The sequence below is a fragment of the Ictidomys tridecemlineatus genome, chromosome 9 (assembly GCF_052094955.1).
Source record: "Ictidomys tridecemlineatus isolate mIctTri1 chromosome 9, mIctTri1.hap1, whole genome shotgun sequence".
NCBI classification, from domain to species: Eukaryota; Metazoa; Chordata; class Mammalia; order Rodentia; family Sciuridae; genus Ictidomys; species Ictidomys tridecemlineatus.
The window spans coordinates 51,933,651-52,000,227 of NC_135485.1; the positions used below are offsets into that span (position 1 = coordinate 51,933,651).

At 34.3% G+C, this 66,577-nt stretch overlaps 1 protein-coding gene across 1 annotated transcript; it reads right to left on the reverse strand.

Moving 5' to 3' along the window:
• Positions 1-11,232: 11,232 nt before the first annotated feature.
• Positions 11,233-42,601, reverse strand: LOC101975342 (UDP-glucuronosyltransferase 2B17). Its single transcript, XM_005333284.3, has 6 exons — positions 41,818-42,601; positions 40,350-40,498; positions 29,230-29,361; positions 27,304-27,391; positions 26,200-26,419; positions 11,233-11,715 (listed from the first exon to the last, which is right to left on the reverse strand). The coding sequence occupies exons 1-6, from the start codon at positions 42,539-42,541 to the stop codon at positions 11,436-11,438; spliced, it is 1,593 nt and encodes a 530-aa protein (XP_005333341.2). The 5' UTR covers positions 42,542-42,601; the 3' UTR covers positions 11,233-11,435.
• Positions 42,602-66,577: the final 23,976 nt, after the last annotated feature.

Genomic DNA, 66,577 nt, shown 5'->3' on the forward strand with positions numbered 1-66,577 from the left:
TCAAAATTAAATGGCCATTATCTTACTTTAACTCATGCAAATTATTTAATGTTTTTGTTTTGGGTTTATGAAAAGATGCAGCAAAAGTCTCCTGAGAAAAAAGAAGAAATAATAAGAAGAGGAATATTCACTAAAGAATGGACATATAGAATAACTGGCATTTTTTAAACACTCCTCTCCAAACACATTTAACATCACAGAATATCTGTAAAGTAGCTACATGGCACTGTGTCTTCTTCTGAAAGAAATGAATATATATATTTACTTTTCACTGGGAGATAATGAAAATTGACTATGTCCTGTTAGAGTACAGGTTTTATGTTATCACAACCTGTAAGTCAGACCTTACCTTATATCTACTGTCATTTTTTAAAAATGAGAATGAAATCATCCATGTAAATTTTTGCAAAGTCCCACAGTGAAAAAAATAAAAGAACTACTTAGTGGAACCAAGACTTTTCCAGACAGCTCAAAGGTATAGGAAGTTCACTGAGGTGATAGTATTTCTAATTCCATGTGCATTGCCACTGAGAAATGAAGTGAGATGGTAATTTTGCCAAGTCCTTTAGAAGAAAAATGTAGAACAGTACTTGGATGCATATTAAAGTCAAGCAACATAATTTGTCTTCCGAAGTTGAAGAGAACATTGTGAGAATATATATATTATTTTCAAGTTCAAATGAAACATAAGGGAGATCTCAGGCATGGTCATAGATGAAATCTCAGCAAATTTAAATTTTTAAAATGAGATAAATCTGACTACAGTGAAATAAAACTAAAAAATCACTGAGAGAAAAAGGGAATGTACCCCATCTAATATCAAATACATACATTTGGAGTTCCACTTATTGCAGCAGACTGAAGTGTTCATAAATGACTCAACACTTTCCTACTATTTCTACTCCCAATCTAAACACATCCTAAAGAAGGAGCTGTGCACAAAGCAATCCCATCCAGATATGTGTCTGAGAAAGATATTAACTAATGATTAGTGCATTCTTGGAATCCAAATGAAACATAGGCCTTCACTGTCGGGAAAAAAAATTTTTATTCAATAGAGTGCAGTGACTTTCTGCTTAAAAAATAAGCACAAATTTTGGAACTGAAGATCTCTATAGGCTACAGCAAAAGCAATCAACTGTTATGAAAGGTTGTTCTCTAAATAGAGCATGCATTCATATACTTGAAACAAAATTGAACATATGAAATAAAATGGAACAGAATGGATGAACAAAAGAATGAGTAAGATCAGCAGTGAAGAGAATTAGTGAGTTTTCTGGTTTTGGCATTAAACTTATCTATTAGAGCCCACAATAGGAATCACATGTGTACTTTAAAAATTGCCAGTTAACTGATTCAAAGTGTGGGTTTTTTTCTTCTTTTTTTAAAACACCTTATATTGGGGCCCATTGCATTCCCGGATTTCTTTGCCCTAACTATCTGTCTTATACATCATTGAAGTACTTATGAACTTATTAAATATGTTCTTCTCTATTTTGATTTTTTTCTAGGTTAACTCTAACAATATAATGCATGTACTCATTATAATTGATTAGATGTTTCCAAATCTCACCTTCTCTGACCTATCATTTCTGGTTAATTTTTTCCCCAGCTTCTAAAATCTATATTGATCTCAAATTCAGCCTACAAACATGACCCTTGTCATCATGATTCAGGATTTCAACAGTTTTACAAGTTTCACTTTCTTACTTTCCTATATTAAAGGAGAGGTTTGGAAGCTACAAGATTCAATATTGAAGAAACAAACATATGGATAACATTTAAATTTGTGGCATTTAATATAAAAAGAGATTTATATGACTCTGTTAAGTCTGACTTCATGTTTGCATATTTTCCTAATGTGTAAATATTGCTCTATGTGAAAAAACTTTGAACTTAAAACAGGTGAAAAAATTTTGATGAATGCAAATGAGTAGTAAAGAACTTATGTAACTGACTTTTTAATTTAAGAATTGAAAAGACTGATTTTGACAAAGTCATTAGAGATTTTGCAGAATTTCTTCATTATGAAATAAAAAATACTTTGATATATGTAGAACTTATAGAGCCTCATTTGCCTCATAATAATATATACACAAAATTTTCCAATTTTTAAAATACATTAATGTAATATAATAATATATTAATATAATGCATTACTTTTCCCCTTTTTATTTTTAAATTAATTAATTAACCTTTTTTTCCACAACTGAAATACAACTTTTCATTTCTGTGGTTGTACATGATGCATAGTCAGAACAGTCATGCAACCGTACATGTACATAGGATAAAAATATATCTCTCATTCCACCATCTTTTCTACCCCCACACCCTCCTTTTTCCCCTCACTCAACTCCACCCAATCCAAAATTTATACATTCTTCACTTGCCCCCACCCACATGGATCAGATTTCACTTATCAAATAAGACATTTGGCCTTCTTTTTATTGGTATTTGCTTACTTTGCTTAGCAAGATATTCTCCAGCTCCATCCATTTATCAGCAATGTCATAATTTCATTCTTTAAGGATGAGTAATATTTCATTATGTACATATACCACAGTTTCTTTCTACATTCATCTACTGGGGGGTATTTAGGTTGGTTCCACAGTATAGTTACTGTGAATTGAGCTGCTATAAACATTGATGTGACTGCATCCCTATAGTATGCTGATTTTAAGTCCTGTGGGTATAAATTGAGGAGTGGGATAGCTGGGTCAAATGGTGGTTCCATTTCAAGTGCTTTTCAGAGTGGTTCTTTAATTTGCAATCCCACCATCAATAAATGAGTGAAACTTTTTTCTACATCCTCCCAACACTTATATACTTATTGTTGCTAGTATTCTGGTTAATTGCTATTCTGACTGGAGTGAAATGAAATCTTAGAATAGTTTTGATTTACATTCCTCTTACTGCTAGAGATGGTGAACACTTCTTCAAATATTTGTTGATCAATTTATTGATTTTGTTGATTTTTAAAATTTTATTGATTATTTTTTGTACATTATCATTTATTTGAATTTTGCTTTTTATTGATATGATGGTGTTGCATCACACAACTAAACCAGTAAGGGTCACTCCAAGGGAATTTGGGGAATAAATAGAGACATAGACACAGAAAGTACCTTTTCTTTGGGTTCAGTGACCACTTCTCAACTGCAGCTCCCACAAGAGGGGCAAGGCAGGCAAGAAAGAGAGTGAGGAGCACATGCTGAATGCTTTTATTGTGGAGAAGCTATCCAAATGAGGCAAGGGGTCAGGTTTCAAAGGGTTGAGTCTAGTTTCATGATGTCTTGATGTCAGCAGGTTGACTGACATCTAGAAAGGCCACACCCATCTCATGTGCTGTGTGGGGATCATAGGCAGAGTGAGCAAAAAAAGGCTACATTGCCTGCTCAAACAGAGGGGCAACATTGGTTCAGTCCACCCTGTGCTCTCAATGCTCATAGTTCATTCACACACAGTCCATGGCTGGCTTGCCATATCTCCGTATTCTCATCATTCAAGGCTAAGGGGCACTCCGTTCCAATGTGGCAGCTCCTGACATGATGGTACATTCAAAGTTTAATAAAATAAGCTAGTACTTATCTACTTTTCTGGACATTATTATAATAATTAGCTTCAATAACAATTATTCTTATTTTGCATAAAATAGTGCTGTAAAAATCTTTTGTATTTGTCAAAAATGAAAATTATGTCTCTCTTCCATCCAACTAATTAAACTTTTCTCTTGTCAGGCAAAAGATCTGTTCTTCATTTAATTTCTATCCTCTCAGAATTCAAAAATGATATTTGCACATATTAAACAGCAAGTTGTGGAGTCCAGCACAGGTTTGAAAATTGCTGCACACACTATTTGTTTTTATTGAATTTTATTTTATTCAAATTTCAATTTAACTTGGTTCTCTATTTAATTTTCTATTTATTTTTCTATGCACTGTGGGAGAAAAATAAATAAAAAGAAAAATACAAATTTCTGGTTTTCATATCCTAACTAATCCAGGTATTAAAGTAGCTAGAAGAATCTAACTAGAGAGGTAAGGCAAAAGATGGGAGATGAAATTGTAGAAGGAGGGAAATATAACATTATAATCTGGTGGGACTGAACCAAACTCGCAAATCTCCCACTGTCATTTCTAACTAAAGGGAATAGTCCCTCCTCTTATTTTTTCTCTTATGACTAAATTGTATAGGATCATTAACAAAGTAAAAAAAAAAATTCAAGAATATTTAAGCCCTCATGTGGAAATGATCTTTTGTCTTGCTAACCAAAAAGTTTACCAAGTTGCACAGTTTTGGGTAAGAAGCTACTTACGATCATCCACAATTTTGGAAACAAAGAAAAATTCCACACTGAAATATTTTGTATTTCATGAGGATATATACTGTAAATGCTCATGTAGCACAGAGGATTTTCTTTAAAAATGTGTGAAGATATTTGAGGAAACTTAGCCTGGGTTCCATCTGCAGTAATTCATGGATTATTTCCCAAGAGGTGATCTCATCATCCATGATACCTCTGTGCTCATGAAAATCAAATTCTCTCAAGGAACAAAGTACACATTGCTGAATTCCCCTGCTAGGCCATTGTCAGTAATTTTCTACCTCTTCCTGTGCAATTTTCCATTTACACATAGCTCAATAGTCCTCTTTGTTGTGTCCACATTTTACTGGTCCCTCTCCAGATTTCCTTCTTATTCCTATGAAAATGTCACTCATCTTCATTTTAGTATAAGTTGAGCTGAATTTATACTGTAGTCTCTTTCCCCTATGTCAATGGTCTGAATAAGTTAGGTTCATCCACCTTTAACAAAGATGTGGCTCTGGTATGCTTTGAAAAGCACACAAATGGTTCATTTGATTGCAATTTATACCAACAGATGATGTTTCAGAAAATTTACAATAAAAAATAATTAGGTTTCCTGCTATTCTGAAATCAATAGCTAAGGTTTCAGTGGTCTCATTTTTTTTTTAATTTATGACAATATACAAGATAGTACTAAAAATTATTTGAGGAGTTTTGAAACTATATAGAAGTATATATACCATTATATAAAACCATGTACCCATTAATGTTTAACAAGAAATAAAAAATAATTCAGGAAGACAAAAACCTTATAGAACATGGAGCCTAATCTTGCTACACTTTGATTCAGAGTGGTTGAATTAAATGAGAGAGTCTGCCTATCATGCATACTGACCATATGTATCAAACAATTCTACTCTTTTTTTTTCTTTCCTATCTGTTCATAAACATTTTTAGGGAAAAGTGGGTACCAGAGATTGAACTCAGGGACACTTGACCACTGAACTATATCCCCAGCCCTATGTTTTGTATTTTATTTAGAGACAGATCTCACTGGATTGCTTAGTACCTCACTTTTTGCTGCCTTCAAACTCTCAATCCTCCTATCTTAGTCTCCCAAGCCACTGGAATTACAGGTGCACACAACTTCACCAGGCTTCACAAATTTTTGATAACAGACCTTTTATGATAGGAAAACTCACAGTTACCATACAAGCCAGTAGGACCCAATCACATCCAGAGAGTAGAACTGCAACCAGGTTAGGTTGTAAGAAGCTGGCCACAGGTATTTGACTCTTTTGTGTTTTATGACAAACTTGATGAGTCCATGTGTTTCAGAGAATGGTCATTGTGAATGGCTGATTACCACATAGCCTTCTCTTTAGACCTAAAGGAAAATCAATTAGAAATAGATTGCATTAACTACAAAACAGAGATGAAATGGTTTGTGTATTTGGGAAAATGAGTGCACAAAATGTGAACAGGAAATACATTATTTTCTTCAGTGATCATTACACAGATCTTAGTTCACAGACCAAAACTTGAATCAATAGGATTTAAACAAATGAAGAGAAAAGATGGGAGAGCAGAGCTCAAGTTTAGAGCTCAAACTCCAACCTAGAGATTGAATTTATTAAATGTCAAATGAAAATTCAACCAGAACAATAAATCTATCATTTGAGAGTGCAGTGCTTGAAATATATAGTAAACAAATATTAATGGATTATGAGTACAAGTACTCAAAGAAAAATCACAATTTAGTGATAGAAACCAAGTCCATGGCTTCTTTCAGATACCTGTTTGAAACATGATAAAGACATCATATTGCTCTGAAGATGTATTGAAATTTTATGGATGGATTAGTGATTAAAACAATAAAAGCAGATTGAATCCTGGCTCTGACTCTTACACTTGTCTCTTTTATAAAATTTTATGTTTCTAGGTGTTCACTGTAAAACCCAAGGTCTATGAAAAGTAGCTTTCTTCATGGATTATGACAAGCAATATTATAGTCATCCTCAGTATCCTTTGAATTGTTCATATTATTATATATATATTGAAATATTATGAAAAAGGAAATTAGTTACTAATAATTTCCTTATTGTTCAAAATTTAAATTGATTTAATTATTTCTTTAAAGGCTGGAGATATAGCTCAGTATCTCAACATTTGCTTAATATGCAGGAGGACCTGGTTCCATCCTAGATAACAAACATATATAAATATGAGTGTTTTTGTTCTGTTTTGTTTACTATTCATGTAATTAAGTGTATATATAAGGCACATATTTAGAGAAATCTAATCCTATTATATACAGTTTTTCATCCTCCTAGAAAATAATAATCTTACTTACCATTTGCCCTCATTTTCTGAATATATTTGCACAATGGCTGACAGTGGATTTGAGTATTCTTTGATAAAATGATTGTAATAACATGAAAGAAGTATAAGCTTTAACATCACTCTTCCATATTATGTATGTAATTAGCTTTCAGTGTTTGTGTTATCAATAACTACTCTAAATATTATGTACACCTTAGTTATTTGTCTCTATATAATAATTTATCAACTTTATTGTAAAGTAAATGGCAAATGTACTTTTATATTTTCTCCTTTACTACAATTTGTAAAATTTTGATTTTCTCATAACAGTTATGTAATTTGAGGAGATTAGTGTGATAGTAAAATACATTATATATATATATGTGTGTGTGTGTGTGTGTGTGTGTGTGTGTTTGTGTGATAGTACAATACATATATATAATATGTAATGATAATGCCTGTATCACCTCAGGCATTTATGAATTCTTCATATTGGAAACTTCATATTGGAAACTCATATTAATTGCAATTAGAATTCACATAGATCTGACAATCACCAATGTGGATGTGAAACTTGTTTCCAAAACTCTAAACTACCATAACAGACTTTCTTATTGGTCATGATTAGTGTGCCAATTATCCTTTTTCTTTTCTTCTTTTACCTGTTCTCTTAACTTTTCTATTCCCACTGTCATTATCCCTTATTGCGAATGGAGAAATCATTTAGCCAAGGGTTGGAATTTGCAGAATATTCATTTCTCTGCTTGTGGAATGGAGAATTAGTATATTTGGTTCTAAACATTGAATAAAATCAGATTTTCTGTCTACTAAGAAGAAAGTAACCAAAAGCATCCTTTGAAACAACAAGTAATGATGTAGTAGAAAATGCTTGCCTTCAAATTATGTAATGAAGATATGATATTCATTAAATATACATTAATTCTTTGATTCTTTTAAAGAATATGCTTTTAGATCTGTTTATAATTACAAATCAGGATAGCCTACTAATACAAGAGGTACAAATTAATAGATACTCATTAAAAACACACAATTTGTATTCCTTGATACTCGTGCAACTTACATTTTTTACTGTTCTGTCAGGCAGCTGTGCTCTGGAGACTCATGTCCTCTCTGGAAGTTTTACTGAGAATGCCAGTACCGTTGGGGTAGAAAGGAAACTCTTCCGGTTTTTCCTTCTTATAAGAATTTTCACACAATTTCTCTTTCTTGCTCACAGTCTAACTTTCAATGCAGAATGAAAGGGTGTTTGGGACAGAGATTGTGCTACATTGTTTTTCTGCATATTCAGCACTTTCCTGTGGTACATGTTAGTCCCTTCTCAATATTCTTTCAGAGAATGACTGGTATTTTCTTATGTGTTAAGTAAAGAAAATCTTCATTTAATTGATCCTATCCTCAAAAGTCCCATCAAAAATCCCTATTCTTCTGTAACAAAAATGAAATTCAGTTACTTGTTGTGGTATAGACATGCAAGAATTCCAATTTATAGGTATCTGCTCCATTTCAGGTAATTCTGACACTGTGAGTGAGTCAATTTGAGCAAGAAAGAGAGAATCATACCTGATGAAGATGTAAGAAAGAAAGAAACAACTAAATGGGAACAGGTTTACTTTGGGCAGAGGTTTGGCTGGTCTGCAGTAGAGTCCTCCAACAAAATGAACATATGGTAGGGTTGGGAAAGAAAAAGCTGAATCCAGTAGGTGTGAATGAGCCAGATATCTGCTTTGGCCACTGTCTCTGATAATGTAGTGGGTCATACTGAACAGGAAAAGGAAGACAAAAGCTGTAGTCCTACACCTATTGGGAAGTTTTCATGTAAATACACATATACCTGGTGTCTGAAAGGACTTTAAATAATGAAGGTGAAAGTGTTTCAAAGTTCATGTAGTTTAATAAACCTACTATGTGTGCATGGAAAATATGTATATAAGTCTGTTTATTACATACATGTTGCTTATATTTACATAGCTGTAAATTGTGTCATATAAAAATATATATGACACAATGTGAGAAAATATGGGAAACACATATGTGTAATCATTTCTTTATTCCAAATCTTAAATATCATCATAGTAATCCAGCTGGTATAGAGGTAATCATGTACTTGTTTATCCTCTGAATCTGGAATGATAATACACACAAACATAAACAAATATTTTGATTTATATATTCATTCAATATATGAGACTAATGGAAAGAACTTTCCAGCATTCTTCCATCTCTTTTGTAAAATTCAGAGGAAGAACTCTGATCATTGTTTCTGCAAGTGACCTGAAAGGAGTTTGAATATGATTTTTGCTCTTTATATCTTCTACTGCCTGAGTTCATGTTAGGAGCTTGCAAATATTTATTATATAAAAATAATTTAAAGAAAGACATGGAAGTAGTTAAGAATATATAATAGAAATCTTTTCACTCATTTTTTACTTTACAATTTAAAACAAAAGACTAATAATTTGCATTTCTATGCTTTAACATTATATGCCTTAAAGAGAATGAATTGCACACTCTTAGTAAAGAAATATGGAAGTGCTAGAACAACAATTATAGGCCTCCTAATCTGGGATTAAAACTTTTTCACCCAACTGAGAAGGAATTCATTAGGCAAAATGACAAAATTGTTTCTAAATTAAGAATCTAATTGAACCAGTGGGAAACAATTTTCTTGGTGCTACATAGACAGTTGTACTAGAGAAATATGTGCATAAGTCCTCAATCTTTGTGCTTATATTCATCAAGACATTTCCTGAAGTTTAAAATTAGTTTTCAAAAATAAAGAAAGTGAACATTGCAATAGTAAACTGTATTCAGTTGCCTAGAGAAGTGCTCAGAGTTCCATGTGTTGGGTATATGCATCCCTGGTGTGTCTTATACAAGTGATGGCCAAAGCTTCCTGACACTTCAATGTACATTTTTCTTAAGTGCTTTGAGTGTATTAAGTGATAATTTTAAAAACAATTTTTGTCAGGAAACAGGCATTTGGAAATGATGGGAACACAAAGTGAAGAGAATAATTCTCTAAAATGGGCTCACTGTGCTGACCCCCAACATGATTTATTTTCCAAGAAGCAATTAACCTACAGCCCTGCCTGGCCTAAGTGGACAGAATATGTCACATTCCTCAGCAAATTACCTGTTAACTGCAGGAAAATACAGACTCATGATAATGTTAATGGGAGGAACCCAAGAGACACTTGTCTTAAGATCCTGAAACTCTGGAAGATAACAATAGTTCTTCCTCAATGTAAAATCTGTAAGAATGTGTGGTTAAGAATCCAATTAGAAGCTGGGCACAATGCTGCACACCTATAATCCTAGGTACTCAGCAGGGAGAGACAGAAGGCTCATGAGTTCAAAACCAGGCTTTGCAGTTTAGCAAGGGACTAAGTAACTCAGTGAGACACTGCCTATAAATAAAATACAAAATAGAGCTAGGGATATGGGCTCAGTGGTCAAGTGCACTGAGTTCAGTCCCAGGTTCTAAAATAACAACAAAATCCAATTGGAACTACTCAGCATGGGCCAAAGTGACCTAGAGTTGCCATGACAGTCAGTACTTCAAAGTCTGATGTCACCCTTCTCTCAGTCAAAATCCAAAGGTGGACCTGGGCAGAACTTACTCGAAACTTCTCTGGGATTCCCAATGAAACCCAAGTGCAAGAGAGGCATGTCTTCCTTCTCCTCTCTGAGAGCAATAATTCTCTCCTTTGAGAGTGTCCCCTTTCCCTTCTGCTATATCCCTTCAGTAAACTCATTCTTGTTACTCTGAGTGACATGTCTGAAATTATTTTGAACTGATCACAAAACTCAACGTTTGAAGGGGGTCTTAACATTGCCTCAGTGTCTCAGAAGTTCCCAGCTCTGTTAACACTATGTCTTCATAATTTTATAAGATTTTTGGAAGCCATAGATAAATTATGGGTTTGTTTGAGCCAACATAAGGCTGGGAAGCTGCTTTTCTGGGAAATCCTGTGTGAAATTCCCAAACCCCTGATCACGCTGTTTCTCTGCCTTAGCTCAGAGTCTTAATCAAACAACAGCTCCCCAGAAGTGGGCAAAGATGGCCATGACCTACTAAGCATAAAACAACCTGTTTACCAGAGGAACCCTGCTACACTGAAATCTTACACCTACTGAACCCTTTTGTCTGTACTGGTATAACTAATGCAAACACAGGCTATTTCTTTGTTAGAGTCAGATCCTGCTGTCTGTTCAATCAAAAATCAAAAAATTGATATTTTATATATCCACCGAAAGAAGGAATGAAAATGAGGACATCAGGGTGAGAATATTTAAAGGGCTAAGAGCAAAAGCGAATGAGTTTATGAAACCAAATATTTCCCACATACTTCTATTTAATAAGAGAAAGCAGGTAGGCATCGCTACATTTCTAAAGCCACTGACAAATGACTTTGTTTCCTTCATCTTTCAGGAAAGAAGGATGCTGGGGCTGAATGTACAATGAAAAGTAAGCATCACTTCCAGTTTCCTGGAAAACCAATGGAAAGCAAATCGCAAAACTCTAATTTGTGAACTCTATCTTCAAAGAGGTGAAAGCTACAAAACAAAATCAAATGGCAATATAAACGCATATGGTTTAATTTTATTTTCTCAAATAATTTTTCCTTGAACTGAAATATTTCTGTCTCTTATACAGGGAGTGAATATCATGAAGATAAAATTTGACTTGACAAAGTGATTTGAGAAAAGTTGTTAGGATAGGTAGGAACCTGGTCATATAGCCTCCTCTAATAGGAGCAATGAGAGGAGCCAGGCCTAGATAAAATTACTCCCTTTTTTTCTTCTTTCCAGTTTTAAAAAACATCTTGAAACAAAACAGACAGCATTTAGTGACGATGAACATCACAGTTGCCCCACAGGCCAGCAGGAACCCAAGCACATCCAAAGAGTAGTACTGGAACCAGGAGAGGTCATGGGCAGCAACCCGGAGGTGTTTAGCTCCTTTGTGGCGCATGACAAACTCAATCCAGAAGACAGCTCGGTCCAGAGGCTTCACTGGCTGATCATGGTGAATTCTTGATAACTTCATAGCATTCTCTTTATATCTAAAGGTGAAACATAAAAGGATCAACATTTAAACTATGTTAATCTGTCTGTGCACATGAAGTCAATGAAAGTTGTTCACAAGTGCCATATGGATGACTTAAAATAATTATCAAAAACTTGCCCTGCATATGATTTGTTTTTTTTCTTTTGTCACCATCTAATGTCTGATTTTAACTTATGTTCTGATGTATAAATATTTCAAAATGGAATTTCAAGAAAGTGAGTCAAATTCATTCCATCAGAGGAAATATTTATGAACCATTCTGAGTTCAATAAGTGAGAGAGAAAGCACACAATTTGTAAAAGATCAACTTGAAGCTTTTAAAGAGGAATCATATCATGGTGTGCAGTGCTTCCTAACTATTCTCTCTGTTTTTTTCTCTTCTTTTTTACCCTCTACTCTATTTTCCACTCAGTAACCAGTTTGGGATTATTAAAATATACACATCAAATTATGAAGCTCTTCTCAAAATTTTCATGTGACTTCTCATCATAAGTAGAATAAAATTGAAGTCTATTCTTGTACTAGTAGATTCTGATGGGTTAGACACTGGCCATGATTTCTGATATCATTTTTTCTCTCTCATTCTATCTAGGCATATGTGTCCTTTATTTTTATTTTTATTGACTTTTTTTAGATATATGTAACATTAGAAATAGCCTGCATTTGCTTTAGTTATAGCAGTACAGAAAAAGGGGGTTCAGTGTTGAGAGCCACAGCCAAAGGGGCCTCAGCAAACTTCCAGCTGCCAGCAAGCTTCAGACTGCCAGCTGATGATTGGCTCACAGTGGCCCCAGCAACATCTAGCTGATTGGCTCCTCTGCAGTGATGTTCATTGGGCTGTTTCCCTGCCATTCAGACTGCCAGCTGATGATTGGCTCACAGCGGCCCCAGCAACATCTAGCTGATTGGCTCCTCCACGGAGCTGCTCATTGGGGGACTTCTTTGGCTCCACCCATGCAACCCAGCCAATCGGCCTCAAGAGCAGGAGGATTGTGGGAGGTGGTGAGGTTGGTGGGAGGAGAGGCTTGTGGAAGCCGGTGGTGGCAGTTGGGCTCTGAGGGTTTTTCCCTGGAGCTGTTTTGTTTGGCGTTTGTAGTTCTAAAAATAAAGTTAGTTTCTTTTTGACAAGTGGCTCCTGATTTGTGCCAAGCCAGACTTCGGCGTTTGGTGGCTCGCACGGGGAGCAACTGAGGGTAAGTAAACTGCTCGCCCCTGAGGGCAGGGCGAGAAGATGGGGAGCCATTCTAAGATTCCTCTTTTGTTTTGCTTCATTTTTGTTTTAAGTTGCCTGTCCCTGGAGATGAGTGAGAGGGAAGAAAAACCACTCACATCTGAGGAAAAACTATTTGCGTCTGAGGAACAGATAGGGAGAAAGGACGGATGCATATGTCAGGAGGATAGAAAGGCTGTTATAATGATTTTGTGTGGTTCCCTTTTTATTGGATTCTGTCTCGGTTTTGTTTGGCGTCATCTTGTTGGGTTGTATTATAGTAGAAATACGGGATCAGCAATTAGTAAAAAACAAACCGAAAGAGTATTAAGTAAATTGTTAGAGGAAGGAAGCTTCCCAGTAAAATCAAGAGCAGTCAGGGCATACGTTGATATAATACAAAAATATAGCCCATGGCTTTTTAAGGAGGAGTTGTTAGATATATCACAATGGAACCATCATGGTGAAGATTTAAAAAGAATAGAAAAGAACAACCCAGGGACTCTGCCAGTTGGCACATTGTCATTGTGGACGTTGGTATCTGGTTTGCTTAGTCCAAAGCCTTCAGTTCAGACAGAGGTAGAGGAAGAAGAAGACATACTGATTCAAGTAGAAGAGGAAGTCTCTCAAGTTAGTCAGAAAGAGGAAAAGATTCAAGTAAAAGAGAAGGTCTTTCGAGATAGTGAGACAGAGGAAGGAAGTTTAGAGCAGAAAAATCTATCAGGGGAAAAGTTAAAACAGGAGACTGCTAATAAGACCTTTTTATTAGAGAGCGTAAGTGTCCAACCAACAGCACCACCTCTACAGGAGACTGCTACTAACAGCATTCTATCACCAGAGGGCGTAAGTGTTCAACCAACAGTGCCACCTCTACAGGAGACTGCTACTAACAGCACTCTATCACCAGAGGGCATAAGTGTCCAATCAACAGCACCACCTCCATATGCTAGGAGACTCCCAACCCCCGCAGTTGATAGTTGGGATCCTGAGACAGGATCTCAAGTATGCCCTGTATTTGAGGTAGGAGGGCAGCGAACTTACCAGGGTTTAAATTTCAAATCAGTGAAGGAGCTAAAAGAGGCTGTAACAACCTACGGTCCTCAAGCACCCTTCACTGTAAGCTTGGTCGAATCCATTACCAACTTAAGCATGACGCCAGCAGATTGGGCTAGTATGTGTAAAGCTGTGCTAAATGGAGGAAAATACCTGTTATGGAAGGTTGCCAATGAGGAATTTTGCAAGGAGATGGCTGGTCGAAATGCAGCAGCTGGTTATCCTCAGAGAAATCTAGATATGTTGTTAGGAAAGGGACCTTATGAGGATCGGCAGCAACAAAATGCATATGATCCTGGTGTATATTCACAAATTGCTGTAGATGCAGTTAGGGCATGGAAGACTTTACAAGAACATGGAGGTTTACAAGGTCAATTATCTAAGATAATACAAGGAGCTAATGAACCTTACGCTGAATTTGTAGATAGGCTTATTCAAACAGCTACCAGAGTTTTTGGGAATACAGAACAAGCAATGCCATTAATAAAACAACTGGCTTATGATCAAGTGAATTGTTGGTGTAGAGATATCATTAGACCATGGAAACAGGAAGATTTAAACACATATATTAAATTATGTAGAGACATTAATGAACAAGGGCAAATTGTGGCAGCTGTAGTAAAACAGGCTTTAGATGCCAGAGACATTAATGAACAAGGGCAAATTGTGGCAGCTGCAGTAAAACAGGCTTTAGATGCCAGAGACATTAATGAACAAGGGCAAACTGTGGCGGCTGCAGTAAAACAGGCTTTAGATGCCAGGCCAAGAACATGCTACAATTGTCAACAAACAGGACATTTTAAAAGGAATTGCCCCATAGGAGGAGGGTTTAACAAAACTAGGTATCAAACAAGTAGAATACCGGGTATTTGCCCACGATGCCGTAGAGGGAGACATTGGGCTAATGAATGCCGTTCTCAAACCACCATAGAGGGTACTCCATTATCAAAAAACGAACAAGGACAAGGTGTTTATCCACAATATCGTGGACAAAGGCATCGGGCTCCGTTGCCAAAAAATGGACAGGGGGCCCCAATGCTCCGGGGCCCCAAACCACAAATATACGGAGCACTGGAGGAACCCAGCAACCCCAGCAACCCCATCAGGGTAGTGCCCAGCACATCAGATCCCTCATCAGACAAACCAGAGGGAGCGCAGGGTTGGACATCTGCGCCTCCACCAAATCAGTACTAACTCCAGAGATGGGAGTTCAAATCATTCCCACAGGGGTAAAAGGACCTCTTCCCAAAGGAACAGTAGGCTTATTATTGGGACACAGCTCTTCTACTCTAAAAGGACTTTTGATAAGTCCTGGGATAATTGATTCTGATTATGAAGGTGAAATAAAAATTATAGCCAGTTCTCCAAAGGGTATATCAGTAATTTCACCAGGAGATAGAATAGCACAGTTACTAATAATACCAAGCCTACATGATAAATTTTCCAGTCATGTTGTAGAAAGAGGTTCCAAGGGATTAGGCTCCACAGGTGTAGATTGGGCTATGCTTTCTTTAAATTTAGATTCTCGCCCCATGCTAAAACTAAATATTCAAGGACATGAATTTAATGGGCTACTGGATACAGGTGCAGACCTTAGCATCATCTCTCGTCAAGAATGACCAAAACATTGGCCATTACAACAAGCCACTCAATCGCTTCGAGGCCTAGGAGTGGCGACTAATCCCTATAGAAGTGCAATGCTATTAGATTGGAAGGATCCTGAAAGATGTGAAGGAACTATACAGCCATATGTATTGGATCATCTTCCCATAAATTTATGGGGACGAGATGTGCTAGATCAATTAGGTTTGACATTAACAAATAATATCAATCAAAATGCACCCACTATTATGGCTAGACAAGGTTTTAGGAAAGGAAAAAGATTAGAAAAACAAGAACAAGGTATAGCAGCACCAATACAAATAGATCAAGGAACAGACAGACATGGGTTGGATTTTCACAAAGGGCCACTGAGACAATAAAAATTACATGGAAATCAGAAAGACCAGTATGGGTTCCTCAGTGGCCCTTGACTAAAGAAAAGACACAAGTAGCCCATGATCTGGTCAAACAACAATTAGCAGAAGGACATATACAACCTTCTGTATCTCCCCATAATACTCCCATTTTTGTCATCAAAAAGAAATCTGGTAAATGGAGATTACTGCAAGATTTAAGAGCCATTAACAATGAAATGGTCATTATGGGAGCTGCTCAATCGGGGATTCCTCAATTGTCTGCTTTGCCAAAAACTTGGTATGTTTTAGTTATAGATATTAAAGATTGTTTTTTTTTAATTCCAATTCATCCTGAGGATAGTCCACGTTTTGCATTTACTATCCCTGCACTAAATCATGAAGATCCTGATCAGAGATATGAATGGAAAGTACTCCCTCAAGGGATGGCTAACAGCCGAACTATGTGTCAAATTTATGTTAACAAAGTAATCCAGCCACTTAGAAATCAAAATCCTGAACTACAAATATTTCATTATATGGATGATGTATTATTAGCACACAAAGCTAAAAACACATTGCTAGAATGTTATGCCACACTTACAAACTTATTAAAAAATTATAATCTAGAGATAGCAATAGATAAAGTACAATTAAATTTTCCAATTAATTATTTAGGAGTTCTATTATCCTCAACCATGGTCCGTCCACCAAAAATTCAAATACGAGTAGATCAACTCAAATCACTTAATGACTTTCAAAAGTTATTAGGAGACATAAATTGGATAAGGCCTTATCTAGGTATTCCAACAGGAGAATTGGGACCTTTATTTGATATCCTAAAAGGTCCATCAGATCCAAATTCACCCCGAATGTTAACGCCTGAAGCAAGAAAGGCATTAAAAATTATTGAAACCTATATGAAAAATATGCATTTGGATAGAATTGATATAAGTTTGCCTTTATTATTTATTGTATTACCAACAAAAAATATTCCTACAGGAGTATTTTGGCAAGAAGGTCCATTATTATGGATACATTTATCTTGTTCTCCTAACACTATTCTTACTAGGTATCCTGAGGCTGTAGGACAATTAATACTCAAAGGAATAAAAACAGCAAAGGCAGTGTTTGGAATTTCTCCCCATAAAATTATTACTCCATATACTATGAATCAAATTGATGAATTAGCTAATGAGTTAAATACTTGGGCAATAATAATGTGCAAATCTAATGTTTCATTTGATAACCACTTACCATCTAATCCTTTATTGTCTTTTTGGTCATTGCATCCTGTAGTTTTTCCAAAAATGACAAGAAAAACACCTATCATGAATGCTCCAAATATATTCACTGATGGGTCAAATAATGGTACAGCAGCAATAGTTACACCTGATCAAACTTTTACATTTTTAGTACCCAAACAATCAGCTCAAAAGGTAGAGCTTAATGCAGTCTTACAAACTTTTGTGATGTTTAAAGATTCTGTATTTAATTTATTTTCTGATAGCCAGTATATAGTTAATGCTATAGTATCCCTTGAAGATGCTGGTAGGATTTCCCCTTCTTCTACTGTTTTCTCTTTGTTTTCCACTATACAAAGTTTAATCTGGGACAGAAAAGATCCATTCTTTATAGGACATATCAGGGCACATACTGGATTGCCTGGAGCCCTTAGTTTGGGCAATGATTTAGCAGATAAAACTACACATGACATACATATTTTCTCTACACTAGAAGAAGCTATAAATTTTCATGAAAGATTCCATGTCAATGCTAATACTTTACAAAAGCGTTTTAAAATAACTAAGGAACAAGCTAGACAAATAATAAAACAATGTCAAAATTGTGTGACCTTTTTACCACAAGTTAATCTTGGAGTCAATCCTAGAGGATTGATGCCTAACCATATTTGGCAGATGGACGTCACACACTTGCCAGAATTTGGAAAATTAAAATATTTGCATGTTACAGTTGATACTTCTTCTGGATTTTTGATGGGCTCCCTTCATGCCGGCAAAAAAACTAAAGATGTTATAGCTCATTGCTTACAAAATTTTGCCACTGTGGGCATTCCAAAACAGTTAAAAACAGATAATGCCCCTGGTTATACGTCTACTTCTTTTAAACAATTTTGCTCATCATTTGGCATTACTCATATAACAGGAATCCCATACAATCCACAGGGACAAGGCATAGTTGAAAGAGCTCATCAAACTATTAAAATGTACTTATTAAAGCAAAAAGATGGAATTGGGAAGGGGTATATATTCCCCAAAGATAAACTTAAAATAACCCTTTTTACTCTAAACTTTTTAAATTTGGATTCATCAGGACTTAGTGCTGCAGAAAGGCATATGTGTCCAAAAAATGTACATAAGCCCAAGGTACTTTGGAAAGATATTCTAACAGGACAATGGAAAGGTCCTGACCCAGTAATTGTCTGGAATCGGGGGTCTGTTTGTGTGTTTCCACAGGAAGAACAGCAGCCGATTTGGATTCCAGAGAGATTAACCAAGGTTCTGACCCAGTGATTGTCTGGCCTGTTTGTGTGTTTCCACAGGGAGAACAGCAGCTGATTTGGATTCCGGAGAGATTAACTAAAATCCTGACCCAGTGATTGTCTGGAGTCGGGGGTCTGTTTTTGTGTTTCCACAGGGAGAACAGCAGCCGATTTGGATTCCAGAGAGATTAACTAAAGCGATTTCTACAGACCAAAAAGAAGATGAATTGGCTCAAATCCATAATAGCTGATATCCAAAACTCCAATTTGGCTATCCTTACATCTGCGACAGAACCAGGATGCTTTTTTCAATATCTATTTTATTATTGCCCTTTCCCATATCATGAAGTTCTATTTTATTTTTTTGAGCTCATACAGACCTAGGTTAATGTTTTGCTGATCAGTTCTATTTTTTTTTGACTATAGAGTTTTTAAACATTGCAATAGAGATTTTACCTGTAAAAAGTTATAAGGCCTTTACTATTATGTTATGTGTTGTATGTATTATATTATGTGTGCACACTTGTGTTTTGTGTTATATGTTTGAATGTACGTATGTCCAATGTACGTATTTCCATATATCATATATGATGAGCGCTCATGAAAAGATGGATCCAAATATTTTTTTTTATTCACGTGATTTAAATGGTTTAATTTAAATTGGGTAAATAACTGTTAAGAATTGTTTTAATATGTAAACAAAAAAGGAGGTTAACAGATCTGTTTGTTTACTCTCACCTTTCGTTTTCATTATATTTAATAATTCTCTTCACTATAATGTAAATTGTTAAGAAAATTGTTTTCTTTTAGTGCCTTCTGGAATGTTACCTAATTTTTTCTTTAGCCATTATTGCCAGAATTTCTATCTTCATCCCAGTGCCGATGAAGATAATATAAATTGTTAAGAAAATTGTTTTCTTTTAGTGTCTTCTGGAATGTTACCTAATTTTTTCTTTAGTCATTATTGCCAGAATTCCTATCTTCATCCCTGTGCCGGTGAAGACAAAGATAAAACTAATCTACAGTTTCTGCAATAGCCATCACTGAACTGCTTACAGAACTTGCACTGAACTGCTTACAGAACTATGTGTCACTTGTATGCATTGTGAACTATCTGTTGGTGCAGCGACTTGTGGTAGTGTTGGGGTATTTTTGCTGATGATATCATCGGTGGTACAATTTTCCCAAAAGGAGCCGTCAATTGACTTGGTATATCTTCCTCCCTGCTGCTTGTCATGATCATTCAGCTAAAATTTGGGGGTCAACAGAGGTGAGGCAAAGAACCTCACCCCCCCCCTGCTGAGACCTCTCCACAGGTGTGGCTGTATAGTGGACCGGTAGTCAAAGACGGGTAAGATCCAATTACAATGGTACCAACCTAAGACAGGAGGCTGACGCCCTGAGGTCAACTCATCCAAAGACGGGTAAGGACCATATGTAGTATTGGACAACCTAAGGCAGGCACGGTCCCTAAGCCACATGCTTGTTGTTTAAACAGAGAGGGGGAGATGTTGAGAGCCACAGCCAAAGGGGCCCCAGCAAACTTCCAGCTGCCAGCAAGCTTCAGACTGCCAGCTGATGATTGGCTCACAGTGGCCCCAGCAACATCTAGCTGATTGGCTCCTCTGCAGTGATGTTCATTGGGCTGTTTCCCTGCCATTCAGACTGCCAGCTGATGATTGGCTCACAGCGGCCCCAGCAACATCTAGCTGATTGGCTCCTCCACGGAGCTGCTCATTGGGGGACTTCTTTGGCTCCACCCATGCAACCCAGCCAATCGGCCTCAAGAGCAGGAGGATTGTGGGAGGTGGTGAGGTTGGTGGGAGGAGAGGCTTGTGGAAGCCGGTGGTGGCAGTTGGGCTCTGAGGGTTTTTCCCTGGAGCTGTTTTGTTTGGCGTTTGTAGTTCTAAAAATAAAGTTAGTTTCTTTTTGACAAGTGGCTCCTGATTTGTGCCAAGCCAGACTTCGGCGGTTCAGTAGGTGTAAGATTTCAGTGTAGCAGGGATCATCTGGTAAACAGGTTGTTTTATGCTTAGCAGGAAAAGCAAGAAATATAACTTGCTCTAACTCAGCCCCTAGCACTCCTCTCTTCCCATAGCCTCCCCTTGCTTCACTCTCTCTACTATACTGATCTTTCTGAAATTTATTTATACTTTTTTTAATTAGTGTTTTTTTTGCTTATAATTGATATTGGGACTCACTTTGATATATCCACAAAGGTACACATAAACTTTAGCCAGATTTTTTCCACTCTTCTTCTCTTTTCCTGTTCCTGCTTATTCCTCCTCAATATCCTTTGTTTACTCTATTGATCTTTCCTCTCTTTTGATAAAATTTTCTCTTCTTTTTTCCCTTTCTCCCCAGATGCACCCCATTATTTTGGATTAACTTGCTCATATGAGAGACAATTTTGACCTTTGGCTTTTTGCACCAGGCTTGTTTCACTTGGCATGAGAGTCTCCAGTTCTATGTATCTACTGGCAAGTGCTATAATTTTATCTTTTAGGACCAATACTCCAATTATGTGTATACACTACAATTTCTTTATCCATTCATCTGTTGAAGGGTACCTACACTGGTTTCATAGCTTGGCTACAGTGAACTGTGCTACTATAAATATCAATGTAGTTGAATTCCTATAGTATACTGATTTTAGATCTTTTGAATATATACTGAGAAGTGGGATAACTGAATCATATTGTGGGTCCATTCCTAGTTTTTAGTGTTTTAGGCACATGTGTGTTTTTCCTGTTCTCCAGTGTCACCAATGTGTTCTCCCTTGACACCTTTATACTTTATAATCTCATCTTGCTTTTCCTTGAGCATCCTTTCATACAATAACTCCAGTCTTGCTTCTTTCTCATGGCTAAGATCTTGGCCATCATTTCACTCCTCACAGGTACTTTCTTGGCCATATTAGCATAGCAGGCCTAGGCATTTCTTCTATTATTTTATGTTGTTTTCAAAGTATTTCATAATAACATAAAATATATTACATTTTCTGAAATAAGCCCCCAAGAGTACAAGAAAAACAGAGCATATCCTAAGTGATCACCTGGAAGTATCACAATTAACTTGCAGGGATGGTGAAGTAAGGACACCTATGTACCCACTATTGGATCAAATTATAGGATTTGTAGGTCAAATGTAATGCCACTTAGAAGATCTTTAAGAATCAACTAGAAGACTTAAATCTGGTAATGAAATACAAACTCAGAAAAGTAACAGTAGACAAATCACCACACAAAACACAATAGCTCTTTTAATATACAAATAAAAAACTCAGTGAGAAAGACATAAGAAAGACATTTTTCAACAATACCTTCAAAGAAAAATCAGTAGGAATAAATGTAATCAAGGAAGTGTAAGTTTTGTACAATACAATTTATAGAATATTGAAGAAAGAAGATACTAGGAGATGGAAAGTCATGAATCAGCAGAAAGAATACTGTGGAAGTAGTCATGTGGCTGAAACCAATCTACAGATTTAATAAAATTCCTGTCAAAATACCAATGGAATTCTTCACAGAACCAAAATGAAAATTATAAAATTTATATGGAAGTCCCAAAGACCCCATATATCCAATGCAATTCTGAACATAAGGAGAAATGCTGTAATTATCAGAATTCGTATTTTAAAATAGATATAGAGCCATAGTAACAAAAATAACATAGTGTGGGATAAAAAGAGTCACAGATCAATAAAATATTATAAAAGTTCAAGAAATAAACCCATACAACTATAGCCATCTGATTCTTGAGAAAGGTGCCCAAAATATGCATTGGAGAAAAGAAAGTCTTTTCTAAAAATGGTGCTGATAAAACTAAATAGCCATATGTAGAAGATTGCAGCTTAATCCCTAACTCTGACCCTTTACAAGAATGAATACAAAATGGATAAATGACCTGAGTATAAGACCTGAAACTTTGAACCAACAAGAAGAAACACTTCAAGATATAGGCACAGTTCATGACTTCCTGAATAGGACTCCTATGTTTCTGAAACTTATAGGAAGTATCAAAAAATGTGACTCACCAAATTAAAATGCTTCTGCATAGTAAAGAAAACAACCAGCACAGTGAAGAGGCAGCCTATAGAATAGGATAAAAACTTTGCCCTCTCCTCTTTTGACAGGATTAATATTCAAACCACATAAGGAATTCTAAAGGCCTAATACCAAAATATTCTCCAAATAAACCAATCAATAAATTGGCCAATGAACTGAAAAGACACGTTATGGATTGAATATAAGATATCCCCCCAATAGCTCATATGATAGTGCAAAAATGTTCAGAGGTGAAATAATTAGATGATAAGATTTACGGCCTCATCAGCAGATTAATTCATTTGAATGGAAGTGAATGCATTCCTGGTGGTAACTATTCCTAGGGTGTGGCTAGAAGAAGGAGATTACTAGGGATATAAACTTGGGCATTATATTTGTCCCTGATCCTTATCTCTCTCTCTCTCTCTCTCTCTCTCTCTCTCTCTCTCTCTCTCTCTCTCTCTCTCTCTCTCTCTCTCTCTCTCTCTCTCTCTCTCTCTCTCTCTCTCTCTCTCTCTCTCTCTCTCTCTCTCTCTCTCTCTCTCTCTCTCTCTCTCTCTGATTCCTGGTTCCCATGAGCTGAGTAGCTTTCCTCTGTGGTGAGTTTTGCTGTGATTTTCTACCTCATCTTAGGCCCAGAGCAATGGAATTGGCTCTTTGGGAACTGAACCTCTAAAATTATGATCTAAAAAAAATTTTCCTTCTGTAATTTAAATTCTTCCTGTCAAGTATTTTGGTCACAGGGGAAAAAATCTGACCATAACCCAATATATTTAAAAATGTTCAACATTTCAACATTTTAGCCAACAAGAAAATGCAAATTAAAACTACTCTGAGATTCCTTCTCAGCCCAGTCAGAATGATTATCATGAGGAATCCAAATAAAATAATTGTTGGCAAAAATGCAGAAAAAAGGGAATACTTATATACTGTTGGTGGAAATGGGAAGTAGTGCAGCTAACATAGAAATTAGGGTGAAGTTCCCGCAAAAAAAAATTAAACATAGAACTACCAAATAATGAAGATATACCACTGGTGGGTACATACTGAAAGGAATTAAAGTTATTTTACTATAGAGATACCTGAATATTTCTCTCTTCATGGTACACTCTACAGTGACCAAATTATAGAAACAACCCAGGTTTCCATCAACAGATGAATGGATAAAGAAAATGTGATATCACACACACACACATACACACACACACCCAAGAGAGAGAGAGAGAGAGAGAGAGAGAGAGAGAGAGAGAGAGAGAGAGTATTTTTGAACCATAAAGAAGGAAATATGTCATTTGTAGGAAAATAGATGGAAGTATACATTTCAGTAGTAAGTGAAATAAGTAAAAAATCAGAAATACAAAAATTTAATGTTTCCCCTCACATGTGGAATCTGGCAGGGTAGGTGATATAAAAATAACAGAAAGACTATTATACAAGGGGAAAGGGATCAGGGGAGAAGGGGAGACATTGTTAGGGAAATGAAAGTCTTTTAGGACATAATGTAAAACAAATATATTCATATTTATGTCTGATGTTTTAATCTGTATTCTCTTTTTCACATATACATCATTTAATGTCTCTTTTCCCATTCTTTATTAATTTCTCTCAGAGTATTTTTATTATTCATTGTGTTAGGATTTTTTTCTTGGAAATGTAGTTTTGAACTTGTCCTTTAAGTGATACCTTCCTTAAACCATTATACTAGCATTAGGAGAAATGAGAATTGAGTTGAAGACATTCATTCTACCTTGAAACTATATACTCCATATAATTTCCTTTTGCAGTATGGAAAAGGTTAATTATTAAAGTTTTGTTTTATCAAATATCATGAAGAAAGTTTTATTGTACTTCTAAGATTACCACAAAGTTAAAAAAAAATCAACCATATGGAATATTTGGAAAATATTTGCAAACCATATACCTGATAAGACTCATTAAAATCAATAGTTAAAATATAAATAACCTGATTAAAAGTGAGCAAACAGTTGAAACTAACATTTCTTTCTTGTAGATAAGTGAATGACCAAAAAGCACATAAAATGATGCTCCTTAGCTATCATGTAATGCAAATCAAGACCACAATGAGCTACAATCCTTTTTGCTAGGATGGCTACAATAAAATAAACAGGTGATAATAAATGCTAAGAATAATATGGGAATATTGGAACTCTCTTATATTGCTTGTATGCTGCAAAAATTTTTGCAACTACTTTGGAAAATAGTTTGGCAGGTCTTAATACATATAAAATTATCATATGACCTAATAGTTCTAAAACTAGAAATTACCAGAAGACATGAATACTTATGTTCATACAAATTATACACATTGTTCATAATAATCAAAATTGAAAATAGAAACCTTTATAAACTGATAAATTGATAAATTACTTTGAATATTTCCAACTGCACAAAGTTATTCAACAATAAAAAACAATAAAGGCTGACCCTTGGCAAATTATGATAAAACTAACAACACTAGTGAAAGAAACCATTGAAAAAGACCATAATTTTTATTATCTTTTTATGTGAAATATTTAGAATAGGATGATCTATAGATACAAAAAATAAATGGAGTTTGCCTTGCCTAGGAGGCAATAAGAAATGACTTCAATGCATTGTCACATTTCTTTGTTGTGATAAAATTTCCAAAAATTATAGTATTTAAGAGTTTTATAACTATGGAAACATCAAATGTATTTGAATTTTAATTCACACATTTTAATTCAGATATAAATGGTATATTGTGTGTTATACATCATTAGAATCTATGGAAATATTAATACTCATGAAATAATTTTTGAGTAAAATAATTTATGGTTGCAGAAATTTTAAGTATGGATTTAAGTATGGATGTCCTATCTCTATAAATTTATCATTCTTTTCTTGTGTCGATCCTGTCATATTTAAAAATTAAATCCTCATTGCAAATGGCTCTATATGGTAAACATTTTGTGTATGTGTAGAAATGGTGCAGTAATCATTTACCTATGTAATTTATAAGATCATTGCAACTTTGAAATACTTATGATATTTTAAATTTTATATAACTATGAAATAGTAATGGTTAAACTGGTTGAAAATAGATTTAATATGGGTTGAATCTTTAGATTCTTTCAAAATTACCCTCCTCCACAGCCACATCAATGTTTATAACAGCACAATTCCCAATAGCTAAACTGTGGAAACAACCTAGATGCCCTTCAATAGATGAAATAATAAAAACAATGTGTCATATATACACAATGAAATATTACTCTGCAACAAAGAGAATAAAATCATGACATTTGCATGGAAGTTTGCCAATCCCCAAAAACCAAATACCAAATGTTTTCTTTGATATAAGAGGGCTGATTCATAGTGTGAAAGAAAGAGGAAGCATGGGAGGAATAGACGAACTCTAGATAGGGCAGAGGTTGGAGGATAAGGGAGGGGGCATGGGGTTATTCATGATGGTGGAATGTGATGATCATTGGTATCCAAAGTACATGTATGAAGACATGAATTGGAGTGGATACATTATGTATACAACCAAAGATATACAAAGTTGTGCTCTATATGTGTAATAAGAATTGTAATGAATTCAAGTGTCATATATAAATAAATTAATTAATTAAAAAAATTACCCTCCTCAAAATGGGCTAAAATTTATACTCATTGATGAAAAGACACTCCTTTTATGAATACTACCCAATGTAAAACTTGTTGTACTCACAAAGGGTCATTAATGACCATCCTCAAGGCCTTGAGAAGATCTGCACTTGTCAGTGTTCTGTATTCCAATCTAATTGCTGCTCCCTTGGCCTTCACATGAGCAATGTTGTCAGCTTGATCCGCAAACAAAGGAATGCCCACCATGGGGATCCCATGGTAAATTCCCTCATAGATGCCATTGGTTCCACCATGAGTTATAAAAGCTTTGGTTTTTGGATGACCTAGGATTGATTTAGTGGCAGAAAAAAATATTAATTTAAATCTTAGAAAGAAAATGAGAAATGTGTATTATAAGACATTAAAGGGATCAGTGTGTATTTTATATGACAAATTATTATAAACATGACCCTGCATTAATTATTTTTTTTCATATCTCAGAGGAACAAGCACCTTAGTCCACTAGAGTGCTAACCTAAAACTACATGAAAGAGAGAGAACATGATTGAGAATTGAATATTGAATACAACATTAATAAGTAGAAAAATAGAATATTTTTTAGTAAAATAATCAACATGCACTTATGGAAAATAAGGTCATGAAGGATATGTTAGCATATTATCTCATTAAAATACTGAAGTCACTAAGTTTCCTATGTAGCATGTCCAAAGCATCAGGGAATAAGATGGTGATGGTACTGAATTCAGAGAAAAGAGAGACTACACTTCGTTATAAAATGTGTTTGAACTTCATAATAAAGATTGTGCATCAATTTCTGGAGAAAATAAAGAGTCACTGTCCATTAAAAAAAATACTGGCTGCCATTTTCAAAGGTATTTGAAATACACCTGCAGGAGAAGAAAGAATAAGTGAAAGACATACAACACAGAGAGACAATCCAGGAACTCAGTGAAAAATTCTTGCAGAGGTAATTGCACCAGAAATAAAGATAACTTGGATTCTGTATATAATGACTGTGTATATTAAAATTATAGCTTTTTGTTTTGTTTTTTCAAACCATCCCTGGGCCTGGAAAATAATTAAAAAGAAGTTGAACATTGTGTTTGATTTTTTTAAGTAACAATTATTGAATAAAATGTTTCCTGTTGAATTTTTAGCATCCAGATTGATGGTACTCATGCTTTTAGGACTTATCTCAGAGTCTTACCAAGAAGGTCATTCTGGGGGATCCAGTTGTATATTTGAGTGTTGGGTCCTAATTTATCTGGCTTCTTGCCTTGATATCTCCAGATGACCTGTTTGGTAAATAATGTACTTTATTCTATGATTTAAAGATTAATGTTATAGCATGTTTGCATTCTAAAAATTTAATTGATCATCTAGTTCAAAATTTAACACATAAGAATATAATACAATTTTAAGTAACGAGAATTATGAAAATACAAACTAAAACTCCATAACTATTTTGTTTTATGCATTTTAATCCTAGATTTCATTTTCCAAATTAATATCATTATGTTTATTTATTGTGAATGACATAGATAAGACAGGACATATATTGTTTAAGATGCTTATTTCAGTTTGCATTGTTTTTTATACATAAAAGCAAACCAATGCAGTCAGCTACTGTTAGAAATAAATTAATACTAACTAGGAATTACATGTAACTTGTTTTAGGCTTCAATTTTATTAAACACTACCTAAAAGAAACCTTTTACTTGTACTTATGGACCTTAACCCACACTTCTATCAATATTGGTGAATTTGGAAATTCTTTAAGTTTTAAAAGGAAGAACCCATTTGCAACTTACAAATAATTACATGAATATTGAAATAAAGTTCAAAATTGTAAGGTTGCTAAATGTTTTAAATCTGTGTGTAATCATTTAATGATGCAGTACAAATCTTGTTAGTAGTCTTATACATATCCAAGATGTTTTTATGTCTAGGAATAAAATAAGGAGCTGACTCTGGAAATTAAAAGCAATCTTCATGAACTGGAGTATAATTTCTAAGTATAATTTCATATCTTCTAAATGCAATGGGAGCAGCAAAGTAAATTTAGGTCTACAGAAGGAAAAATAGTTGTGTGATTAGGAGAAGCCTATATCAGATAGGAAACTACAGAGCAGATGCAAAACATTCAAAGACCACAAGAGTGGTTATGTTAGAAATTGTAATATTAAAGCATTTTATGGAGGTGGGAACTTTTGAATTTCACTGCATGCCAGGCTTGCTTCTGCTTGACTCTTCCTTATACTCTCTTCTTTCTTCATCAGGTATTAGTCTGATGTTTTAGAAGCAAAGTTCTTTGGGGTTCATTTCCTAATGCACAGAGTCCATTTCAAAGCAGAACTAATCTCTACACTTTCTCTAATTGTCAGACATTGTCAGGATCCTGTCCACTAATGCAAGCTGTTTTTTTTTCTTTTTCTACAAATACATGTGACTGAGAGGAAATTTGGCCCAATGATTTGGGTAGCCTTTCTCCTCAAAACTCCAGGAGCAGTTTATTAAATAAATTTTTAGTTTTTTTTAATGGGGAGGGGATTATTTTGGGCTTACAGTTTCAGAAATTCAGTCCATATTGGAAGGCTCCATTGTTCTGGGCCAAAGATGAAGTAGAATATCTAGGCAAGAATACTATTCTTAAATAAGAGTAAGCAAGGAATAAGGGATTGCCTAGGGTATCTAAAATCATGATAAAATTCAGCCTTCTTCAATACCTGCTTAGCATTATTGTGGTGGTCAAGTTATGAGTTAACTTTTTATAGCTTTCTGATAACATTAGCCATGTATATAGTGCCCTCAGGGATCCTGCAAGGAAAAGGAAGAAGTAGCAGGGACGAATGTGGTACCTGTATAAATAAATGCCTGTGATAGCCTTACAATTAAATTTTACAATGGACCTGTAAAATTGTTTTATGATCACAATGTTAATATTAACATGAATTAAACACTCTCTACTTTTTAGAATTACCACACATATTTTTGTTTAAAACATGATTTCTGAGATGAACTAGAGAGATCACAATAGGTTATGTTTCACAAAGGATGCTTCAATAAGCAAACCCTTTATAAAGTTGAACAGACTTTTTACATATTTGGCCACTAAGAGGACACTTTTGCTTACCTTTTGTGGAATCTGTGCAAGGGCAAATGCAATCACATTGGCTTTCTCTTCTGGCATGTTAGAAACCATCGACCCCAGAGAAAATACCACAATACCATTTTCTCCAGAACTCTGTACAAATTCTTCCATTTCCTGTGAATAAAACATTTGCTCCATCAAAAAAGATGAAAAGGGAGGGGATACAAGATGTCAGATTAGAGGAAGGCTGCCTTTCTAGTTGCTCCAAGGATCCAAATACAAGCAGTGAGAATACTGCTTCTTAGTGAGGTGGGTGAAAGAAGGATTTCACTAAAATTCAATACTGGACATTCAGAGTGTCTCAGAGACTCAGAAGTTTGGTTTTATTAAACAAAGAAGATTACATTGAAACCAAACTGTGGAAGCAGCTAAATCAGTAGTAATGGTGATGTCTACCACAGAGAAATGAAAAATGAAGGGAGAAAAACATTGGATATTTGATATGAAAAAAACCTGAGATCAGAGAAGCAACATGAAGTTAGCTGATTCAGAGACTCCACTGAGCACTTGTGATTTAATGTGTTTATTTACTGCCTGGGGAGAGATGAGGTGGATTCATCTTGAGGTGGCCTTTCTCCAGTCTCTCTTGCCAGAAAGAGGAGATCTAAGCAAACACTGCTATAATGCCTACTGTGTGGCCTAGAGAGTACCTGGGAGTGAAACAGGCATAGATAAGATTTTACCCCAGGGGATTCAAGTCAGAAAAGCAAAGGGGGAGCACAACTTGCTTTTCCTTTGAGCTGGTGGCTCTTGTGACCAGCTGAAGTGAGTGAGTATCTGAACAAGGAACTTGTCGAAATGTTCAGGGACTGAGACTAGGAAAGATGTGCAGGTGAACACAGAATGTGTGGAAGATCAGCTCCCCCTGTGAAATGAGTAGAATTCTTAGGAGGCTTCTGAGATTCAGACTCCCTACAGAGATAAGCAACTGCCAGGGCCTAGTTGTGTGTCCATCCAATTTCTTCAGAGTATGTACCAAACAAAACCTCTGAGGTCTGATTAGACCTAAGTTTCCTCCATCAGAACTCATCTCATAGAACACTGCAGCAACCCCACCCCAGGAGTGCATAGGTCTGGTCTGTTCACACAAAGCTCCAACTGACACTTTTCCTATTCCAACCTACGTCATACTGGCAAGAAGGGAAGCTGAGAATTATTTCAAACACCTTCAGTCTTAGGCTATTCCTAGTGGTAGCTCAGGGAGAAACACAAAAAGAGGAAGGTGATAATAAAATCCAATCTTTGCTTTTACTCTCACTATATAGCTAAAAAATAAATGGAATGATATATAGTTGAGTATAGTCAGTAACCATCCATTCTGACTATTTGGGCCACCTCAGTGGAAATAATTCCTTCATTTATCATTAAGTATATTTTTATTTTTTCTTATTATTTCTGTGTGTTTTTGTATTCTTCCATTACTTATTGGTTTATGGACATATATACATTTCTTTCTTTTATTCAGCATTTTTAAAATGTAGCTATTTTTCCTTGCATTGTCTTTTGAGAGTTAGTGTTTTTTGTTCTGTATATATTTGTTTTGTTTTGTATTTTTTTTAATTGTTTGTTTCTGTATCTCTCTTTTATTCTCCTGGTTATAGTGAAAATCTTTTCTCTATTTTTCTCTCCATTTATTTATTTCTCTTATTTTCACCTCCATCCTTATAACTCTCACCTGCTCCCTCTTCTTCATTCTCTCTCTTCACTTTTTAAAATTTCAAACTTTTTTCCCTATCTTCCTGTCTCACAATATTTCCTCTTACTGAGTATAATTTTGCCATCTTTAAACTAATTGGTTTATACAACTCTTGATTTCACCATTAATGTTGTTGAAATCATTACTTCTGTGGATGACAAAGTTGACACCTGTTTCTTGTCTTAATTTCAGATTTAGTTTATATTTATGCACTGCTTCATTGTTGGCAACTGCTGATGCACTTTTTCTGTTTTTTTTGTAGCAATTAACATTTTAGAAGTCATAATAGAATCCAGGTATTTATTTTAATGTTGTATATTATTTGTATCCAATGTTGTTATTGTTTATTTCCCCTTATTCTGTGAGTAGCTGGATATCTACAGTGACACTACAGGTTTAGAGGCAGAGAAGTGCAGTGCTGAAATAAATTCAACCAAAATATACTTCATCTTGCTTCACGTGAAAATTAATGGCATTCAATCATTAACTATACTTTAATACAGAGAATAATAGAGATAAAAAGTCAAACTAATGATAAGGCCTCAAATAGAAACAGCTGGGGGTGAGTTCATGGTTTCCACCTATGGAAATCCACTGCACAGAAAAAATAGAGAGAATTAATTCAAAGGCTGTGAACACCATACTTGTAAAACAATGTTAATCCAGATCACTCCAGGACACTTTGGAATTTTTCTTTAAGTAGGTAAGTATTATGCCTTAAAAATGGAAGAGGCCTGGGGTTGTGACTCAGTTGTAGAGTGCTTGCCTACCACACATGAGGCTATGGGTTTGATCCCTAGTACCACATTAAAAAAATAACTAAATAAAAGAATTGTGTCCATCTGTAACTAATTTTTTTTAAAAAAGCATAAAAGACAAATATGCATAAAATCCAACACAAGACTACAAGAATTATGTAAAAATAAGGTAACATGAAATCACTTAAAAGTTCCTAATTTAGCAACAACTGATGCCCAAGATATTGAAATTTTTAAAACATCATGTATACAATTATAAAAGTAAATTATTATAAACTATAATCAATGAAATTATCATATTTTAAAATGATCAATGAATTATAAAAATAATCAATAAATTCCAAGAGAACACAGAAAAATGATTGAATGAATAAAAAAAATCATTACAGAATATAAATGAAAAATTCAACAAGATAGAAATATTGAAAAAGAACCAAACATAAATCTTGAAAGTCAAAGATAAAATAAATCAAACAAAAGTTCAGATGAAAATCTTTACACTACAGTAAACAATAGTGAAAACAGAACATCAGATATAAAAGAAAAAGTGGCCAGCTTTGAATATTCAGACAGTTCTAAAGTAAAGAAAATAAGCAACCATGATGAAAATAATTATTTAATGAAAGAGTCCATATGGAAGAAATAAAAAACAAACCCTGAAGATCACAAATGAACAAATCTGATGGGAAGAGTAGCTAAGCAAATGAGAAATAGGACCACATTAAATATAAATGAATCAAAATGACAGGAATTATTAAACATCTCTTTGTAATGACTTTGAATATAAATCATCTCAATTCTTTAATTAAAATATATAATCTGGAATAATGAATTATAAAACCAAACCCAATGATATGTTGTTCATAAATGACACACCTTACAGGTAAAGACAGCCATAGGCTAAAAGCAACAAGATAAAAATTGATACATAATGCAAATGGAATCAGAAAATAAGCAGGATTATCTACTCTTATCTGACAAACAGACTTCAAGCCAAAATTAATCAGAAGAGACAAAGCTGGTCACTTCATACTGGTAAAGTAAATAATCCAACAAGAAGATATAACAATTATAAATATTTAAGTCATAAACATGGATACATCTAATTACATAACAGATATAGTCAAATTGAAGCCTAGGTTAGACCTGAATAAAATAATTCTTGGAAATTTCAACACAATTCTCTCATCTTTTGATAGGTCATCCAGACATAGAATCAATAAGAAATCTTTGGACCTGAAAAATATTATAAGTCAAATGAACTTATGGATATCTATAGAACATTTCATTCAACAACATCTGAATATACTTTATTCTCAGCAGCTCAAGAAAACCTTCTCCAAAATATACAATATTTAAGGCCACAAAACAAATCTCATCAAATAAAAAACAAGTGGTATTACTTATTATATTCTACCAGATCATAATTGGATGAAATTTGAAATCAACATGACAGAACCATACAAAAACTATATGAATATATGGAAATTTGACAATCTCTATTGTATAAAAATGGATTATAGAAAAAATTAAGGGAGAATTTTAAAAATTCTTAGACTCAACTGAGAATAGTAATATAATCTCTGGCACAGATTGAGGAAATTTCTAAAAGAAAAGTTTATAGCTATGATTTCCTGTATTATAAAACCATGAAGATCCTACATAAACCTATTTTTTCATTTCAAGGCCCATGAAAAAGAACAAACCAATTTCCGAAACCAGTAAAATAGCAACAAGGAAAGATAAATAAATAAGAGAGAGAAAACAGGAAAGAAAGAAGTCAAATTATTAGTTTGTAGATGATATGATCCTATATCTAGAAGAGCCAAATGACTCCAACAAAAGACTGATATTGCTAATAAACAAATTTGACAAAGTAGCTGAGTACAAAATCAACATACAAAAATCAATAGCTTTCTTATATACCAACAATGAATCTGCAGAGAAAAAAGTCAAGAGAATTATTTCATTCACAATAGCCTCAAAACAAAACAAGAACAACAACAACAACAAATACCTAGGAATAAAACTAACAAAAGATTTAAAAGACCTCTAAAATTGAAGATTGAAATTATAGAAGACATAAAATAAGATGGAAAGACTCCCCATGTTTATGAATAGGTAAAATTAATATTATTAAAATCACCAACTATCCAAAGCAATATACATTATATATATATATATATATATATATATATATATATATATATATGTAATCTTCATGAAAATATCAATAACAATCTTCACAGAACTAGAAAATATAATCCTAATATTCATCTGGAAGAATAAAAGACCCATAATAGTCAAAGCAATTATAATCCTAAAAGCAATGCTGGAGGCATCACAATGTCTGGTGTCAAATTATACTACAGAGCTCTACTAACAAAAACTACCTGGTACTGACATGAATAACAAGACATATTGACCAGTAATATAGTATAGAAAACACAGAGAAAACCACACACATGCCGAAAACATACATTGGAGAAAAGATTGCCTTTTAAATAAATGCTGCTGGGTATATTGCAGAAAAATGAAACTATACTCTTATCTCTTACCCTGCACAAAAATCAACTCAAAATGGATCAAAAACCTAGAAATTAGAACCAATACTATACAACTCCTAGGAGAAAATGTAGGGTCAACACTCCAGCATATAGGCATAGGCAATGGCTTTCTCAAATAGAACACCTAAAGGTCAGGAAATAATTCTAAGAGTAGATAAATTGGAAGGTATCAAATTAAAAAGCTTCTGAACAGCAAAGAAAACAATTAGAATTGTGAAGAGATAACTTATGAAATGGAAGAAAATCTTTGCATAACACATTGTGACAAATGATTAATATTTAGAGTATATAAAGAATTCCCAAAACTTTACACCAAAAAAAAAACAACCCAAATAATCAAAGAGAAAATGAAGTAAAAAGATGCTTCTCAGAAGAATAAATTTAAATAGGCAACAAAAATATAGAAACAAAAAATGATCAACATCATTAGAAACAAGGGAAATGAAAACTACACTGAGATTTTATCTTTCACCAGTCATAATAGTAGTCATTGAGAATAAAAAGAAAAATAAATGCTGGAGGGGATATGCAGAAAAAAATTTTTACACTATTGGAGGAATTGAAAATGTGTACAACCACTATGGAAATAATTATGGATAGTTTTCAAAGAGTAAGCATGTAAGTATCATATCACCCAGTATACCATTTCTCAGTATATACCCTAAAGAATTAAAGTCATCTTATAACAGTGATACATGCATACCCATTTTATAGCAGTACAACTCATAATACACAAAGTATGGAACCAGCATAGGTGCCTGCCAATGGATGACTGAATAAAGAAAATGTGGTAAATATACACAATGGAGTTTTATTCAGCCAAAATAACAAATAAAATTATGTCATTTTACAAGAAATATGAATGGAATTAGAGTCTTTTACATGAAATAAGTCAAACTAAGAAAGTCATGAGTTGTATATTTTCTCTCATATTTGCAAGCTAGAGAGGAAAAATGGAAAAAAAATGAGTGTAGATCTCATGGAAATAAAAGGGAGATCAGTGGAGAAAGGGACCAATGGGAGGGAGGTGGGAAGGGAAGGGAAATTCCTGGGAAGTTGTATTGGCCAAATTATTCTGTTATATTGTGTACATGTATGAATATGTAGCATCAGTTCTCATCATTATGTATGCTCAAATGAACCAATAAAAATGTAGGAAAGCAGAGAAATTATTGCTATGTAAAAAAAGAGAAAAGCATGTATTATTAAATTTGGGAGTTATGGATACTTTTAAATTGACCCAGTCACTCACTTTTTTTGGAAAGAGATTGTGTAATGACATAGAAGGCTCCATTCGGCTTACTTGTAGAAATAAGTGTGTGTGTGTGTGTGTGTGTGTGTAAGAAATGACATAGAGCCATTAAATAGTAATTCAAGAGACGATGTTAGAAATTATTATATGTAGACTCTTAATTTATAATTTTATTCATTACTAATGTTAAATTTTTTGTTAAACATTATAGCTAGTGTTTAACTATACCTATTGTTATAGTACTTCACTTGATTTTATTCCAGGTAGGTTATCTGGATGATTTTTTAGTTTTGAATTATTATTACTTATTTTGGTCCTTGTGAGTTCAGAAGTAAAGTTACCTGTGCATAGGGTTTTTTACATTTTTATAATTCCTCTCTCTATAGTATTTCATTTCTTACTTTATAATTTGTGAGAGTTTCCCAAGTTTTCCTCTATAATACCTCATAAAAACTGGAGATGCACAAACACTAGCATTCAGAAGATTAATATTATGGTTTGGAATTTCTTATACATAATTCTAATGATCCTAACAATCCTGTACATGTCCAGAACTATACTGATCCATAATCAGCATTTTTACTGCATTGGAATGATACATGTACTTGAGTAATAATATCTTTGGGTTATTTATATGTCTCATCTTTTTCCCTGAAATTTTTTAATGATAATGAAGTTCTATGAAAATGAACTGTGTATCAGGGGCTGTACCCTTATTTTTCACCTCATTATGAACCATGGGAGCTCTTGCACCACAGTGGGACTTCCTCTGGACCTTTTATAGAACAGGTCAACTTGTTGAGTAGCTCATTCACATATAGTGGACATTGCACTACTCCTAGGAACTTGTGACACATCCAGTTATTTTGTGATTCCGGTAACTTAGAGCAAAGTGTAAAGCAATATATTCAATATATTTTCTCCCTGCTCAAAATATTCTTAATCTCGTATTGTACATAGATTTTCTCACTACTACAGTCTTATAAATATACCCCTTTTTTAAACCAATTAAACCCTGACATAGACAGGTCCCAGTCTTTCTGTAACATTATTTTTAAAGGAAAATAATTTAATCATATGAAAATTTGGAACAGCATGAGGAAGGTATGTAATGTCTAAGAAGATTCGCCAAAATTATCTTTGGTTCATTTAAAGATACTGTTTGTTCAAATTTTGAATTTTTTCATTGGGGTCTTTTTTTCTGTTCATGTAAGTACATTAATAGATACATGCACATATATAATGTAAGTGGAAGATTAAAATACTTTTGTATATATAAAATTCTTTTCTTCTCAAAAAGAATGATATTATTATAATCAGTATTTTGCCTTTTAATCTCCGACTAAACTTGTTTTATGACTCAATGTAGTTAAGGATTTATTTGTAAAGTAATTGTACTGGGCAAGTGCTGAGGGCCATTGCCAAGTAGGAATGACGCATTGAAATTTCCTTGCCAGCGTACCCCATGTTAAATGGACTTGCCTTGGAAATTTGCTATGACATTGCATGTGTCTTTGAGAAAGTTGACCCTGCTCAAGGACCAGGGTGGATCCAGGTTTAAGGTGTATCCTGCAGGTTTGAGGAAGTATCCCACTCCTTGGGTTTAGGGTGTTCACAGTTTAAGACAAGTTAAGACATTCCAGGTTTAAGACAATCTGGGTTTAGGGAAGTTCCAGGTTTAAGGTTATTGCTGCTGGGAATAGGGGGTTCCTGCTGCCTGAGTTCCCCTTGAGTTCTCATGGAATTGAGAAAGTATTTGGGACGTGAATTGTGCCCCAGAACTTGGATTTCCGAGAACGTGTTTGTGTAGAGGCCAGTGTGAGTTCGGGAATAAAGAATTGCTGTTTGAATCTACAAAGCTGTGAGTGGCTTGTGATCTTGTGCCCAGCCAAGACTGCGGCAGGCAAGGTGGTACACGCCTGTAATCCCAGCAGCTCAGGAGAATAAGAGAGGAGGATCTCAAGTTCAAAGCCAGTCTCAGCGACAGTGAAGCATTAATCAACTCAGTGAGACCCTGTCTCTCAATTAAATTTAAAATAGGGCTGGGGATATGTCTCAGTAGTTGAGTGTACATGAGTTGAATCCATAGTACAAAAAGAAAAATAAAAATAAATACATAAGTAAACAAAGTGATTGTGATGGTGTGGTATGTACCAGAATGACTTAATGTATGACATCACTTAAAGTGTTAATTAATTAACGTAAGGCTTTTTTCCAATATGTATTCTATAAGTAACTTCCATGAACACAGATTACATTCATTTGATTTTTTGTTTGTATAATTACAATTGGTATACTGTGAAAACCAAGGCTATTTGCATTTCTAAGAGTATTGATACATTTGGATCTTTCACATTTTGACAAATTTTTGTATTTAACAATACAGAAATTGTCTGAGAATCTAATTATTAATGGAAAAGCAAGTAATTTGGGGGAGAATTACTTTATATAATAAAGATCAAGAAGACAGTGTTTGTAATATTGGCTTTTATTCTAATCTTGTTTATTCTATTAAATAAAACCTGCTACTATTAATCCTCATCATGATCACACTGCTATCTACCTTCTCATCCTCCTCCTCCTCTCTCTGCTGTCTTTCCCTTTTATTGATCTGGTCACTTTCTTCTACTGTGAATGGGAAAATCTCTCAAGATAAGAGGTTAATGGTTAAACACTTACAATAACTCTGTCTCAGTTTTTAGTCAGAACTTTCACTAACTTTGGTTTTCTGTCTGTATTGTATGGAACTTATCACAAACAACAAAATAATTCTATTGAATATGAGGCCTGAATAAGATCTCTCAATATGTTGGTGCCTTAAAGATGTAGAAAAAAAGAAACTCTTAAGAGATCACATAACAGTATGGCAAGTAATGTTTTCTTCTAAGCATGGTATTTATATAAAATGTTTTATATTCTTCTGTTTCCTTCTATGAAATATTATCCTATTTGCTGATAGAATGATTTTGTAATTGTAAACTAAAGGGTGGATTCAAAAATAAATGACAAGAAATCTTAGATCATCATTGTGTTTGCAAGTGTTTGCAATTTTCTATGATCATTCTGACGGGAAATTGTGATGTTGAGGCCTAAGTTTTCCAAGGGAGTTTTCCTGAGGTGTCCTCTAAGGTTGGCATATGGCAGAAAGCTCTCTCAAGGTAACATCCCTATCATGATCTAAGATGTAGTAGTCTGGGTTCTCATGTTAGTTTGTTCAGATCTGGAATGAAGACAAGTAAAGGCCACACATTCATATCACTGAGAAAAGCAATTATTTTAAAGCTAAAAGGTTGTGAAGAGCTTGAACACTTACAATATAATTTCAGCAATTCCACTTACTCATTTGATTGCCAAAACTCACACATTTACCTTTAAGCAAATTGATGGAATAACTGTTCTCTAGGTCTTTGGCTGAAAATACAGTGTTGATTTTTCAGAAATCTAGTTTCTGTTATAAATGAAATTGTATCCACTGTGCCTGGCACATATTACCTAATTAATATTATTGGTAATAGAGCTATCATACTGTACCTGGGCAGTCTACATTGACAAGAGAACATCTATTGTAGTTTGTTTCAGCCATATTGTGAGTTTCTATCTCTCAATTTGAATATAATCCAAATTAATGTACACTGCAGTGTTTAGGGTATGCTAAAATGAATTAAATGTAAAAATACCCAAATACTACTATTTCTAAGTGTTAATCCTACCTTTTTGGTATAGTTGGGGGTCTTTAAAAGTAGATAACAAAGTTCAGCTTTTCAGAAGGAAAAATAGTTTTATAGAAACAAAAATGGAATAATTACAATATCGAATATTGCTATGGATCCTATGTTTGTACCAAGGACATTTTGTATCAGTATTGTCTACTTTTTCCAGGTAGCACAATATGAAGTTTGACTATTAGTAGATAAATAAGCATAGTCACATGTAAGAACAACCTCATCCATGTTTACATCATTTGTTATCTGCAATCTTGCAACAACTTCCTGAGTGGTTAGTCTGCATTGTCTTTCCCTCTAAAATCCTGATTGGTGACTGCATTTTGAAATCTTTCAAATTGGAAACTTTATTCACATTTCTCTTATGCTTAACTCTTTTCATTGGCTACCCAATGTGCTTCACAGATATTTTAAATAACTACTAAGTATCTAGCATTCACTTACCTCTCTAGCAACATCTGCACTTTGCTGAGCTTTCTTTTGATGAACCACTCTTGAAGTTCTTGGGAGTTTCCCTTACTATTGTATGAGCTTTTCCTTTTGTGTCTTCCTCTCTCTCTCAACCCCTTTTCCTCTCCTGTGGATTCTTTAGAATTCACCTTAGTTTTCAAGGATTTTAGGATTTTTTTAAATGATCTTTGCTGGAGGTTTCATTAGTATTGTATGATTTCCTTGTGGTAACACACACACAAATTTATTACTTGTTACAGTCTCTGTACCTAGATGGAATATAAAGTCTGGTTGATGCAGAAACTGTGTCAACTTTATAACTCTCCATATCCAGCACTTATCTCTGGTATATGGCAGTTACTTAATAAATATTCTTTGTATTTATTAGAATTAATTATTGATTCTTTATTATGTATTACATAATGAAGGCCTCAATTTTCCTGATTATTCTCAAGGATGCCTGATATCCTACTTTCTTCTGTGACAATAATGAAATACCATTACATGTGATGGCATAGAAATGCCTGGGTCTATAATTGGCAGAACTCTTTATCTTGCTTTTCATATCTCTGAATTAAACACTCTGAATTAAGAATGCAGAGTCATTTCTACCTAAATGTTAATCAAATAGAACAAAACAAACAGAAGAAGATTCACCTTAGGGAGGGGTTTGGCAGGTTTGCAGTGGAGTCCTCCAACAAAGTCAAAATTTGGTAAAAGTGGACGAGGAAATTCTAAATCCCAATAGGTTCGAATGAGCCAAAAATCAGCTTTCCCCATTGTCTCATATATTGTAGTGGGTCTCTCTGAATGGAGAAAAGAGAAGAAAAGAAAATGAGAGACATGTACCTTGAATGCTTCATATATTTGCCTTGAAATGAGTTGGATTTGTGTAGGCAAGGTGTTCAAATGCACATGTGTATGTGTGTGTTTGTGTGTTTGCATACTACAATTGATATGTTTTTTAGAGCACCCTATTGCATACTATATTTGATATGTTTTACTTATGTTAATATGTACAGAAACTAGTTGTGTGGGTACTTTCTAGTGTTCCATTAGTATATTTACAATCACAAATAATTAAATTATTAACCTATGCCTCCTAAGAAGTAAACACGCATTTTAGTTTCTCTCTAAAACTGAAAAAGTAACCTAAATTTTTAGAATCTTTGTGATATCCATTAACAATCAGTGCTCCTGTAACTGTAGAGATATCTTTTCTAGGAGTAGTCAGTCTAATTCTTACAGTTGAGCAAACCATTCCCTTGATTCTTGATTCTTCAAGTGAACTGTAATGATTTAGTGAGTATGCCTGAATTTTTCATGACCACTACTGTACTTGCCTCATATTTAAAGATTAATTAGTATTAACTTGTTAAAATATAGATTTTTGAAAGTAATAGCCAGAAAGATTACACAAATATTAAAATAGAGATTGGTTCTGATGCTTAATTTAGTTCATATGTCTTAAATGGTAAATGCAGTTTAGGAAATATAAACTTATAAGGTGTGGTTCCACTCTACACCAAGGTTTTAGGCCTTAATACATTATTTGCTTGTTTTTATCAAAGGAATATGAAATATAAGTTATCATAATTTATAACTTTCAGTGCCTGAGATAGAGACACTTTTAACTGTGAAGGAATCTTCACAGCAATGAAAATAAATATTATTTTAATTTCTAACTGAGTAAACAATTCTATTCAAAAGTAAACAATTTCCTCCATGGTACATATATATGGTTGTGCTAGTAATACATATGTATGTTATTAATGTACATATCTTTCATTATTAAAATATTTAGTGAGGCTAATAATGACTGTCCTTGAAGATGAAAAGAATACTAAAATTGATACGTAATTGCTCAGAGAAATCTTCAGAGATTCAATTTGCAGATTATTATTTCCTGAAGCATTTGAATAAGTAATTGTCACTGGTTTCTAACTGGCTCTATAATATACAAAGGGTCCATTTTTATTGGTGAGACTACTTGTTCATCTTATATTTTCATTCCATCCTTTTACTTTCAGAAAAGAAAATTCTTCTGATTATATATTCATGCAAGCTCAGCTTCAATGTCATAGGAAATTTATGTTTCATAGTACTAATTAAAGAACCAGCTTACCTAGAACTTCACTGTAAAACTGATTCCATTTCTTCACATCAAATGTTTGGAACCAAAAATCAAAGTAAAGCATATATATTATATTTTTAATACGATCCATGAATGTCATTTGATCACTTAATTCAGACATTACAATGGGTACATAGGAAGGAGGGAATATAACTCCCCCACTGTACTTTTCATATGTATAGCCAGGAGTAAAGCGGAGAGTGTATACAAATGGTATTTTAAGTAGCTCAGCCAGCAGCTCACCACAGGGACGAATAGCATCTGAAAGAACAACATGAAATTTTGATTCATGTAGTTTCCTCATAATTTTCTTGTTTAAAACTACATTTCTGCAGAGCTGTTCAATTGTATCAGAATATTCCTTGAAAACTTTTTGTACTAATGAAAAATATTCCCAGAAGTCATCTTTTGGAGTATCATAAATCCATTCATGGGTCCATTTGGTGATACGTTCTTCCAAATGTTGTTTATTTGAAGGTGCAGTGTAAACCTCAAAATTAATAGCAGATGTTGTGTTGGGATTAATAAAAATGGAAGCTGTTGATGTGAGAACAGTCACCTCATGACCTCTCTGGAGAAGTTCATCCAGGATTGTCTTTAGGTTGATCCAATGGCTGTATTCTATGGGCCACACCAGCACTTTTCCACAGTTTCCAGAGCTAAAGTAACACATCAGTTGTATCAGCAGAAGAACCAAGTTCCTTTTCACATACATCTTGGTGCAATGCAATGCTTCTATTACATTAGCAGCTCTTCTTTTCTTCAATTTCTCAGGCTTATATGTCTCAGGATAAATCAATCCAAAGTTAAAGTATAACTCCTGCACTTCAAAGTACAATTGTGAAGGCTTATCATGTGGATGATAGAAGGACAAACACAAGGTAGAGTACATCAAGGTTATAAAAGTTTGTATGCCCTAGAAGGGTTCAACTGTCCTGTGGTTCCCCTCTCTCTTTCTTTCTCTCTCTCCCTCTCTCTTTCCAGATGCTGATATGAGCTGAGTGGCTTTTCTTTGCTGGGACTTTCCTCAGGATGTGCTACTTCACCTTAGGCCCAGAGCAATGAAATTGGCCATCAATGGACTGAGACCTCTGAAACCTTAAGCCCCAAATAAACTTTTTCTCCTCTAAGTTGTTCTTAGGTATTTTGGTCACAGTGATTAAAAAGTTGACAAAGTAATCACACCTCTCAATATTGTACAACTAAACCTCAACAGAAACATGGGTGGTGACAAGCTATGTTCAAATCACAAGACTCCCCCACTGAAAATATGATTTCAGGGATGCAGACACTTGAATGATGTATACCTTACTATTTTTAAGAGATATTATTAATGCTTTTTAACAATAGTGAAAACATTCTAATATCTAGTGTTACTGGGTTTTTTTTGTTTGTTTGTTTGTTTTTTTTTTTTTTTTTTTTAGTATGTTCTTAGAAGCAGACAATACATAGGAACTGGGGCTGGAGTTGTGGCTCAGTTGTAGAACACTTCCCTGACATGTGTGAGACACTGGGTTCAATCTTCAGCACCACATAAAAATAAATAAATAAAATAAAGTCAACATGTCCATATACAACTAAAAAAATAAAAAATAAAATACTTAGGAACTTAACTTACCTTTAGATATTTATAATTATTGTTTTACTAAGAAATGTGTTGAGCAAGCAGGGAGAGGCTCGGCTGCGATCAGGTGGAATCCCACCAGCCAAGCCCGCACTGACCCCCGGGCTGAGTACGGGAGTTTAGACGGGGAAGGAAGCGGTACAGTCCCATCCCCCACAGCGGACACTCCACCAAGGGAATCAGCAGTCAGCATCTTGAACAGCTGATATATCCACCGCTATTCTCCGACAGATCTCAACAACAAAACAGGTGTGTGGCACTCAGCCCATCCCCCATACATCGGGAACTCGCATAAATTCTCTCCTAGGCTTGCCGGGGGAGGGAGAATCAGAGTGAGCCTGCATAAAGACTAGGGGGGAACTAGAGGCACCTGACCTGCAACCCCCCCTACCCATCTGCAGCCAAAACGAAACCTGTCTAGCTAGAGCTGGGGGAGGGGCAAGCAGGAAAAATCCAAAGGACAGAGTGCCTGGGATCCCAATTGCCAACTGTGGGACCCCGGAGATCCAGGCCCACTGATTCATGCGGCCTGCCCTGCGGCTACAGAAGGCTAGCAGGAGAAACCAGGAGGCTAGAGGCAAGGCCCTTGAGACTGGGCAGCTGGAAATTGCAGGCCCGCTGGCGACAGTTCACCCACTGCCCGCATAGCTGGGCGGTAGGAGAACACCCGGCCGCAGGTGACCGATCACCCGCCCTAGGCCTGTGATACTGGGCGGCTAGAGACCGCCTGCCTGCCGCGACTGGGAGCTGAAATCAAACAGAGACAGTCCAGTCACACCACCTCATCAGGATACCCAGGCAAGGAACTGGGGCCGGTCATAGCAAAGTAGTGTCGTCACTGGAGCTCGGACGTCGGATCTTCCTTCACAGTGGAATCCACGTCAGCAGGCATAGTTTAACAACACTAAGGAGAGGCATCAGAGTAATACAGAACCAAAACAAATCTATAGAAGAGAGTAGAAACACGACAATCAAATAGAGCTGGAAAGCAACGGGGACAACATGAGAAAACAAGGGAAAAAAGGAGTACAAACAATGCAAGACAACTTAATTCTACAAGAGGACATAGAAACATCAGAAGCAGGGATAGGGAAAGAACTCAAGGCATACCTAACTCAAATGGAAAAGAATATTAGAGAAGACATGAGACAGCAAGTCCAAGCAATAAAAATATATTTTGAAAATGAATTAAACAAACAAATTCAAATGGCAAAGAACGAGCTCTACCAGGAGATAGAGATCTTAAAAAAGAATCAAACTATAATCCTAGAATTGCAGGAGACTATAAACCAAATTAAAAACTCAAACGAGAATATTACAAATAGACTTGATCAAGTAGAAGTCAGAACATCAGATAATGAAGACAAGGTTTATCAACTTGAAAAGAGTATAGTCAACACAGAAAAGATGCTTAAATCCCATGAGCAATCTATTCAAGAGATATGGGATGTCATTAAAAAACCAAATTTGAGAGTCATCGGGATAGAAGAAGGCACAGAGATTCAAACCAAAGGAATGGACAGCATATTAAATGAAATAATTGTAGAAAACTTCCCAGAGATGAAAGATGGAATGGATTGCCAAATCCTGGAAGCCTACAGGACCCCAAAAATTCAAAACTATAATAGACCAAATCCAAGACACATAATTATGAAGATAGCCAACATACAGGACAAGGAGAGAATATTAAAAGCTACCAGAGAAAAGAGACAGATTACATTCAGGGGTAAACCAATTAGGTTAACGACTGATTTCTCAGCACAGACTTTGAAAGCGAGAAGATCCTGGAACAATGTATTTCAAACGCTGAAAAATAATGGATTTCAACCAAGAATACTGTATCCAGCAAAATTGAGCTTCAGATTTGACAACGAAATTAAAATCTTTCACGATAAACAAAAGCTAAAAGAATTTGCAGCAAGAAAACCAGCACTGCAAAGCATTCTGAGCAATATACTACAAGAAGAGGAATTGAAAAATAGTGCCCAAAACTAACAACAAGAGGTATCTCAGTAAAGGAGGAGGAAAATAACCAAAAAAGTAAAACTAGCCAAACTAAAATAAATAAATAAAGAAGCATGACTGGAAGTACAAATCATATCTCAATTGTAACTTTAAATGTTAATGGCCTAAACTCACCAATCAAGAGACATAGGCTAGCAACCTGGATCAAAAAAACAAATCCAACAATATGCTGCCTTCAGGAGACTCATATGATAGGAAAAGACATACACAGGCTGAAGGTAAAAGGTTGGAAAAAATCATACCACTCACATGGCCCTCGGAAGCAAGCAGGAGTGGCCATACTCATATCAAATAAAATCAACTTCAAACCTAAGTTAATTAAGAAGGATAAAGAAGGACACTATATACTGTTAAAAGGGACCATCCACCAACAAGACATAACAATTATCAATTTGTATGCACCAAACAATGGAGCTGCAATCTACATAAAACAAACGCTCCTCAAGTTCAAGAGTCAAATAGACCATAACACAATAATTACGGGTGACTTCAACACACCGCTCTCGCCATTAGACAGATCCTCTAGACAAAAGCTGAATAAAGAAACTATAGAACTCAACAGCACAATCAATAACCTAGACCTAACTGACATATATAGAATATACCAACCATCATCAAGTGGATACACGTTCTTCTCAGCAGCACATGGATCCTACTCAAAAATAGACCATATATTATGCCATAAGGCAAATCTTAGTAAATATAAAAGTGTGGAGATAATACCATGCACCATATCTGACCATAATGGAATGAAATTGGAAATCAATGATAAAAAAAGGAAGGAAAAATCCTACACCACATGGAAAATGAACAATATGTTATTGAATGATCAATGGGTTACAGAAGACATAAAGGAAGAGATAAAAAATTCTTAGAGTCAAATGATAATACAGACACAACATACCGGAATCTATGGGACACAATGAAAGCAGTTTTAAGAGGGAAATTCATATCCTGGAGTTCTTTCATCAAAAAAAGAAAAAACCAACAAATAAATGAACTCACACTAGACCTCAAAAACCTAGAAAAGGAAGAACAAAACAACAGCAATTGTAGTAGAAGACAAGAAATAATTAAAATTAGAGCAGAAATAAACGAAATTGAAACAAAAAAAACCATTGAAAAAATTGATAAAACTAAAAGTTGGTTCTTTGAAAAAATAAATAAGATAGACAAGCCCTTAGCTATGCTAACAAAAAGAAGAAGAGAGAGAACTCAAATTACTAATATACGGGATGAAAAAGGCAATATCACAACAGACACTACAGAAATACAGAAGATAATTAGAAAGTATTTTGAAACCCTATATTCTAATAAAATAGAAGATAGCGAGGATATCGATAAATTTCTTAAGGCATATGATTTGCCCAGATTGAGACAGGAAGACACACACAATTTAAACAGACCAATAACAAAGGAAGAAATAGAAGAAGCCATCCAAAGTCTACCAACCAAGAAAAGCCCTGGACCTGATGGGTATACAGCGGAGTTCTACAAAACCTTCAAAGAAGAACTAATACCAATACTTTTCAAACTATTTCAAGAAATAGAAAAAGAAGGAGCTCTTCCAAATTCATTCTATGAGGCCAACATCACCCTGATCCCAAAACCAGACAAAGACACTTCAAAGAAAGAAAACTACAGACCAATATCTCTAATGAACTTGGATGCAAAAATTCTCAATAAAATTCTGGCGAATCGAATACAAAAACATATCAGAAAACTTGTGCACCATGATCAAGTAGGATTCATCCCTGGGATGCAAGGCTGGTTCAATATACGGAAATCAATACATGCTATTCACCACATCAATAGGCTTAAAGACAAGAACCATATGATCATCTCGATAGATGCAGAAAAAGCATTTGACAAAATACAACATCCCTTTATGTTCAAAACATTAGAAAAACTAGGGATATCAGGAACTTACCTCAACATTGTAAAAGCTATATATGCTAAACCTCAGGCTAGCATCATCCTAAACGGAGAAAAACTGAAGGCATTCCCTCTAAAATCTGGAACAAGACAGGGATGTCCTCTATCACCACTTCTATTCAATTTAGTTCTCGAAGTACTAGCCAGAGCAATTAGACAGACAAAAGAAATTAAAGGCATAAAAATAGGAAAAGAAGAAATTAAATTATCGCTGTTTGCAGATGACATGATAATTTACTTAACAGACCCAAAAGGATCTACAAAGAAGCTGCTAGAGTTAATAAATGAATTCAGCAAAGTGGCAGGATATAAAATCAACACGCACAAATCAAAGGCATTCCTGTATATCAGCAACAAAACCTCTGAAATGGAAATAAGGAAAACCACTCCATTCACAATATCCTCAAAGAAAATAAGATACTTGGGAATCAACCTAACAAAAGAGGTGAAAGATTTATACAATGAAAACTACAGAACCTTAAAGAGAGAGATAGAAGAAGATCTCAGAAGATGGAAAAATGTACCCTGTTCATGGATAGGCAGAACTAACATCATCAAAATGGCGATATTACCCAAAGTTCTCTACAGGTTTAATGCGATGCCAATCAGAATCCCAAAGACATTTCTTGTAGAAATAGATAAAGCAATCATGAAATTCATATGGAAAAACAAAAGACCCAGAATAGCAAAAGCAATTCTAAGCAGGAAGTGTGAATCTGGAGGTATAGCGATACCAGAGCTCAAACTGTACTACAAAGCAATAGTAACAAAAACAGCATGGTACTGGTACCAAAACAGGCAGGTGGACCAATGGTACAGAATAGAGGACACAGAGACTAATCCACAAAGTTACAACTATCTTATATTTGATAAAGGGGCTAAAAGCATGCAATGGAGGAAGGATAGCATCTTCAACAAATGGTGCTGGGAAAATTGGAAATCCATATGCAACAAAATGAAATTGAATCCCTTTCTCTTGCCAGCCACAAAAGTTAACTCAAAATGGATCAAGGAGCTAGATATAAAAACAGAGACACTGCGTCTGATAGAAGGAAAAGTTGGCTACGATCTACATATTGTGGGGTCGGGCTCCAAATTCCTTAATAGAATGCCCGTAGCCCAAGAGTTAATGACAAGAATAAACAAATGGGACCTACTTAAACTGAAAAGTTTTTTCTCAGCAAGAAAAACAGTAAAAGAGGTAAATAGAGAGCCTACATCCTGGGAACAAATTTTTACCCCTCACACCTCAGACAGAGCCCTAATATCCAGAATGTACAAAGAACTCAAAAAATTAAACAATAAGATAACAAATAATCCAATCAACAAATGGGCCAAGGACCTGAACAGACACTTCTCAGAGGAGGACATACAATCAATCCACAAGCACATGAGAAAATGCTCAACATCTCTAGCAATCAGAGAAATGCAAATCAAAACCACCCTAAGATACCATTTCACTCCTGTAAGATTGGCAGCCATTATGAAGTCAAACAACAATAAGTGTTGGCGAGGATGTGGGGAAAAGGGCACACTTGTTCACTGCTGGTGGGACTGCAAAATGGTGAGGCCAATTTGGAAAGCAGTATGGAGATTCCTGGGAAAGCTGGGAATGGATCCACCATTTGACCCAGCTATTGCCCTTCTTGGACTATTCCCTGAGGACCTTAAAAGAGCACACTATACGGATACGGCCACATCAATGATTATAGCAGCACAATTCACAATAGCTAGACTGTGGAACCAACCTAGATGCCCTTCAATAGATGAGTGGATAAAAAAATTGTGGCAGCTATACACAATGGAGTATTATGCAGCACTAAGAAACGACAAAATCATAGAATTTGCAGGGAAATGGATGGCATTAGAGCAGATTATGCTAAGTGAAGCTAGCCAAGCCCTAAAAAACAAATGTCAAATGTCTTCTTTGATATAAAGAGAGCCACTAAGAATAGAACAGGAAGGAAGAGCATGAGGAAAAGACTAACAGTAAACTAAGACGAATGGGGGGAGAGAAAGGAAGAGAGAAGGGAAAACATATGGAAATGGTAGGAGACCTTCAGTGATACACAAAATAATAAGAGGTTATGAGGGGCAAGGGGGTGGGGGGAAAAAAGGGGAGAGAATTGAACAACAGCAGAGGAGGTAGAGAGGGATGTTGGGAGGGGAGGGGAGGGGAGGGGGGATAGTAGGGGATAGGAAAGGTAGCAGAATACAACAGTCACTAATATGCCATTATGTAAAAATGTGAGTATGTAACAGAAGTGAGTCTGTATTATGTATTTGGGGAGTTCAAAACCCAATTGAGTCGAATGTATGAAAGATGATATGTCTTGAGCTCTGTAATGTTTTGAACAACCAATAAAAAAAAAAAAAAAAAAGAAATGTGTTGCATTTTAGTTATCTGAAGAAACATTTTAGTTATTATGTTTTTCAATTTAAGAATACTAAAAGGAAGTTACAGATGAAATTATTTTATTTCACTTTCTCTCAGATCTGTATTCCTATATAGCTTATCTTAAAGTTTGGTGAACTTTTCCAATCACCACCCCTTAAATCACTCCTTCAATAAGGTTAAGATTTTTACAATTATGGTGGTAGGTTTAGAATTTCAATGAAACCTTTTTAAGAGTCCTGTTTAGAATCTAGAAGTATACATGTATAGATACATGTTTAAATTATCATATTTCTTAGGTTATTGTTTCTATATGGCAACTTTTGCCTGATATCCAGTTAATACTTTGGTAGAATGTGCTATTAAGTAACTGGGTATGAGTAGTCTTTTTTTTCACTTTTCTGTGTCCCACAGGGAACACTTATACCACAATCAAAGAGGTTCAGCCAGCATTTCTCCAGTTTAGATCTGTGCAAACTTTTGATCAAAACACCTCACCTTTTAGAAAGCTCCTGATAAAGGCATGTGAAATTATTCTTATTTCAGATCATCAATACATACCAACTACTAAATTATTATCTAAAATAACAGCGATCCCATACCATTCAATTTAAATTCTGTTGTGAGTTAGTCTAATTTGCATTGTTACTCTAATAAAATTCCTGAGATAATGAACTGATAAGAAATAAATATTATTTTGTCTCACAGTTTGGGACATTTCACAGTCTGTTGGCACCATTGCTTTGGGCTAATTTTGAGGGGGTATATCAGAGTAGGAGAGTATGGCAGAGAAAGTGGCTAGGAATTTAAAAAGAGACATAGAGAGATTAAGAGAAGGGGCTTAGATCCCAATATTTCTTTCAAGAGCATATGCCAAATGACCTAACTTTCTTCCACTGGGCCTGACAATCTACAAATTCTACCACCTCCCAGTGTTGCCTTGAGCCAGGGACCAATCCTTTGGGACACATTCAAAATTCAAAGTATAAACCCTTTTCCCCACAAAAGGAAGAAAAATGTGAAGGAGACAAAAGTTTAACTACTTGTGTTTTCAAAACCGAAACCATATTCTTTCTTTTCTTTTCTTCATTGCATTTCATATGCATGATTTATTCTTTTTTCACTGTGTAATAATGAACAAATTTTGAACATAAAATGTATATTGTCTAATATAGAGAGCTTATATTTAAAAATATTTTAAAAAAGAGATAAACAAGCTAAAACTTTTCTAAATATTGACCATGCAGACTGTACATTGTCCAGAGCATTCTTCAAAAGTATAATTATTTTCTTGTAGAGAGACCATTTCTGTGACTTGCATGGGGCATCAAGGTACTCTGTGTGATTCCAGTAAACTATAGCAGCATTAACTTATGTTCAATCTTTGTCTCACAGGTTTCTGGTCCAAAGCTATTCATTCAGTAGATGATATCACACAAAAAAGGTAGAGTAATACAACCTCAGTTGGTGAACTAATTACAAACATGGATTTGTTCTCATTCTGTGATATCCTTATGAAAATAGTATAAACTCAATTTGAGAAAATTGTGGAAAAGTATAAAAAATGAAATAAGATTGACTTTCTACTTTTTCAACTAATCTATTATATTTCTTGATTGTCCTCAGTTTCCAGCTAAACTCGTAATGAGGCTGACATAGGGAAATTATACCTTCTTGAGTAAAATATTTTGTAATGATGCATTATGCAGATAAAGGTTTTAAGTAATTCAGCAAGGTAAGATAATCACATTATATTCAGTGTTCATTTTATAGATAACTGCTAAAGATAGTATTCTGTACACCTTGATAATTTTTTTCACTATATTATTATGAATATCTTATTAAACCAATGACTATATTAATTTTTAAGGTTCTTGATGATTTTTTTTAAAGAGAGAGTGGGAGAGGAGAGAGAGAGAGAGAGAGAGAGAGAGAGAGAGAGAGAGAGAGAGAGAGAGAATTTTTAATATTTATTTTTTAGTTCTCGGCGGACACAACATCTTTGTTGGTATGTGGTGCTGAGGATCGAACCCGGCCGCACGCATGCCAGGCGAGCACGCTACCGCTTGAGCCATATCCCCAGCCCCTCTTGATGAATTTTGACAGATGTCTCTTCTGTAATATATTCTGAAGTTATCTATGAATCTAACAGAAAAACAAGATATGTGGGGGAATAATTTTTTTCTACAAAATTTAGAAGAAATATTCACAACTATTGATGCCAATTCAAATGTTTCTATGAATTAATAACAATAGCTGGTAATACAAATTATTGATGTTCCATTATTCTAGATCTTATTTCTTATCTTCATTTTCTTCCTACTCTCTACCTTCCCCACATACACACATACACGAACTACAACTGCCACTTTTTCTTAAAGTGAACAACAAAATCCTTCAAAAAGAGAATTAGAAGGCGGGCACATTGGCCCATGCCTGGAGGGTCTCAAGTTCAAACCAGCCTCGGTACTGGTGAACCTAAGCAACTTAGAACTTGTCTCTAAATAAAATATAAAAAATGTGGCTCGGTGTTTTAGTGCTGTTGATTTCAATCCCTGGTAAACCTGTCCCACCACCAAAAAAAAAAAAAATATATGTATATACAGAAGTAGATTATACAAAACTTCCACAAGTCTTAGTTCAGGTCTTGTACCTAGGGAAAGGTGATAATAGTTTAAATTAGTTCCATTCCAGATAATATTGGGTTTATTCTTTAAACAATATCTCATTATTTATGTTGTTTTTTATCTTGAATGGAGACAAAGATAATCTTCTAAAGATTAAATAATAATACACATAGAAAACTTGTTTTCTACATATGTCTTAAAGTGTGATATTGAATTAAAATACATTAGAATCTATGTTCTTTTTTAAGGAATATCTTGCTTTATATTGACAGAATTACTTCTTAATTATAATCTAAGAGTAATTTTTCAGGTACAGGTGGTAGGAATTATTAGATATTTATTTTATATGCAATGTACATTTTCTGAGAATTCATTTTGTTTGTGAGATTCATGTTCCTCAAGGAAGCTTTACAGAGATGGACTAGAGACTTGGTGGAAGGCACTAAACAAATTCAGTTTGATAAGATAAATAATACTTTTATGCTCTGAGACATAAAAGACTGGAATCTGAAGTGAAAAATAGTTAAAATGCATGAATGAAAAGAAAATGAATGTTGAGTTTGGCTGTAATATCGTGGGGGAACAGATATTTAGTTATATAACTCAAAAACATCTTCTATATAAGCTAGAATATTGGTGAAAACCTTTAATACTTACTACAGTATTTTAGCATTTCTATTTGTACATTTGACTGTGAACACATTTCTTTTTAATCCAATCTATAAAGTATCTGTTCTCTAGCACTGTGTTAGAGAATACAGGGTTAGGAAAACCATTTCCCATAAAGTAAGGAGTTATATCAATGTGGCTAGTGTAAATTAGGCACTTAGTAGTATTAATAATAACAAAAGTATTAATAATGACAATGCACCCTATTACTTCTGGACTGCTAAGTACCAGACATATTATATCAACATTAGGTTCCTCCTTTATTATAACCTTTTTGACACTCTTTTTATTACTTATTTACATGCTATCTTTCCAAGTATTATGTAAGGTATGTGGGGGAAGAAATTGTCTGATTTGTTTCTCTGCATATCCAGAACTGACCTGCGCTGGATACTCTTCACTTTATAAATATTCTTTGATTGAATAATTGATACTTATGTGTTGAATAAGGAAGAACTTAATTTAACAGACATTATTCTCAAAGTATCTCATGTATTTCTCTTTATTCTACAATAACAATGAAATGCAGTCATTTGTGATAGTGTAGAAACATATAGCTTTCTAATAGAAAGATCCCTTTATCTTACTTTGCATATTTCTCCATCTATGAGTCAAAACTCTGGATGAATGGTGAAAATTCATCCCTACTGAAATTTCAAATCAAATACAACAAAACACAGGAATGTGTTGACCTTAGACAAGGGTTTAATGGTTTCTATTGGAGTCTTAAAACTAAATCAAAAGGTGGTGGTGGGGGGAGGGGGTTTAGGAAAATACCAAATTGTTATAGGTTTGAATGAAATGCATTTTGAATTTCCTCATTTCTCAAATAATGCTGTGAATCTTCCATTAAGGAAAACAAGAAAAAAAAAGCTACAGGGAATTAGAAAATTTTCATGTGAATATATTAGATGATGTTTGGAAAAAATGTTGGAATCATATAATCATAGATATATAAACTGTGGTTTTATAAAAACAATATATTTATATATTTGAGAACTGAAATATAATCATTTTGATACTTACATATTTGAATACTTACACATTCATATATATGCATCCATATTTTAATTTATATGTATATTATATACATAGTGTATAAACAAAGCAAGCTTAACTTGAGAAAAAATCTTTCATGCGACTTCAGTATATTCAATTTTTTTTAAAAAAATCATTAAAATGAAACACTGTAGAATGAACTCCTTTTGATTTTCTCTTTAAAAGTCTAAAAGTAAGAGGTATAAATGTGAGCAACCATTGTAGCTCCAAACTTTATTGATCTTGCTATATCCATGAATACTTTGCCACAATTAGTCTAGTTTGTAATAAGGTAGCAAGTTAAAATTTCCAAGGAAAACATGAGGAAATTCCTTAGGTAATATGCCAAATATTTTAATTTCTGAGGAGGAAACAGCAATGTGAGAGAAAACTATTTCTCATTTCTATACAAAAAGTGGTGCTAGAACTGTTCATAATTCCACACCTATATAACTATGTAAAGACATTCAGTGAGGTTTATAATTGTTATTTTGGAAATGAAATTAAAAATAGCATTAAATAAATGTATAATTTCTAGAGAAATTCTAAGGTATTCAATTGGTAGGATTAGGATATTCTGGAATGCCTAATGAGTGATGGCCACAGAGCTCTAAATAACCCTGCAAATAAGCCTTAAAGCTTTGTGAGATTTATCACTGATTTCATATTTCCCTTTTATAATATCACCTGTACAAATTTCTCTGATTTCAAATATTCCTTCACACTCACTTTCAAATGAGGAACGTTATGACTTCATGTTACCAACTGAAATTATAATTCATTTAGTATTTCACAAGCAAAAGTGATTCTACTTCTTCCTAAATGTGTAGACCCAAACACAAAATAATGTACATGCATCATATTCTTTCCTTCTCCATGAATACCATTTTGCCACTTAATTTTTAGATAAAAACAGCTACATCAAAAAGAAAAGATAAAATTCCTCTGTTCTAATACCTCAGTTTACACTAAGGCAAGAAGATGACATTGTACCCAAAGTGTGTTTCACGTATTTTAGCCAGCTGTTCACCACAGGAATAGATGGCACCTGAAAGAAGAATATTCTTAGTTGATTTTTGTTGCTATAATTCACTACTTTGGTATATTTAAAGAATGAAAATTTATTTCTCAGACTTCAGAGGCTGGGAAGTCCTTGAGCTAGGCACTTGCAAATTTTTTGTTCAGTGGTGTGTGCTTTCACCAAGAACACAGCAGTTCTCCAGAGTGGAGGAATGCTTTGTCCTCATGTGGCAGATGATGGAAGGATAATGAAGTTTTGATTTGCATTTTCTTGATGGCTAAAGATGCTGAATATTTTTTCATATATTTATTGGCCATTATTACTTCTTTTGAGATGTGTCTGTTCAGCTCACTTGCCCATTTATTGTTTTTAATATGATGCAGTTCCATTTGTCAATTTTTCCTATACGGGTCTTATTCAGAAAACTATTGCCTGTGTCTACATCATGAAATGTCATTCTTTGTTTTCTTCTAGTAGAAGATTCATGATTCAAGATTCATGAAATTGCGAATCATTCATTTCATAAATGAATCTCATGCCTGGGTCATTCCTCTATTTTGAGCTGATTTTTTATAAGATGAGATATAGGGAGTAAGTTTCAATCTTGTACGTATGGGTATGGATATATGACTTTCCCCGTGAAATTTATTAAAGAAGCTATCTTTTCTCCCATGTATGTTTTTGGCAAATTTGACAGAAATTAGATAACATAGCCTTATGGGTTTATTTCTTGGTTTCTTTTCTACTCCATTGGCCCAGGTGTCTATTTTCATGTCAGTAACATGCTGCTTTTATTACTATGTTTTGTAGTAACATTTTGAAATTGGGTGTTATGATGCCCCCTGTCTTGCTCTTTTTGCTCAGGATTTCTTGGGCTATTAAGGATCTTTTATACTTTCATATGAATTTTAGATATTTTTTCTAGTTTTGTGAACATGAATATTTGAGTTCTTTGTATTTTCCAGTATCTTCCTTAACTTTATTTCTTCTATTCTAGAATATATGCTTATTGAGACACTTTAAATATATATATATATTTATATATGTTTATATATAAATATATATATATATATATATATATATATTTCCAAATATATATATATATTTCCAAATATATATATATATATATTTGGAAAATTTATGTACATTTTCATGTATTTTCTGAAAAAAAATCTTCAGTTTGCCCCTAGCATGAGATATAGGAAAAATTTGAATAGTAGATAGTTTCTTGAGAGCAAAGAAAATAGAAGATGAAAGTCTAAGACAAGCACCTTATGGCCTGTCAGGCCAAGTTCATTCAGTACTTCCTTATAAATGACCTTGCCACACAAGCTCTTTTATACCACTCCCAGAGTTAGAGTAATAGTTCAGAACATTTTGATTGTGTTGTTTTCTTATGTTTGAGTTTTAAGGGTTTTTTAAAAAGATTTCTTCACATATTTATAAGCTCAAAATTATTCAATACATGATTTGCAAATATACCGAGCAATCTTGTGATTTGTCTTTTTATTTTCTTGTCGATATCTTTTTATGAATAAAACTTTTAATTTAATGAAGTCCAACTTATCAATTTTATTTGGTCATTTTTGCTTTTAGTGTCATTTCAAAGACCAAATTAGAAATAAAAAAAATTTAACCATATTTTCATTAAGTTCATATATGTCATCTGTATAAATTATATGCTTCCTATTACTTCCTTTTAATTTATTAAGAGAATTAGAAGAAATAAAAATTTTTACTCTATCTTATAATTGCAAATTATATTTATTGTTCTGTATCATGTGGATTAGAATTGGAGTTTGGGTCAGGTACAGTGGTGAATGCCTGTAATTCTATTAATTCAGGAGGCATAAGCAAGAGGATTGCAAGTTTGACAGCAGCCTGGAAACTTAGTGAGACTTTCAGCAACATAATGGTCTGAAAAAAAAATATATAAAGAGGTGATTATGTACCTTAATAATAAAGCATTTCAGAGACCAATTCCTACAACCAAAGAGAAAAAGAAAAAAAGTAAAATAAAAAAGAATTGAAGCCTGGGTTTACTCACATTGAAGCTGAAGAATTTATTTAGTATTTTTTGTAAGGCAGATTTCCTAGAAACAAATTACCTGGTTTTGTTTGTTTGAAAATGTTTTTATTTCTTTCTTATTTTGGAAAAAAAATTAATTTAATGGTGTTGGAATAACTTTCAGTTTAAAGCTAGCAGCTAGCAGCTATGAGCAGCTCAGAATGCTTCAAGAAGCTACACTCATTCAGACCTGATAGGAACGCCTGCAGGGTGGAATGCTCTAGTGAGCCATTAGTTAAGCCACATCCTTAGCTTTTGTGGTTAGTGTTGCCAAGCTGCCAGGCCAGGAAACGGATAAACAGGAGCTTCAGGCATGGAACTCCTAACTTAGAAACCCTCTCCCCTAGGGACAAAGACCCTTCCTGATGATAGCAATATTTAGAGCATCCTCGTAGTGTGGTTACATTAGGCATAAGATGATTGGCTTATGAATACTATCATTGTATGATTGATGGCTCGCCCCACTAGAACCCTATAACAGTTGTATGCACTCCAAAAATAAACTGAGCTACTGGACAACGACTTGAGGTAGGTCTCCAGCCAGTTCTCTCACCAGCTCCCAGAGTCTGTGTGTTGATTCCATGTCTCTACCCACCACTACTGAGGTAGCCAAGCAACTAACTAACCACATCATAATGGTACATAGGATTTATCTTCAACAGATTTTATCATTGTTTTGAATATGACATATTAGCCCCATGTGGGTCTCACAGTTTATGATAAGAAGTCAATAGTTACTATGTGTGGAGTGCCTCAAGTGTCATGAATTGTTTTTCTCTTGTTCCTTCAAAATTTTCTCTCTTTAGTCATTACCTTTTACTTTGATTTGTCTGTGATTGGACCTCTGTGTGTATCTCACTTGGAATTCATTGCACTTCTGGATTTTATAAATCAATGTCTTTCATCATATATTAAAAGTTTTCAGGTATTTTTAAAGGTTTTTTTTTCTGCTCATTCTCTTTTCTTCTTGTACCCTCACTTTACACATGTTGGTATGCTTAAATGTGTTCCATAATTCTGTAGGGCTCACTCATTTTTCTTCATTTTTTAAATTTCTCTGTTTTGGGGGTCATATAATCACTGTTTACCAACCTGCCATGTTGACTGGCTTATCAGCTGCTGTTTCAGATCTATATTTGTGTCCCCTATGATGCAATTTTTAATTTCAATACAGTAATTTTCAATTTCAATATTTTCTTTTGATTCTTTTTAAAGAATATAATTACTATCACTACTTGTGTCTTCAATATTAGATATTAGATTATAATTACAACTTCTTTTATTCTTCAACATTGTTTTCTTTAGGTCTCTGTACACATTTATAGTGGCTATTGTGAAGAGCAGTGACTTGAACCATGGTTTCTGATTGCTTATGGCTCTATTTTCACTTGGAACTACCTGTAGAAAGGTAAAGGTCAAGATGGCCCAGTTGTTATGCTGACACTAGAGCAAGGAGGCTATATACAAAGGCACTGAGCTTTATTAATTGGAACCTTGAGTTCAGGCACCAACTCACAGGGATGGAGAATTCTGAGCAAAACAAGATGATGACCCTAATATTTCACCAGTCCTGCCTTCTTCATATTACCTGCTTTGCTGAAACTTTACCAAAAATAATCTTTGGAAGAAACCTATATAATAAATGTGCTATACTAATTCTGGGACATTCATCCTCTTTCAGAGGGTGATATTCCATTTGGCCGCACCTTTTTCTCCTTGTGTATCTGTCTTTTCTCAATCATCCTTTGCCTCTTCTCCTGTTTTTTGTTTGTTTGTTTGTTTGTTTTTTAGCCCTCTGAATTAACAGCCATGGCTGAGAGATGGGACCACAGCAGGCTATCTTGAAGGTTTTTCCTGTTAAATACAACTCATCTTTCTATTAGCAGATTCTACTGCCTGTTTGTTTCAGATGTAAAGATCACACTTTCCTGATTATTGGCATGTCATTTCAATTTCTGTTAAAACCTTTTTTTGCAATGCTGCAGATCAAAACAAAGGCCTCACACATGCTGGGCAAGTGTTGTACTATTACTAAATTTTCACCCCCCAAATTTTTGGTAATAGAATATAGAAATTTTGGAAATTAGATCTCCTTCTGTGGATTATAATTGGTTTTTGTTTTAAGATGAACAATTTTAATGAAATCTTTCTCCTACTACAGTGGTGAGTCTTTGGATTTTCTCTCACGTGTGTAGATTTTCATGCTCATAGATCTTGTGATGGCAGAGCTGGTAGCAGCACACTCTTTGACAGCTGCTTTTAATGGTTCAGTATTCTGTTAACATTCAGAAAACTAAGATTTTTGAATGCTTGAAACCACCAACTATTCCTATACTTTCCCTAACATTGATGTTTTATTTTAAAAGCAAATCATGCCTGACCCTGGAGAATTTTTTTTTGTCTTAGATACTGGTCTTTTTGCCCAAAAAGATTAATAGGTTTTACTAAACCTGGATCACTTTGATTTTAAAGTGGTGTGAAGTATTCAGGAAAGCCTTGCGAATCTCTTTGATTTTATTTGCCAAGTTTTCAAAATGTTTTAGAGTTTCTTCTTTCTTTCTTTCTTTCTTTCTTTCTTTCTTTCTTTCTTTCTTTCTTTCTTTCTTTCTTTTCTTTCTTCTTTGCATTGTTACTGATTATGGTAAGACAGAATATGTCCAGGTTCTAAATTAAATGGCCATTATCTTACTTTAACTCATGCAAATTATTTAATGTTTTTGTATTGGGTTTATGAAAAGATGCAGCAAGAGTCTCCTGAGAAAAAAGAAGGAATAAGAAGAGGAGGAATATTCACTAAAGAATGGCCATATAGAATTACTTGCATTTTTAAACACTCCTCTCCAAACACATTTAACATCACAGAATATCTGTAAGGTAGCTACATGGTACTGTGTCTCCTTCTGAAAGAAATGAATATATATATTTACTTTTCACTGGGAGATAATGAAAATTGACTATGTCCTGTGAGAGTACAGGTTTTATGTTATCACAACCTATAAGTCAGACCTTACCTTATATCTACTGTCAATCTTTAAAAATGAGAATGAAATCATCCATGTAAATTTTTGCAAAGTCCCACAGTGAAAAAAATTTAAAAAACTACTTAGTGGAACCAAGACTTTCCCAGACAGCTCAAAGGTATAGGAAGTTGACTGAGGTGATAGTATTTCTAACTCCATGTACATTGCCACTGAGAAATGAAGTGAGATGGTAAATTTGCCATGTCCTTTAGAAGAAAAATGTAGAACAGTACTTGGATGCATATTAAAGTCAAGCAACATAATTTGTCTTCCAAAGTTGAAGAGAACATTGTGAGAATACATATATTATTTTCAAGTGCAAATGAAACATAAAAAAGATCTCAGGCATGGTCATAGATGAAATATCAGAATTTAAATTTTTAAAATGAGATAAATCTGACTACAGTGAAATAAAACTAAAAAATCACTGGAAGAAAAAGGGAATGTACCCCTTCTACTGTCAAATACATACATTTGGAGTTCCATTTATTGCAGCAGACTGAAGTGTTCATAAATGACTCAACACTTTCCCACTGTTTCTCTCCCAATATAAACACATCCTAAAGAAGGAGCTGTGTACAACAGCAATCTCATCCAGATATGTGTCTGAGAAAGATATTCACTAAAGATTAGTGTGTTCTTGGAATCCAAATGAAACATAGGCCTTAACTGTAGGAAAAAAAAATTATTCTATAGAGTGCAGTGACTTTCTGCTTAAAAAATAAGCACAAATTTTGGAACTGAAGATCTCTGTAGGCTACAGCAAAAGCAATCAACTGTTATGAAGGGTTGTTCTCTAAAATAGAGCATGCATTCATATACTTGAAACAAAATTGAACATATGAAATAAAATGGAACAGAATGAATGAACAAAAGAATGAGTAAGATCAGCAGTGGAGAGAATTAGTGAGTTTTCTGGGTTTTGGCATTAAACTTACCTATTAGAGCCCCCAATAGGAATCACATGTGTACTTTAAAAATTACCACTTAACTGATTGAAAGTGTGGGATTTTCTTTTCTTTTTTTTAAACACCTTATATTAGGGCCCATTGAATTCCTGGATTTCTTTGCCCTAACTATCTATCTTATACATCATTGAAGAACTTATTAACTTATTAAATATGTTCTTCTCTATTTTGATTTTTTTCTAGGTTAACTCTTGCATCATGCATGTACTCATTATAATTGATTAGATGTTTCCAAATCTCACCTTCTCTGACCTATCATTTCTGGTTAATTTTTCCCCCAGCTTCTAAAATCTATATTGATCTCAAATTCAGCCACAAACATGACCCTTGTCATCATGATTCAGGATTTCAACAGTTTTACAAGTTTCACTTTCTTACTTTCCTATATTAAAAGAGAGGTTTGGAATCTACAAGATTCAATATTGAAGAAACAAACACATGGATAACATTTAAATTTGTGACATTTAATATAAAATGGGATTTATATGACTCTGTTAAGTCTGACTTCATGTTTGCATATTTTCCTAATGTATAAATATTGCTCTATGTGAAAAAAACTTTGAACTTAAAACAAGTGAAAAAATTTTGATGACTGCATATGAGTAGCAAAAGACTTATGTATCTGGCTTTATAATTTAAGAATTGAAAAGACTGATTTTGACAAAGTCATTAGAGATTTTGCAGAATTTCTTCATTATGAAATAAACAATACTTTGATATATGTAGAACTTATAGAGCCTCATTTGCCTCATATAATATATACACAAAATTTTTCAATTTTTAAAATACATTAATGTAATATAATAATATATTAATATAATGCATTACTTTTCCCCTTTTTATTTTTAAATTAATTAATTAACCATTTTTACGCAACTGAAATACAACTTTTCATTACTCTGGTTGTACATGATGCATAGTCACAATATTAATGCAATCATACATGTACATAGGATAAAAATATATCTCTCATTCCATCATCTTTTCTACCCCCACCCCCTCCTTTCTCCCCTCACTCAACTCCACCCAATCCAAAATTCATACATTCTTTGCTTGCCCCCCTCTATATGGATCAGATTCCACTTATCAAAGAAGACATTTGGCCTTTGTTTTTCTGGTATTGGCTTACTTTGCTTAGCATGATATTCTCCAGCTCCATCCATTTATCAGCAATGTCATAATTTCATTCTTTAAGGCTGAGTAATATTTCACTATGTATATATACCACAGTTTCTTTCTATATTCATCTACTGGGGGGTATTTAGGTTGGTTCCACAGTATAGTTACTGTGAATTGAGTTGCTATAAACATTGATGTGACTGCATCCCTATAGTATGCTGATTTTAAGTCCTGTGGGAATAAATTGAGGAGTGGGATAGCTGGGTCAAATGGTGGTTCCATTTCAAGTGCTTTCCAGAGTGGTTCTTTAATTTGCAATCCCACCAGCAATGAATGAGTGAAACTTTTTCCTACATCCTCCCAACACTTATACATTTATTGTTGCTTGTATTCTGGATAATTGCTATTCCGACTGGAGTGAAATGAAATCTTAGAATAGTTTTGATTTGCATTCCTTTTACTGCTAGAGATGGTGAACACTTTTTCAAATATTTGTTGATTAATTTGTTGATTTTGTTGATTTTTTTATTTTATTGATTATTTTTTGTACATTATCATTTATTTGAATTTTGCTTTTTATTGATATGATGGTGTTGCATCACACAACTAAACCAGTCAGGTCACTCCAAGGGAAATTGGGGAATAAATAAAGACATAGACACAGAAAGTACCTTTTCTTTGGGTTCAGTGACCACTTCTCAACTACAGCTCCCACAAGAGGGGCAAGGCAGGCAAGAAAGAGAGTGAGGAGCACATGCTGAATGCTTTTATTGGGGAGAAGCCATCCAAATGAGGCAAGGGGTCAGGTTTCAGAGGGTTGAGTCTAGTTTCATGACGTCTTGCTGTCAGCGGGTTGACTGACATCTCGAAAGGCCATGCCCATCTCATGTGGTGTGTGGGGATCATAGGCAGAGTGAGCAAATAGAGGCTGACATTGCCTGCTCAAACAGAGGGGCAACATTGGTTCAGACCACCCTGTGCACTCAATGCTCATAGTTCATTCACACACAGCCCATGGCTGGCTTGCCATATCTCCATATTCTCATCATTCAAGGCTAAGGGGCACTCCATTCCAATGTGGCAGCTCCTGACATAATGGTACATTCAAAGTTTAATAAAAGAAGCTAGTACTTATCTACTTTTCTGGACATTATTATAATAATTAGCTTCAATAACAATTATTCTTACTTTTGCACAAAAATAGTGCTGTAAAAATCTTTTGTATGTGTCAAAAATGAAAATTATGTCTCTCTTCCATCCAACTAATTAAACTTTTCTCTTGTCAGGCAAAAGAACTGTTCTTCATTTAATTTCTTTCCTCTCAGAATTTAAAAATGATATTTGCACATATTAAACAGCAAATTGTGGAGTCCAGCACAGGCTTTGAAAATTGCTGCACACACTATTTGTTTTTATTGAATTTTTAATTTATTCAAATTTCAATTTATCTTGGTTCTCTATTTAATTTTCTATTTATTTTTCTATGCACTGTGGGAGAAAAATAAATAAAAAGAAAAATACAAATTTCTGGTTTTCATATCCTAACTAGTCCAGGTATTAAAGTAACTAGAAGAATCTAACAAGAGATGTAAGGCAAAAGATGGGAAATATTATTGTACAAGGAGGGAAATATAACATTATAATCTGGTGGGACTGAACCAAACTCGCAAATCTCCAACTCCCATTCTTAACTAAAGGGAATAGTCCCTCCTCTTATTTTTATCTGTTATGACTAAATTGATTAGGATCATTAAAAAAGTAAAAAAAAAAAAAGCAATTCAAGAATATTTAAGACCTCATGTGGAAATGATCTCTTGTCTTGCTAACCAAAAAGTTTACCAATTTGCATAGTTTGGGGTAAGAAGCTACTTAGGATCATCCACAATTTTTGAAACAAAGAAAAATTCCACAATGAAATATTTTGTATTTCATGAGGATGTACACTGTAAATGTTCATGTAGCACAGAGGATTTTCTTTAAAAATGTGTTAAGAGATTTAACGAGACTTAGCCTGGCTTCCATCTACAGTAATTCATGGATTATTTCCCAAGAGGTGATCTCATCATCCATGATAACTCTGTGCTCATGAAAATCAAATTCTCTCAAGGAGAAAAGTACACATTGCTAAATCACCCTGCTAGGCTATTATCAGTAATTTTCTACTTCTTCCTCTGCAATTTTCCATTTACACATAGCTCAATAGTTCTCTTTGTTGTGTCCACTTTTTACTGGTTTCTCTCCAGATATCTTTCTTATTCCTATGAAAACGTCACTCGTCTTCATTTTAGTATGAGTTGAGCTGAATTTATACTGCAGTCTCTTTCCCCAATGTCAAAGGTCTGAATAAGTTAGGTTCATCCACCTTTAACAAAGATGTGGTCTGGTATGCTTTGTAAAGCACACATGGTTCATTTGATTGCAATTTATACCAACAGATGATGTTTCAGAAAATGCACAATAAAAAATAATTAGGTTTTCTGCTATTCTGAAATCAATAGCTAAGTTTTCAGTGGTCTCATTTTTTTTCAGTTATGACAATATACAAGATAGTACTAAAATAAAATTGTTTGAGGAGTTTTGAAACTATATAGAAGTATATATACCATTATATAGAAGCATATACCCATTAATGTTTAATAAGAAATAAAAAATAATTCAGGAAGACAAAAACCTTATAGAACATGGAGCCTAATATTGCTACACTTTGATTCAGAGTGGTTGAATTAAATGAGAGAGTCTGCCTATCATGCATACTGATGAGATGTATCAACGAATTCTACTCTTTTTCTGCTTTCCTATCTGTTCATAAACTTTTTTGGGGAAAAGTGGGTACTAGAGATTGAACTCAGGACGCTTGACTACTGAACTATATTCGCAGCCCTATGTTTTGTATTTTATTTAGAGACAGATCTCACTGGATTGCTTAGTACCTCAGTTTTTGCTGAAGCTGCCTTCAAACTCTGAATCCTCCTGTCTTAGTCTCCCAAGCCACTGGGATTACAGGTGTGCACAACTGCAGGAGGCTTCACAACCTTTTGATAACAGACATTTTATAATAGGAAAACTCACAGTTGCCATACAAGCCATTAGGACCCAATCACATCCAGAGAGTAGTACTGGAACCAGGTTAGGTTGTAAGAAGCTGGCCACAGGTATTTGACTCTTTTGTGTTTTATGACAAACTTGATCAGTCCATGTGTTTCAGAGAATGGTCATTGTGAATGGCTGATAACCATATAGCCTTCTCTTTAGAGCTAAAGGAAAATCAATTAGAAATAGATTGCATTAACTACAAAACATAGAGATGAAATGGTTGGGTATATGGGAAAATGAGGTCACAAAATGTGGAAAGGAAATACATTATTTTCTTCAGTGATCATTACACAGATCTTAGTTCTCAGACCAAAACTTGAATCCATAGAATTTAAACAAATGAAGAGAAAAGATGGGAGCGCAGAGCTCAAGTTTAGAGCTCAAACTCCAACCTAGAGATTTCATTTATTAAATGACTAAGGAAAAATCAACCAGAACAACAAATCTATCATTTGAGAGTGCAATGCTTGAATTATCTAGTAAACAAATATTAATGGATTATGAGTACAAGTACTCAAAGAAAAATCACAATTTAGTGATAGAAACCAAGTCCATGGCTTCTTTCAAATACCTTTTTAAAACATGATAAAGACGTCATATTGATCTGAAGATGTATTGAAATTTTATGGATGGATTAGTGATTAAAACAATAAAAGCAGATTAAATCCTGGCTCTGACTCTTACACTTGTCCCTTTGATAAAATTCTATGTTTCTAGGTGTTCACTGTAAAACGCAAGGTCTACAAAAAGTAGCTTTCTTCATAGATTATGACAAGCAATATTATAGTAATCCTCAGTATTCTTTGAATTGTTCATATTATTATATATGTATATTGAAATATTATTGAAAAGGAAATTATTTACTAATAATTTCCTTATTGTTCAAAATTTAAATTGATGTAATTATTTTTTAAAGGCTGGAGATACAGCTCAGTATCTCAACATTTGCTTAATATGCAGGAGGACCTGGTTCCATCCTAGATAACAAACACATATAAATATGAGTGTTTTTGTTCTGTTTTGTTTTCTATTCATATAATTAAGTGTACATATAAGGCACATATTTAGAGAACTCTAATCCTATTATGTACAGTTTTTCATCCTCCTAGAAAATAATAATCTTACCATTTGCCCTCATTTTTCAAATAT

Coding starts and splice junctions, on each gene's coding strand:
- LOC101975342 (XM_005333284.3), bottom strand. CDS start 42,541: ATGTATGTGAAAAGGAACTTGGTTCTTCTGCTGATACAACTGATGTGT. Junction 26,420..27,303: donor CCCCCAGAATGACCTTCTTG/GTAAGACTCTGA, acceptor AATCAATCCTAG/GTCATCCAAAAACCAAAGCT. Junction 11,716..26,199: donor ATGGTCATTAATGACCCTTT/GTGAGTACAACA, acceptor TTTCACCTTTAG/ATATAAAGAGAATGCTATGA.